Source organism: Triticum aestivum, chromosome 2D (assembly GCF_018294505.1).
Source record: "Triticum aestivum cultivar Chinese Spring chromosome 2D, IWGSC CS RefSeq v2.1, whole genome shotgun sequence".
Taxonomy (NCBI): Eukaryota; Viridiplantae; Streptophyta; class Magnoliopsida; order Poales; family Poaceae; genus Triticum; species Triticum aestivum.
Window position 1 is genome coordinate 29,594,285 of NC_057799.1, and position 71,864 is coordinate 29,666,148.

Here is a 71,864-nt window from a genome sequence, read left to right on the forward strand (position 1 = left end):
GACGCACTCCGCCAGGTCCAGGACACGCTGGCTCCTTTTATCGATCCGGTCTGGTGCCGGCGTCTGTCGATCTCTCGACCCTAGATTATGGTGCCACCATATTGGATCGTGTGGTGACCACTCCGGCCTGCGGCAGTGTATTCACTGCGAATTGCAGTGGCCACTAAAAGGTCTTCGCGAGAGTTTTCTTCTCCAGATCCGATGGTTGTCCTGACAGCTAGGTGAAATCTACGAACAACGGCTTGACACAGAGGGTATGGTTGTCCAGAGACGATAGTCACGCATCGCATGTAGCTGCTGGGACCGAGGAAAAGCGATGGTGACAACACATGGTGACTTTGATGGTGGTGCTACTTGAGCACTCGGTCTCGAGCTCCGAGGTGAAAACCTAGGTATGGTTGATTATACCTGGCAATGGCGATGTTTTTATGTCGTTACCTTGTTGGAGGCATTGCTCGGATATGCCAAGACCGTTCTTCAGGGTGAAAACCTAGAATCTGGCCTTTGATGGTTGGATCTGGTGACGGCGACGCTTAATCGTCGCTCTCTTCATGAAGGCGTTGCTGTTGAAGAATCTTGTCGTCCTTGTGGTGTCATGAGATAGTTGGTGTGGATAAGGTCATTGTCATAGTTTGTTGATCGCAGATTTGATCGCTTTGGTTTTTTTTCACACATAGGCATAGCTTTGGTCTTGTATGACTTTGCTACAGCCGACGTGTTTTTGTGTGTGTGCTTTGGTATTGGTTGTGTGCATCCTAACTATGCAGAGGCCGGGTGTGTACTCATTGTGTTTGTATCCTCTTGATGCTTCATATTGAGTCAATAAAATCCATCCTTTGTCGAAAAAAGAAATCAGAGGACTATATCAAGATTTCACATAATCGTTACCTAGGTGAAAATATGAAATGAGGATGGTACCTGCGAAGGAGGCGGGAGGGGGCGACTCCAACAATGTTGTACCCGTACATGACAGATTCATTCGGTGACCGAGAGGAAGCTCTGTCGTGGTGGCCTAGACGTGCGCAATGGTGTCTGAAGCAATCGTAGATGACCGAGACGGTGATGGGGTTGCGGTCGAGCTCGCTGTCGCTGGTCGTGTGCGTTGTACCTAATGTCCGGCGCAACCACACGATGGGATGGCGCATCGGTGGCTAGTCGCACGGTCACGAGGGAGGTTGTTCATGGTGGTGAGAAGAGGGGCGACGGCGAGATGTTGGCGCTGTCTGGGGGTATGCGATGGAGTTAAAAGGAGGAGACAGAGATGCATTAAAAGGGTGGGTTAGGTTATTACGAAAGGAGTTAGGGCATGTACAATGGTGGCATATGGATACAGATGCCCCATGACAAAAAGTAGCTTCAGGCATCTATATTTATTTATTTTTCTTCCCAATGCAAGCTACTACTAGTGGACATCATCAAAGAATATAAAGTAGATTCTCACTACACATGCATCCCTACTCTTCACTTCAAATTTTCTAACTTTATGCACCGGACCACACTTTTTTCTCTCTAAGCACCCGCCTCCTGCAGAGGACCCCGCTTCCCTATCCGAACCTACTTGCCAACATCCGATCCTACATGGCATGTGAGACATCACCCTGGAGCTATGCATTGGCCATGCCGTGATGGTGTGGATAGAAAATCATGCTCTTTTTTTATGGAAAGGATGCTTTTTTTATGTGGAAAGAGAATCATGCTAGTTAGGAAACAAACATCAAGAGCATTTAGGAGGCAATCTGATTCTTAACCATGAGATGAAAAGGCACCGTGCGAAGGGATAAAAGATAGGCGGTCAGCGCAGGAGTGGCCTCAGCTCCTCAAGATATTTCGGCGGCCTCCAACTGACAGGACCTCTCACACGAAACGACATGTGAAACACATGGCGCGCAGTAGCCAACCATGTCCACATGGGGCCGATGCAGCGCGTGGGACGGACGGAAGAGATAACCACAGCACCAGTACACTTTTCAAGCCGGGGAGAGCCAACGGCTGGCACTGGGAACGCACCGGTTTGCCCACAGCTTCTTATATATACTAGCAGGGGGAGGCGCGGCGTACATATGTACTATCTCTTCAGGAAGTCCTTTGCAGCAGCAACAGCAGCAGCGAGATACTCCGTGGAAATCCTCTTCCCAGCCTAACTGCTACTCTCGTCTCTCAAAATCTCTCACAACAACAGCGCGGCACGTACGCCCGCAGCTAGCACAGGCCGCTGCAACTAGCGTTGCTCTGGGTACAGCAAGATCAGTAGGTGGCGCCTTGCGAGCCCGACGAGCACTAGGACGACGGCGGGCAGCGACCACCACCAGCATCCTGCCTCCATCTGCCACATGTTTTTTCAGGTTAGGATATGATCCGGCTTCCCTTCTGTCCCCCCAATTTGCATCTAGTGCTTTTTTTAGGGGTGGATCTCTGGTGCTGGTTAGCGGAGACACGGTTAATACCGACTACATATGGCTTCGACGATATTGTTTATGTCAAGCTAGTTCATGTTTGTTTAGTTTCATGTTCAAGCTAGCTAGTTCTTGTTGGGTAGTAGTGTATGTAATAGTTGTGCCAACTTTCATGTCTAGGGCCAGACAAACATGGAACGAGCGGAGGGACACAGACTCGTACGAGTATTAAATGTGAATCTCACGCCAGGGCGCCAGCCTGTGTTGGTTCTCTCGCATGGGTTTGGTTGTGACGAGTTCGTTTGGGACAATACAATTGCCCGTCTATGAAGAGATGTCTGGTTCAAGGAGAGCGGCGTGCTTTCGTACGATCTCGCCTTCTTAGGACAAGTCGGCAGGGAGTACTATAATGCCAATAGGCATAGGTATGAAACGCTCGATGGGTACGTCGAGGACCTCATTGTTGTTCTTCAACACTACGGCATCTCGCAATGCGTTTTTGTTGGACATTCTACGTCTGGCTTAGTTGGCATTATAGCCACAATTCGCCGCAGAGATCTCTTTAGCCACCTTATTCTTATCGGCACTTCCCCCTAGTGAGTAATCAACACACACTTTTTTTCCCCAATAAGTCATGCCATTAGAGATAGATATATACTGCTTGCTAATCTTATTCACAAGTATATATACAATTAATGCAACATGGTGGCAAAAAAAGACTACGTGGTAAGATACTCTAGGCAACATGCCAGTAGGAGGAATGCGCTCATAGGGACAGATTACGACAAGTTTGTAGAAACTTATATCCAAATAGCACTCCCTCAAGCCAAATAGAAAATGAAGGCAAAACTGAAGTGCATGTTGTGCGACATAGCACCTGATGTCTATCAATCAGTGTCGGCAACTATGTTCAACACTGACTTGCGACCCATACTGACGAACGTAACAACACCCTGCACAATCGTCGCAACAGTTTCAAATATTGTTGCATCTGCGTATGCACGGAATTGTTTGTTGGAGAGCATGGGCAATACAAGCGCCAGGATAGCAAAGATCAAGAGTAGGGGCACTTTCCACACCTAACCGATGGAGGGAGGGTTGCCAACGAAATTTGTAACATTCTTCAGGAGTCATACAGGTGAAGTGAACATCAACTATCACCCACAGATATCGTAGTACCTTTGGGTTTGTATGAGAGGTTGTTGGGTTTGCATGGGGCGTTGGAGCAGGATAATGTAAGACCCCAAGCATTCGTGTTGTTAAAGCGAAAGCGTGAAGCCCTAGTGTACCAGCAGCAAGAGTTGCCAGAGATGGGACAACCATCACAAAGTAACTCTACAGTGCCATCATCTTCGCAACCTAATGAGAGGCTACCGGAAGAGAATATGGTGTGTTGTCCTTTTACTCAGTTCATTCCTCTTTCTTGGTGAATGTGCATTGGACTTCACGTGTGTGCTAATTTTTGCCCCTTCGTTAACAGGAATTCATCTATGAAGGAAGCCCTGATTGGGGTCAGTTCAGTTGGTTGCTTGATGACAGTGAGGGCCAGTCAGAAATTCAGTTGGTAACTAAATTCATAAGTGTTATATACTAATATCTACCCTTTTAGTTCCTTCCTTATCACAAACACAAGTGCAAAAGCTAGCTGTTAAGCAAGTTTTGCAGGAAACACCATAGGCTGCATCGTACGGACAACCGCCACCATCAACGATGAGAAACTAAAGAAGATAGATAATATGAGGCCCTCCCTCCTAAAGAAGTTGCACCAGATATTCTTGTTCCCGGGCCGGAATGAAAAGGATTATAAAAATCCAGATAAGGACCCGGCAATGAAGAAGATAAACAAACACACCATGACCAAGTTTAGCGACGCGTTGGCCGCCTGGAAAGCAAGGGTGAAACATCGGATCATCAGCAAAAAGGAACCCTACTCCGAGATTGTAAAGGATAATCCGACAATCACGGAAGAGCAGTTTGGAATATTCAAGGCGGCTTGCGAGGCCGAAGCCGCCAAAAAAAAGTCGAAGTACATGAAGGGGCTTCAACAGAGGAACATGGGGTGCCACCACCTCGGAAGCTGTGGTTACGGCGGGAAGAGGTCCATATGGGCCAAGGAGGACACGGAACGCGAAAGTCTGGGCATCCCAGACCCCTTGGCGGACTTCACCATCCCATGGGAGCGTGACGTCCTCAGGGCACGGCACCATTGGGAATCAGTCAAGAAGGTTTTCGAGACGGACCCGGTCACGACGGAGTTCATGAGACTGCTGGTAATTTTAGTTTCTGATCAATTTGACTGCACGGTTAGTCATATTTGTAAACGATCCTTGTTCCTTTTGCAGAGAGAGCAGCACAGGATTGCGGCCGAAAGCGACTCGCCGTCCGAGGCGTTGGCGACGCCCAAGTGGGGCACTCCATTCAACCGGGCGTTGAACATATTGAAAGGACTCCCGGTGGACACTCGGCCGTCGTATGGACGCGTGCACGGTGTCGGAGACGGCACCACGTGGAAGAAGTACTACTGTGAGACCACGGAGGAGAAAAAGGAAAGACGGAGGTTAACTGAAGAAAACATCAACAAGAAGGTTGAGACTGCGGTTGAGAAGAAATCAACTGAGACGGTCGCAACAGCGGTAGCTGCCACAAAATAGGTGATTGCAGATATGTCTACTGTCTTGGTTCCGGCCGTTTTCAATTGGAGCAGGCAAAATCCAGAAAAAATTGCAGCGAACTTTCCCCTTGCTGACTTCTTCGGGAGCAGCTCGACTAGCGTTGCACCAGCACCTGCTCCCGCACCGGCTCCCGCCCCTGCTCATAGCAGCCCGTCCTCCGTCTCGGACGTGCTCGGCGGTGCTTCGTCTTTGGCTGAGCTCGGCGCCCTCACGGTATCTGTCACACCGGCCCTCTTCAATAAATGGATAATCTCCCGTTTCCGTTGCCTTTCGGATGTATCACGTCACAGACATGTCTTTACAGGCCGACGTAACCTCGTGCACCATATTGTACACCATCGGCGACCAGAAGGTGGACGTGGGGAAGGCGACGATAATGAAGCCGAAGGAACCATTGTTCCACAACCGGCCGATCCCCCCGACGTCTTCAAGGTTTCCGTGGTCAGTGTCAAACCGGGCCATGAGAATTTGGCTCCTTTGATACTAGGGGGGATGACGACGAGACCCCGCGGCGGCTTGGTGGTTGCAATGGGTGGGTCCTGTTGTGGCCAAAGAGTCTACTTCGTCTGGAGGCGACCTGGAGCACACCCACGAGCACGCAGCCTCGGCAAGGTATGAACATCAACACCGAACCTACCCAATTAGCGTCGGCTGTCGTGCTGGGTGATAGCGGACGGGGTGAGGAAGAGGCTCCATTAGTCACTAACGACGTCTCCATAAATAAGGATGAGGATGACGATGACACTGAACAGTATCTCAATACTGGCGCCTATGATGAGTACTCAGGGTTTGAGCGTCATGAGTCGGTGCCTGAATTGCCGCGTCCAGAGGCTGAACGTATTATAGACGAACTGCCAGTAGGAAAGAAGCATAGGAAGAGACGGAGGAAAGGCAACAAAGCTGCTCCTATGATCCAGCCGCCTCAGCAGCCTCGGGTTCAAGACCGTATACCTATCCCCGGTGCGGCAAAATGGCATATCGCCGGTGAACCAATCCTACCTAAGGCAGCGTTAGAGGCCACACACGACAATCTAAGGAGGCTTCATGACAATGTGTTGTGGAGAGAGAAAATCCTCATCGCCATGGAAAATCCAGGATACCCACTCTATGTGGTTAACGTGCCGCGGCTAAGGTCGTACGTCCACTCATGCCCCGCGGACAAGTTCTTCCTTCGTTTCGATTACATCTTCGACATGTTTCACTTTAAGAAGCTGGATTAAAAAACGTTTGTCCACCTTTTTGCCTTGAACATGAACTACATCATCGGGATTCAGCAGATACCTTATATCTTTGTCGCTGACCTGTACTTCATGCACGAGGGCTTCTTGGCAGTCTGCGCTATGCACCGTGAATACGCGAGGGACTACATCGTCGATTTCATGGTCGCTAATAAGGACAAGGAGGCGATTCTCGTGCCTTATCATCCCCTGTAAGTCATCCGCGCGGATATCCTTCCTTCAATTTCAATCATTCATTTGCACGATGGAGGCTAATTAATTTGAGGTGTACTTATTTTGCGCAGCGGCGGGCGCGCCGTCCTCATCATCCTTTACCCCCGATACTCCCACGCTCTTTACTTGGACTCGTCGAAGAACATGAACAAAAAAGATTACACCCACATCAAGTCTGTTCTTGACGGTGCTATCTTTTACTACGACGCACGGGGTGGAGAGATCAAGGACAAGAAGAAAAAGGATGGCAGGCCCGCCTTCAGCCATAAGACCGACTTCTGCTGCATCCAGCAACCGAGTGATTCTCTTAGTGATGGATTCTATGTCCTACACCACATGCTGGAGTACATACGGGATCATCAGGACCTTCGCATGTCACCTAAATCTGGCGACGCCCATATTCTGCAATGGGCAAAGAACATAGGAGATACCCCGGATCATCGACTTCAAGATGAGTTCTATCACATCCAGCATGAACTTGCCCAAGTCATCATGAAGGAGGTCCTCGACAAAACAGGTATGTTCTACGAGGAAGGGCAAATGAAGCGGGAAGACGTTCGAACACGCTTAGCCGCTCAGGGTCTCGACCTGAAGCCTTCCGCTAAGCTCGGGGACTATCTCCCTGAGTTGGATGGATGGAACGACATGTTGGAGTGATTGTCGGTATATGACAATGTGTCCGTTTATTCCATACTTTCTGAATGACGAAACTTTGAGTTATGCACGACGAAACTTTATTTGTGATGTAATTAAACCATCCTCCTCAACTAGTGAAGATCACTCTGGTTAGGGCATTTTGGGTACGATGAACTTTGTTATTTATGCTTGTGATATGTTGCTTCTATTTTTGCCACGTCTGTCTTTTTCTATTGCTCAACTATGTATGTTGCATATCATCGACTCATGTGACGATGTAGGTGCATAGATCATCGATGACAAAGAAGTGCAACACCAGGAGTATACGACGAGTGCTCGGAGTGTCAGGCCCAGGTGTTAGTTTAGGTTCACGCTAATGCGAGAGAGGGATACAAACTCATGTACTGCATAGTTCTGCTCTCACTCATAGTGACAGCTCTTCTCGCGTATATCATTGTTTAGATGGATGACGATGTAGTTGCAAGTAATCGAGACTTGTATCGCCATTTTCAAGATGATGACAGAGAGACCACTTTGTGTTGGATGATGATTATGATGATGACATGATTTGATGCTATGATTACATTTGTATGTGTATGATATGCTAAAGATTATTGCATAAAGCATGTTCAAATACAAAACAAATATGTAGACAAAAACAAAAACTAATAAAACTAACAGTAGCGAGGGGAATAAAGTTACCAGTAGCGCACCCTAGTTAAAAGCGTTGCAGCTATTAGCAGTAGCGCGTTGAACTAAAGCTCGCTGCTGCTAGCCATGTATAGCAGTAGCGTGGGGCAACACGCGCTACTGATTCATGTTAGCTGTAGCGCCGTATCAGTAGCCCGGGACCCCGCGCTACTGATACACCAAATACCTGCGCTACTGCTAGGCTTTTCCCTAATCCAGATATATGTTACTTGGGAGAACATGGGCTCTCTCAGAGCTGAGCGACTCTCGGCCGTCGGATCGGTTTTTTGATGCGTTGTGAACCGTTCGATCTCGCGTCTGGAAGATCTGGGCCATTGGATCAAAAACGGACACTGCTATAATGAATAGTATGGAAGCATTCGTGCCACCGCCTATAAATAGCTTGCCCTGCCGAGGGCATTTTCGTCATTTCACGCTTACGCATATAAATTGCGTCGGCTCCGTGTAGATGACCTAGCCGCCTCTCCCCCGCACCCGCGCCCTCAACCCCCGTCCTCCCGCACCCCCGCACCCGCCCAGCTCGCCCCTGCCCTCTCCCCGACCTCTCCCTCCACCAGACCTCGCAGCCCCGCCCACTCCGCCGCCACCAACGCCCCGCAGACCTCGCAGCCCCGCCCACTTCGCCGCCACCAACGCCCCGCAGACCTCGCCGCCGCCGACGCCCCTCAGACCGCGCCGCCGTGGACCTCTCTCCTCGTCTCCCTCGCACCACGCCGCGAGATCCGTCGTCCACTGCACGCCGTCAATTCGACCGAAGAGCAGCGGGGGTAGAGACGCAGGGTGAGGAGCACCCGTCGGAGGCGCTTGATGCGGCTCCCCCGTCACTCCTCCTTCTATGCCCACTGCTGGTGCTCCCCCGTCGCTCCTCCTCCTCCATCGTGATGCGCTGCACTTGGCCGCAGTTCTACTCCAGGTTCTAACCCCCCCCCCCCTCTCTCTCTGATCGATTTGTTATCTCTAGGTGCTCATCTAGGTCTTCTGTTGCCCCGTTGATGTTCTAGGGTTAGGATTTTCTGTTGGATTGGTGACTGTTGTGAGCTGGTAATATGTCATGCTCGGCCATCCCGTTGCAGGTGCTCATCTTCTCCCATCTTTCTCTGTTCGTGTTTTAGTTGAGCGGCTGTATTTTAAGCAAGGATGGTGCCTTAATAGATCTATCTACTATTATTGCCAGGCTTTCTTTTTTGTGTGGGGTTTGCTTATGTTCGGTTTTCATCGTTTGTGGCAGGATGTTTGCTGTCAAAATCTTGTGCTGCTGTGTACCAGTCATTCACCTATTTTGTTGATAATGGAGTATCTGTTGAGTATCTTTTTTGGAGCTAATCTTATATTTTTCTTCAGGTTGCCACCAATGGGAATACAGCCAGTGGACTGGTTTTGCTTGTCAGCGACCAAAACAAGAACAAGTCAATTCTTATCTGTACATATTCAATTTGTGGATGATTGGAGGCTCTGTGTTCATAGTTTATATGGGTCATCTTTATATCTGGGCCATGGTGGTTGTGATTCAAATATTTTATGGAAACAGAGCTTTTTAACCTACTTAGAAGATTGAGCGAAGAGAGACAGCTGCAAGGGTTCAGGTTGCCGAATTGGTAGCTTATAGGGCATTCTGATTATACTATTATTTTGAACCAGTAAATCGTCAATGAATTAGCTATCACCAATTTAATATATTTCAAATGTACATATATTCTTGTGGGAACAAGTTTTATCACACTTCTTCACGGCATTCTTAATCAGGAGCTTGATAATAGAATAACTTCAGATTACTTGATGTATAAGGTCGTCAGCAGCATAATAAAGTATCCGAAGTTTAATCGCTATTTTCCTTTATAAATTGCAGGTACGGCTCAATATATATGCCAGTATGCAAATAATTTCCATTGATGATGATCAGTTTAGAAACTTCACGTCATTTTAAGAATCTTTTTAGCTTATTACATTGTTCTAACATACTAATATGTGTAAAGAACTTATCGAAAACAGAGTAATAGACTGTATTCTGCACATGACATTTATCACCTGCTTGGTACTGAATTTTGGAGGGTGCTGGACAGTACATATAAAACTATGTAGGAAAAACTGTTTCTTGCACATTTATATAGATTGTGATATAACTGCATTGTTTGTTACTTTGTTTGCATCAGGTTAGTTAATAGGTCTGTGTTACTTTGTTTGCATCAGGTTAGTTAATAGTTCTGTGCAAATCAATTCTTGCAACCACCTATCTACTCTCTGACCTGGTTCTATAAATATCGATGTTTGTGCTCAGTATAAGCACACCATCTCCTTTGGTAGTTCCAATTGAGCAGATCGTTTTCAGCTTGCAGGGTTGTCATCAGTTTCCTCATTGGTGCCCTCAATGGATAGAGCGTCTCAGTGGAGCTGCTGAAGCTAGACGCTCAACCTGCACATGAGTGAGTGCTCGTGGAAGCGCGCTGCAAACATGTCGATGGTGGCTGCTGAAGCTTGACTTTGGCAACGAGTCCAGGTGGCCATTGGCACAGACATGTCATCCGTGAGCTTTAGTTCCAGGCGAGATTCCAAGAGGTTTGCTCTATTATGCTTGCAAATTTGATTGTGAGAATTACAAGATTGGACTGATTTGTGAAGCAATGGAGTTTATTGTTTGCCTTGGGTGAATTAGGTTAATTTGTACTACAGAAAAAGGAATGTCTTGGTTCAGTTTACACATTTCAACTCACACCTTTTAAAGAATATAACATGTGGTTGAAAATTGATTAATTGAGAAGTTGAGAATCTGAAAATGTTTGTCTATAATGCATCTATTTGTGTGTCAGGCACTTCTCTTTTCTCACAGAACACAACCTTATAGTATGTTTTTGGGACATATTTTGAATCCTCACACTAGATCCGACAGTATGTTTTCGGCACAGATTTTGAATCCTCACACTAGAGCAGAGGCAAAAAATTAATAGTTGCATTAATTATAGGAATTATAGGGCCACAGTTCAGGTACATAAACTCCTAAAGCCAATAGAGAAAGGTAGAAACACAAATGTGAAATGTTAATGTTTTGGTTCTGAGGTGTTGGCTCTTGTCCCCATATGGTGTAGTTTCATCAGACAACAATTCTTATTAACTGACTTTGGTCTAGCATTAGTTGGTACCACAAAAGTAATTTAGCTAAGGCTTCAAAATTGGATGTTGTGTTTTCCTCTTCCAGTGCAGAGCCAATAAGATGAAAAGGTTGATTTTAATCTCAGTTATGCATCTCCCGTGTCTCTTTTATGCTCATTGTTGCTACATGCTTGCTTCAGAGAGGACTATGTTAGTTTACTTCCCACTGATGTTGTATATAGTTGCATGTTTTCTTAGACTATTTTATTTGACCTACAGAAATGTTCCCTTGCTTTGGTTGGATGGGTGTAGGAGCAGCAAGCATCGCCGCCACACGGAAAACTCCAGTAACTTCTTGCCCCTTCCAGCCTCGGTGAGATGGCATCGTATTTTTTGTATGTGTACATTTCTGCTTGTGGTGGCATTTTTGCAATCCTTTACTTTGGGTTTTGATTTTTTTTCGTTTCATGGTTGTTGTCGCAGGATCACGAACGACTTCAAGCTGAAGATGTTGAACCATGCGATGCAAGAATTATTATTTTGGGCTCCTATGGAAGGTATTATTCTCGTGCAAAACCCTATTCTCCCCTCTTTCTTGATCTATTAGGGTCATAAATCTGGAATCGTGGTTTACTACTTGAAAGTCCATGGTCAGTCTTAGCCTCATTCTCTTGATTAACAGCAGATTTATGCTCTTCCTGTTGTATTCAGTCAAGGAACGTACATAGATATTGGAAGCTATACACTATAATGGAATTTCTTCTGCTCTCGTATGGAAACCTGCAACACACTGAATGTTTTATTTGTCGATGACAATGAATTACTCATGTTTTGTCTAAAAAATGTGAAACAATTCTTATTTGCACTTTCTGCAGACTCATGTAATTGCTGTCAAGAACACTGTCAGTTCAGCGGTTGTCATCATGCAAGCAATTGGCCGCTGATCTGCTTGCTCTTTGTACTACTAAAGGTAAATTTTGAACAATTTTTACTGCCATTGTTGCAAGGAAAGTTGGTGACGCTGGCGTGTCTCAGTAGATGCAAAATAACATATGGTGGCGTAGAATGAACCTATACTTTCCATAGTGTATTTGACTTCTATTCATACCTGTGTACAGCCATATGAACCTATATATGCTATCTGAATTTAGTGGCGGTTTATTTCAATTTGTCTCTTGGTCAGTAAGTTCGCACCAACGAGATTGCATATGTGGTCTACTGAAGTTGCAGATATAAGTTCATTGCATCAAAAAGTTTCATTTCTTCACTTTTATGTAGTGATGCCAATAATGTTTCAATTTAAAAAAATCGACTACATATGTGAGTGTGAATATATAGGTAGTGCAATTAAGTACTCTCAAGATATTAATGTCTATCTTTTCTGCACTAATTGTTTATTCCTTGTTTTGTTTGTACTGTTGCTTTGCCACTGACCCGTAAAATTGGATGTTCTTTCAAGAAGAGTCTCTCTTTTCTACACTAATTGACTTTTTCCCTCCCACCCGGGTATGAAAGGCAGTGTTTTTTCCCTCCCAGTAAATTACACTATTTTCAGGTGGCATCATACGGCGAAGCAGGGGATATGGATCAGAAGCCGCAATGGTGCGCGTGACGACATGTCTAACACTTGCCTGACCCTGGACTCTGGCTTCTTCTTGCAAGTAAGCTCATTTTGCTCTTCTACACCCCCCAACTCATGTGAGGATCTCTGGTTGGATTTGGGTAACCAGACCCCAAGAGATGTAATCCTATTTGGATATAAATTGTCTATGCTAGCTTGATTTAGTTAATAGGAGTAGATTTTATAGATGAACTGTGTATGCTAGCTTGATGGGGTATCCATTAACGTCTAAGGTTTCACAAGGAAATGAGTTTCTTGCATTCTCATGTTGAAAAGGATTAAAGAAACCTAGCAGAATATGGTTTCAAAGTTTTAGTTTCTTATTGGGTTCATCCACAAGGTTTGCCGAAAGTTATCAACTTGCTTTGTAAAAAGGCTTTGTATCATGTATCTTTGTTTGTGCAAGAAATCCAATTGGAATTGGTCTCTTGTCATGTGCATGTACTTTCTTTATTGCTTATATATTTCAACCACTTATCTAAGTTGTCTCTAAACCATTTTCGATGACTCAGGTTGACCATACTATTGTGAGAATCTCGGCCAGGATCATTCTTTATATCATGTTGGATCATCTTGGAATTTGTAGAGTAATTTATCGTCTAAGGATGTACTCACAGAACACAATCAGTGTGGTTGTGCTTTTCTACACTTCTGTCCAGAGCAATGGGATATGTATTCTGTACTGTACGGCTACCCTCTAATGCATTTCTCAGACTTCAGTCTCTCTCTTTCTGCACAAATGACTTGGTCTAATTATTATGAAAGACCTGTGGAGTGTGTTGCTTTCTATATAAATAACTCGCTCTAATTCTGATTTATCATATTGCATAGCTTTTGATCTATTGCATTTTGCCAAACTTGATGCGTCAAGATTTGAGCTACTATATTGAAAGCAAAGGTAAAATTCCAATGCACTCTCCAGCAGCATGCTCATATCGCCTACTAATCCATTATGTTCCTACTTTTATTTACTTTTATCAAACTTAATGACAAGTGGTTATCTTTTGTGGTCTTATGAATACGCTGAACTCGATGTTGCCTTATAATCTCATAACGGTATTGAACTCAATTATGTGTTTCTTCTGTCACAAACGAATGTTTCTTCTTCACTTTATTTTGTTATCATGTTTGAATTCATGCGCTAAACCAAGATTTCTACTAACTTAGCACTACTTGCTTCACCAAAACGTTGGGACCGGCACCCTCGCGCCAAGGCGCGCTGTCGATCTAGTAGTGGACATTACCGGTTGTCTCAGCTGGCGTCGATGGAGGCAGTGAGTGTCGACGGCCAGATCTGTGTGCAGCGCAGGGAGTGGCGGATGCTGAAAGGGAAGGTTCACTACAGGTCACTCGAGTCGTCTATTGGCCGGATGAACTCTAAAGTTCCTGGATCTGGATGGACCAGAAGGTATGTTAGAGTTGAGTCCTACATTTCCTGAATTTCATCAACACACATCTGAAAAGTAGTCCTGGAACTTGTCTAGGATTAGTAAGTTCGTTCGGTTCGTTAGTGTGAAATTTCGGTCAAGTACTGCATTGTATGCTGCTAAGTTGAAAAGGCAATGAATTGTGGGGAAATAACCAATTGTTCCTGGGGACATGTGTCCCTCGAATCTCACCATTCATTGCGACATGATCTGCCTCCCTGCTATATGTATTTTGACATTTTCCTCTGTATAGCTTCCTACGTTTAATGGGCCCCTCCATCCCATTGAACGCGTCTGCTAATTGCCAACTGCCCAAGGGTCTTACACACTCCACCGGCGCCGTAGCCTTTCGGCCTCTGCTCGTTCTAGCTCCAGGTTATGGTCCTGTCCTCTACTTACTGGACACAGTTTATCCAGTCCGTCAATGCCAATTACCCATTAGGGACTGCGCACCATTTCTTTAATTCATGGATGCACGTATTACATGTCTCGATTAGTGGCTTAACTACAACATGCACGCTCACTCAATTCGCTAAGCAGCCAAGTCTTTTTACCACTCCTGTTTTGTAGACAGTATTGCCTGACTTAATTCATGGATGTATTACATGACTGGATTAGTGGCATAACATAATTTAAGAAGTCGATCCTGCCTTGTGATGCTCTTTGTTCTTCCCCTCCCAAGCAAAACTTGATTGGGACACTACGAAGGGGACGGCATTGTTAAAAAGCGGCTTCATTATAAATATTTTTCTTTAGATATTTGAATATTTAATTTTTAGAATATATATATTAAAAAACTTTTGGGATAGCAAAATATTTGGTGGAATAACTTTCATGACATTATTGGTAGAACGAAACAAAATTAACACTATATACAAGTTACCATTCACACTTTTTGTAATAGATTTTCTGTTTTTTTCCTCTAAAGTCGATGGGAGTTTTTCCTTCGCGAAACTTTTTATACTAGTACAAAAGAAAGTCAAGTTTATTTCAAAAAAAGTTTAAGATTTTTTTTTTACTTTTTCGGTAGTTACTAAAAAAATTCCCATATCGGATGTATATACAATTTAAATGAACAATCTTTGGTATTTGAATATACATATCCAAAAACTTTTGGGACAACAAAATAATATTTGCGGAACAACTTTCATGATATTTTTGGCAGACAAAACAAAATCAACTCTATACAAGTTACTACTCACACTTTTTTTCCTTTATTTTTATTTTTTGCACTGAAGTCAACGGTACTTTTTCCTTCATGAAACTATTTATACGAGTACGAAAGAAGGTCAAGTTTATTTCAAAAACAATCAGTTTTTTTTACTTTTTCCGTAATTAATACAAAAGATTCCCATATAAGATGTATATACACTTTAAATGAACAATTTTTGGATATTTGAATATTAACTTTTCAGAATATATATATATATACATACATATATATCCAAAAACTTTAGGATAAAAAAATAATTTTGGTGGAATAACTTTCATAATATTTTCGATGGAACAAAACAAAACCAACCATATCTGCGTCAATTAATTTTGGTTGGAGGAAGTACTACATTATTTATTTTCGCCGTGTCTTCGTTGTTTTCATGTACTTGTGCTTAACCAAGCCAAGAATACCATGCGTGGGACTAAGATCGTTTCATAAGAAAAACATTATCTAGCCACCGAAACACAGTTAAAAAATTGTAGATAACTTTCATTTTCGCATTGACTGCTTGGAACAACAACAACAAAAGTCGTCCATCATAATCATCTATCCAAATATCCAAATTAAGACTGATTAATTACGTAAATTAAACTAGACAGAGTATTAAAAGTACCGTGCAGCTTACCAACCTCCAGTCGTCCACATTGCTGACACAAGCCACCTTTGAACAGAATAAGGCGTGTTTCAGTAGAGTGGCATTAATCCGGTGTCAGAATGGACCGCGTCAATACGCTGTTGAAGATCCTGTTCCAGCCTGTACTGTTGTCTGTATCACACTGTTGTAGCAGCGTATAACTGCTTTACCATCCCAGCGAGCTCACAGTACATCCATATCCGTTACTCTACCCACTGATCACGGGGCACCTGCGCACGCTGTGGATACCGGGGACATATGTCCCCATAGACCAAACGTCCGCCTCCATAAATTGTGTGCTCTTTTACCATGGAGGCAGTATGAGAGATCAGTGTGCTCTTTCTTGATAAATTAGCAGAATTGCCAATGTGCTCTTTATCATGGATGTTGTGAAGTAGTTTATCAAGAAACATCAAATAAGTGGTGCGCTGCATCGCATACTAGTCGTGCTGGTAGTGTGATATTTTAGTGCAGCAATGTGCCTGCATTTAGAACTAGACCAGTTTCTAGCTACCTTGTGTATTGCAGACCTGTAGCGAATTAGTTGTGAGAGTAATTTCAGGCTTAAACCACTGTAGACATTTTGCCATCATAACTATTAGCCACTGTGGGAAATTGAAAGCTTTCCTAAACTACCGACGCTGCCTGCTTAGCATTTTTATTAGTGCTCACATTCTCTTGTGCAAAATGTGAGCATAGTAAGGACCGGTGCCGCTGCTCCGGGGAGAACACCGTGTCCTAACCGCGTAACAATTATATATGGTTGCAGAGAGCACCAAATCTTTTCTTTGCATCATGGTGTGTGATGGACGATGGTGCTGAGTGTACAGTGAAATCCTTGCAGGGTGAGGATTGGAGTTGCTGCCCCAAGCAGGACGCCTTGCCCCTGAAGCGTGAGTGCTTTTGAGAAGGCACTGCCGGGTTTTGCGGACCATCCAACCGAAAATATGATCATTCCTTCGCTTCGGACAAGTTTTGACTCGCTGGGAGAGGCGCATGATTTGTATAATATTTATTCATGTGAGAAGGGGTTTGGGATCAGATACGAGAAGAGCAGGTTGAATGTAGAGAGAGCCAAGTGTATGCACAAGATCATGTGTGGATGTTAGGCAAGTACAATATTGTCAGCTGTTGATGATATGTATTAAGTAGTTTTTTCTCGGTACATCTCTTGTTTGTTGTCGCATTGCCGATGTGAATGTGAAAACAGTAGCATGTGCCGGTTTGACTTGTGCTCACAACTGCAGGGTAAATCAGGCATGGAGAACATAATGTCTTACGGCCGTGAGTGTCCGGCTCTGATAAGATTGATGCGGACACAGAGGACGATGGCTTGTACATTGCGGAGCACAGGGACAGGGAGAGGCACAGCCATTTCTTGTAGCTAAATTTTGGAAGAACAACGTGAACCTTGCGAAGGTGCACATCATCATTGGAAGTTTTTTGGTCAATTGAAAATGTGCCTTTCACAAAAGATTATGTATGATTTTTTTTTTTGGTTCTACAGCTAGTTGGTCATACTCTCTTTTTTCGCGAATACGCAAAGCTTGCGTATCATTCATTGATAGGTAGAGAGAAAAAAGCGTACAAAGAGGGGGCGCTAGAGTGCTACGTACACAAGGATGGCCTAGTCGCTAGCGCGAGCATGATAGAGAATGGGTATACTCAGCCCCAGTACATTCATCTAGCGCCTATGGTGCTATGGCGGCTAACCCGGTCGTTCCTGCTTTGATCCAGGAGCGCGCTTCTTCGCGGATGTCTAGGCATAGTTGTGTGGCTGAGGGGGTGCCGCCGTCGAACATGCAATAGTTGCGGTGCTTCCAAATGGACCAGGCGATGAGCAAGATGAGTGAGGAGAGGCCCTTCCTTTGTGCCGGCGGTGCGTTTGACGTGGTAGTGTGCCACCCATCAAGGAACTGAGAGCTAGCGGTCGGCGCACGAGCTGGGGGGGTGCACCAAGCAAGGCAGCTATGCCAAATCTGCTTCGAGAAAGGACAGCCCGTCAGTAGGTGTTCCATGGACTTGATTTCCTGGTCGCAGAGCAAGCAGAGGGCATGGTGGGAGAGTCCATGGCGAGCCAAGCGTGCGGCGGTCCAGCACCGGTCCTGGAGCGCCAGCCACGTCGAGAACTTAATCCGAAGGGGGGCCCATGATCTCCAAGTCAGCTGCAAGTGGGGCGCACGGATGGAACCAATGAAGAGTGTGTTGTAGCAGGACTTAGCGGAATAGCAGCCGTTGTTCGTCCAGCGCCAGCTCAAGCGATCCCACTCGTCGGAGAGGGTGGTATGTTGAATGCAGCGCCAGAGCTCAAGGTACTGGACCATGGCCATCGGAGTAAGGGCTCCTCTAAGATCGCTAATCCATGCGCGGTGGTGGAGGTCATCCGCCACGGAGCAGGAACGACGGCGTCGCCGGGGGACGAGGGAGGCGAGGGCAGGCACCAGATCTGAGATGGATTGGTCGTCCACCCAATGATCCCCCCAAAAGAGGCAGGAACATCTGTCGCCAACCGCCCACGTAGTCGAGGCATGGAAGATGGCGCGAGCCTCTGGGTCATCGGGTAGCTTGAGGTGCCTCCAAGGGCGTGACAAGTCGGTGCGCTGTAGCCAGCACCATCGCGTACACAGCGCGATGCCAAAACGCCGGAGGTCCAAGATGTCGAGGCCGCCGAACTCGAGTGGCCGGTACACCTTTTGCCAGTTAACCAGGTAGTGCCCGTCGTTGGCCTCGCGGCGCCCATGCCATAGGAAGTCTCTGATGATACGATTGACGCGCTTGAGAACTGGTTGGCAAATCGCCATGGCCATGAGGAGATGTGTCGGCATCGCGGAGAGCACGTGTCTCACCAGGGCTAGGCGCTCTCCCCTGGAGAGCATGGAGGTGCGCCAGGTGGACAGTTTCTTGACCAGGCGGTCCACCAGAGGTTGAAGAGCCGAGGCCGGGACCTTGCGCACCGAGAGAGGGAGGCCCAGGTAGGAGATGGGGAAGCTTGCAATGGGGCATGACGGCACGGCGGCTACGCTAGTCGTCTCCTCGTCGGTGCAATGGATGGGGGTAGCGGAGCACTTAGTGAAATTAGTGTGCAAGCCTGACGCATGCCCGGGAGCTTGTAGGATGGATTGCACCGCCGTCAGCTCTGCCCTGTCCGGATGGCAGAAGATAACAATGTCGTCAGCATATAGGGACACGCTTGGGGCGACGTGCCGGGGAGTGATGTTGGTAAACGTTGCATGGCAAACAAAAAATTTCTACGCACATGCAATGATCTATCCATGGAGATGCATAGCAACGAAGGGGAAAGTGTGTCTACGTACCCTTGTAGACCGTAAGCGGAAGCGTTTCACAACGTGGTTGATGTAGTCGAACTTCTTCGTGCTTCAACCGATCAAGTATCGAACGCACGACACCTCCGCGTTCTACACACGTTCAGCTCGGTGACGTCCCTCGCCTTTTTGATCCAACAAGACGTCGAGGTAGTAGATGAGTTTCGTCAGCACGACGGCATGGTGATGGTGAAGTGATCTCCGCAGGGCTTCTCCTAAGCACTACGAAAATATGACCATGGGTGTAGACGATGGAGGGGGCGCCGCACACGGCTATGCAATTTTCTGTTGTGTGCTAGGCACCCCCCTCCCACATATATATAGATGGGAGGGAGGGAGGAGCAGCCAAAGGAGGCGCCCAAGTAGGAGGAATCCTACTTGGAGTCCCTCCCAAGCCGCGCCCCCTTTCCTTATTTGGAGCACGGGGAAAGGCAGGGAAAGACATGATGGGCTAGCTCTCCCCCTTTTCCTTCCCCTGGGCTGGACAAACAAGGGAGGGGCGCACCAGCCCCCTTGTGGGTTGGTTTGTCCCCTCCTTTGGCCCATAAGGCCCATAACTTGCCGGGGGGAGGGGTGCCCAGAACCCCTTCCGGTGACCCTATTCCTTCCCGATACATCCCGACACACTTCCGGTGTCCAAATATCATCGTTCTATATATAAATCTTTACCTCTCGACCATTTCGAGACTCCTCGTCATGTCCCTGATCTCATCCGGGACTCTGAACAACATTCGGTCACCAAAACATATAACTCATATAACACTATATCGTCAATGAATGTTAAGCGTGCGGACCCTACGGGTTTGAGAACTATGTAGACATGACCGAGACACCTCTCCGGTGAATAACCAATAGCGAAACCTGGATGCCCATATTAGCTCCTACATATTCTACGAAGATATTTATCGGTCGAACCGTTATGACAACATACGTAATTCCCTTTGTCCATCGGTATGTTACTTGCCCAAGATTCGATCATCGGCATCTTCATACCTAGTTCAATCTCATTATCGGCAAGTCTCTTTACTCGTTCCATAATACATCACCTTGTGACTAACTCCTTAGTCATTTGCTTGCAAGCTTATGATGTGTATTGCCGAGAGGGCCCAGAGATACCTCTCTGATACTCGGAGTGACAAATCCTAATCTCAATTTATGCCAACTCAACAAACACCTTTGGAGATACCTGTAGACCATCTTTATAATCACCCAGTTACATTGTGACGTTTGATAGCACACAAGGTATTCCACTGGTATTCGGGAGTTGCATAATCTCATAGTCGAAGGAATATGTATTTGACATGAAGAAAGCAATAAACTGAACGATCAATATGCTAAGCTAACGGATGGGTCTTGTCCATCACATCATTCTCCGAATGATGTGATCCTGTTATCAAATGACACCACATGTCTATGGTTAGGAAATCTTAACTATCTTTGATCAACGAGCTAGTCTAGTAGAGGCTTACTAGGGACACGGTATTTGTTTACGTATTCACACATGTATTTAAGTTTCCGATCAATACAATTCTAGCATGAATAATAAACCTTTATCATGATTTAGGAAATATAATAATAACCATTTTATTATTGCCTCTAGGGCATAATTCCATCAGTCTCCCACTTGCACTAGAGTCAATAATCTATTTCACATCACCATGTGATTTAACACTCGTAGTTCACATCGCCATGTGACCAACACCCAAAGAGTTTACTAGAGTTAATAATCTAGTTCACATCGCCATGTGATTAACACCAAAAGAGTACTAAGGTGTGATCATGTGTTGCTTGTGAGAGAGGTTTAGTTAACGGGTCTATCACATTCAGATCTGTGTGTATTTTGCAAATTTATATGTCTACAATGCTCTGCATTGAGCTACTATAGCTAATTGCTCCCACTTTCAATATGTATCTAGACCGAGACTCAGAGTCATCCGGATCGGTGTCAAAGCTTGCATCGACGTAACTATTTAGGATGAACTCTTTATCACCTCCATAACCGAGAAACATTTCCTTGGTCCTCTTTAGGTACCTAAGGATAATTTTGGCCGTTGTCTAGTGATCTACTCCTGGATCACTATTGTACACCCTTGCCAAACTCATGGCAAGGCACACAACGTGTTTGGTACACAGCATGGTATACTTTATAAAACATATGGCTGAGGCATAGGGAATGACTTTCATTCTCTCTCTATCTTCTGCCGTGGTCGGGCTTTGAGTATCGCTCAACTTCACACCTTGAAACACAGGCAAGAACCCTTCTTTGACTGATCCATTTTTGAACTTCTTCAAAACTTTATCAAGGTATGTGCTTTTGTGGAAGTCTATTAAGCGTCTTGATCTATCTCTATAGATCTTGATGCCCAATATATAAGCAGCTTCATTGAGGTCTTTCATTGAAAAAAATTTATTCAACTATCCTTTTATGCTATCCAGAAATTCTAATCATTTTCGATCAACAATATGTCATCTGCATATCATATCAGAAATGCTACAGAGCTCCCACTCACTTTCTCATAAATACAGCTTTCACCATAAGTCTGTATAAAACCATATGCTTTGATCACCTCATAAAAGTGTATATTCCAACTCTGAGATGCTTGCACCAGTCCATAGATGGATCGCTGGAGCTTGCACACTTTGTTAGCACCTTTAGGATCGACAAAAACTTCTGGTTGCATCATATACAACTCTTTTTTAATATCCATTAAGGAATGCGGTTTTTGACATCCATTTGCCAGATTTTATAATTATAAAATGTGGCAATTGCTAACATGATTCGGACGGATTTAAGCATCGCTACGGGTGAGAAAGTCTCATTGTAGTCGACCCCTTGAACTTGTTGAAAACACTTTTGTGACAAGTCGAGCTTTGTAGATAATGATATTACCATCAGCGTCCGTCTTCCTCTTAAAAATCTATTTATTCTTAATGGCTTGCCGATCATTGGGCAACCACCAAAGTCCACACTTCGTTCTCATACATAGATCCTATCTCAGATTTCATGGCCTCAAGCCATCTGTCGGAATCTGGGCTCATCATAGCTTCTTCATAGTTCGTAGGTTCGCCTTGGTCTAGTAACATGACTTTCAGGACAGGATTACCGTACCACTCTGGTGCGGATCGTGCTCTGGTCGACCTACGAAGTTCAGTAGTAACTTGATCTGAAGTTTCATGATCATCATCATTAGCTTCCTCTCTAGTTGGTGTAGGCATCACGGGAACGGTTTTCTGTGAGGTACTGCTCTCCAATTCGAGAGAAGGTACAATTACCTCATCAAGTACTACTTTTCTCCCACTCACTTCTTTCGAAAGAAACTCTTTCTTTAGAAAGGATCCAAACTTAGCAACAAAAATCTTGCCTTCGGGTCTGTTGTAGAAAGTGTACCCAATAGTTTCCTTAGAGTATCCTATGAAGACGCACTTTACCGATTTAGGTTTGACTTTATCAAGCTGAAGCCTTTTGACATAAGCATCGCATCCCCAAACTTTAAGAAACGACAGCTTAAGTTTTTTGCCAAACCATAGTTCTGCAAAAGGGAAGGTAAGATGATTTGATCCCAGGTCTCTGGGATGAAACGTAGTGCTGCAAACCAATAAGCTACTACCATGTTCATGAAATCCTCTAGGGTGGGACATACTTAATAATCCAGTGCTGCAAACATTTTAATACGCTCCACATTTTAAACATTTTTTCTTCTCCATTATTTGTTTCGTTTTCTTTTTTCTTCTCCATTATTTGTTTGGTTTTCCTTTTTCTTCTCCATTTTTTGCTTTCCTTTTTCATTTTTCTCACATTGGTTTTCGTTTTCACTCTACATTTTGTATATGTCAAAAACATTTTTTAATAAGTGATTAAGATTTTTAGTATAGAGTACAGATGTTAAACATTGTCCGTACGTTTATTGAACATTTTTCAAACACTTGTTCAATATTTTAATACTTATTCAACATTTTTCGAATAATCGTTTTTACAAATACTCGTTCCACATTTTTAATAATTATTCAACATTTTTCAAATACTTGTTCAACTTTTTTAAGACTTATTAAATATTTTCAAATACTCATTGAACATATTTAATACTCATTCAACATTTTTCAAATACTTTCTCAATATTTTTAATACTTATTCAATATTTTCAAATACTCGTTCAACATTTTTTAATACTCGTTCAATGTTTTTTTAACACTTATTCAATATTTTTCAAATACTTGTTCAATATATATTGTAAAGTATAAAGAAAAGTAAAAAAAATAAAGCAAAAAAGAGAAAAGAAAAAAACAGGCTGTGGCCTCCCGCGTGGCTGGGCCGGCCCATCTAGGGCTCTCCCCGACGCGAGGCTTCCCCCTGTCGCGCTTAAACCGACAAATATGGGAGCCCTGATTTGGTTGAACATGACTACCACGAAATCACTAGTTAAGGAATACTCGTTGCATATCACTACCACCTTCCCAGGTTACGACAAGTGGCGCGCTGCATGTGCGCCACTTATCGCAACCGGGGAGTTTTCCCTTTTTTTCGTACATTCGTTAATTCAAAACATTTTATCTCTTAAATCGTGCGTCCAAATCTTGAACCTTTTTCATTGTTTGATTCCTCGCGTCGATATCTTCAAAACTAGATCTCATCTTGATAGGTTTTGACGAACTTTTTTTCACGAAAAAAACCGGACAAAGAAACGAACCTAGAGCACGGGGTGTTTCCCTTGTGGCACGTCCGTGCCTCTCGCGAAATCACAATCGTGCCTCTCACGGAAACAAAACCGTGCCTCTTGCGGAAGGAAAAAAAAGAGAAAACGTGTTTTTTTCGTTTCCGAGAGGCACTGTCGTGCCTCTTGCGAAAGCACAACCATGCCTCTCTTGAAAGCAAAACCGTGCCTCTCGCAGAACGAAAAAAAACATATTTTTTTCTTTTCCGAGAGTCACGGCTGTGACTCTCGCAAAAGCAAAATCGTACCTCTCACGGAAGCAAAACCATGACTCTCGCGAAAAAAAAGAAAACGCATTTTTTTCCGTTTCCGAGAATCATGGCCGTGACTCTTGCGAAAGCAAAACCGTGCCTCTCGCGGAAGCAAAACCGTGACTCTCGCGAAATAAAAAACGCGTTTTATTTCATTTCCGAGAGTCACGGCCATGACTCTCGCGAAAGCAAAACCTTGACTCTCGCGAAGAAAAAAACATTTTTTTCACGCAAAAAATGTTTTTTTTAAATATTTTTTTATCCAAAAGTTAAGGAAGACCGGGAAAAAAGTTTAAAAAGCCGAAAACGCGCGGGGAAAAGTAAAAAACAAAATTCGGAGGGAGCGACTAGAGCACGATACGTGGCGGGCGGCTGAGAGCGCGTCAAGTGACGCTGATTGTTGTGAGCCTCCCGAAGGAGTGCTCGTTAACTAGTGAGTCTCTGACAAACATGATCAAAATATAAAGGAATTGCGGGCTGGCCTATAGGAGGCCTTGGCCTAGCACACCAGCTATTTACAGAATTTTTCGTTCGATTTTTAATGAAGTTTTTTCTTGGCATTTCCTATTTGGCGCTTATGGCGGCGGTTATAAGCCATTTGGCAAACCGGCACACACCCCTCCACCTGCGCTGGGCCGGCCCATTATACCATTTTTCTTGGTTTTAATACGAAAAAAATGTGTGCAGCTGAGATTCAAACCAACGACCTCCATCTTAAGTTCAACTCGCACTAAACAACCAAGCAAACCGCACGTTGTGATAATATGTTTCCTTTTCATCTTGTATACTTTCTCCAGCTTGGTTTTTATCTTTTTTTTCACTGTGGATTTTTCTTGACCATTTTTTGGGTGTTTGTTTCTTATTCTTCATCTTTTTCTTACTTCTTTTTTTTAAATGCACAATTTTTTCAGATTTGATGAACTTTTTTTCAAATCGATGAACTTTTTTCAATTTTGATGCACATTTTTTCAAATTGATGAACTTTTTTTCAAAACCGGTGATCTTTTTTAAAATTTGATGAACTTATTTTCAAAATCGATGAACTTTTTTACAAATCAATGTTTTTTTTTCCAAATTCAATGAACTTTTTTTTCAAATTGATGAACTTTTTATAAATCCATGAACCTTTTTTTCAAAATCCATGAATTTTGTTGAATTCACATTTTTTTCAAATGCGATAGAGCGAACCAAGGGAAAAAAGCGAAATCTACATGGGCCGGCCCACAAGCATTAGTGCGTGGGCGCGAGGGAGCTTCCCTGGCGCCTGAATCATCGAATAGGAGCTCCTTTTTTCTTACGTTGTTGTTATACTTGGGGCAGCGGTAGAATAGGGAAGGACCGAGGTTGCGACGGGGTCGTAGTTGCGACCTTGGGGGAGGGTTGGGAAAGGAAGGCGTCGTCAAAGTAGGGCGTCAAATTGACGACATCAGGATACCTCTTCGGACGACAACAAGATGGGGAAGCCATGAGGATAGAGGCAACATGCGGCGAGATAACTCGTCTAAGAGGAGAGGGAGGTGGCAAGGTGCTCAGCCGTGACGGATGGGCAGATGCGGGGTGGCTGCCTGTGATACATCTTCATTGTATTTACTTTTCTAAACACTTTTACTCTTGTTTTGACCTTTTTCTTCTCTTTACAAGGATGAATTCCATATTTGGCTGACGTTTATGCTAAGTAATACACGATAATTAGAGTCTGGCTACACGCTAGGGTTATAGCACATTCCAAATTTTGAACATTATATTTCATCTCAACAATAATTTAACACGGAAATTTCGAAGTGATACACACTTGAGTATAACTGTATAACCAGTACATATATACCATAAGTAGGCACCCACTAACTAGAGAAATGAAGATGCCTCTGTAAAACAATAAGAATGGCAACTGGTCTACAATTTGGTTCTAAAGAAAGACACAAACTACACTACAAGAGAACAAGGACGTTTAAGAATGATTATCAATATTTCTATGTACAACAATACCTGCTAAGAAATGTTCATACTGTTAAATGTACGACGATGTCTATATGTTTATGTGCTACTAAAGTTTCTTGGATCCGCTGGTTCTAAAAGATGGGATGAAAAATGGACAGAAGAAACAAGTTTAACAATCCTACAAGACACGTCATCATGATCGCAGATATAGAGCAACTTTTGAGTAATTTGTTGAGAATTTTCTTAGGTTGTACAGCTGAACATGCAGCGTTCATCATTATCCATTCAATTAATCTTTCTTCAAATAATATACTCTGTCGTGTGGATTCCATACTGTAGAATGTACTAGGTTGGCCTATGGTTCAACCATTGTTGGGGAAATCGTTAACTATGCTAGCTGCTCGGTTGGCTGGCAACTAGGGGATTAATAGACTAATCGGCAAGTTAATCGGCCATTTAATTAATTAATCAGAATAAAACTAAAAGGAATTAGCAATTTGGTTTCGATAAGACTCCATATGAATTCCAGAAATAGACAATTTCGAGATTAACTTGTATTAAACATAGAAGTGCGGTCTATAAAGTACTCTCTCTACCCTGCATATATATGAGTCTAAAGAACCAGCAGTGGACCAGATCCTTTCTACCCCGCATATAGAAGTAACAAGTCAAATACTCTTTACAAACAGGACACCACTTTCAGTTGATGATTGCATATATTAGTCCCAACCCAAGCAAGGCAGGTTCTGAAGAAGAGTGAAAGGACATCCTCCTTGCAGATCTCAAGGGCTATCTGTGAAACCTGCTCCTGGTTTGGTATGCTTGAAGAAACAAGTTTAACAACCCTACGAAACACATCACCATGATCAGATATGGAGAAACTTTCATGAGTAACTTATTGAGAATTTTCATAGGTTGTATTATACAGAATGACAGCTGAATATGTAGCGTTCATTATTATCCATTCCATGAAACCTTCTTCAAATAATATACTATTTCCTATGGATTACATACTGTTGAATGTACTAGGTTGGCCTATGGCTTAACACACCTATAGGTTGTTGATTTGTTTATTCTGACTGAATTCGACTGTTGTCGTACATCTGAACTTTCTGAAATTTAAATCTTCCAAAAAGAAGACAATAAAATGTTCTACATAAAGGACGTACGAAATCACAAACTTAATATGATTCAGAAGTTGATGTAGGTCTAGCTCATCCAGTATAAAAGGAGATAAGTCACATGATATTTTCTAAACATTAAGCATAAGGTCCTCAATCAGCTGATCATCACTAAAGTTCATTCTGGGAATGAAACAATAGAAACTGAAATAATGTTATGTGGCTTATAATAGGGATAATACCCCAGAAGGCATCATCTTAGAGTGGAACAGAACATAGCCTTCCAGCAATTAGGAAAAGTTCAGAGCGCACAAAACCTCACAGAGAATCGTCCGGCAGTCGCCGATGCGTTTGCCTGTCAGTTAGTTATCAGTAGTTTTTCAAGTTATTATCAATAGTTGGAATGGCTGAGACATTGTTCCTCTGTTAGTAAATGTTGGTCCATTTTGTACTCGCTAATACGCATGATCTGATATGTTACCTTATGATTCATCCTTGTATACAGTATATTGAAAGTTATATATACTACTAGTACATAAGTTATTCACATTAGTTCGAGAGTGGCGATGGAGCGGACGAGCTCGCCCGCTCTCGCTACGTGTACCAATGGGACAAGGGCGTGTCAGTTCATATGTTGAATGCGATCGTAGTCAAACAGTAACATACGGTGCCGCGGCTGACGGTGGATAACGTTTGGCGACCGTTCGGCCCATCACACAAACGGCGGTTTCGTTTCCACCCCGCACCGCCCACCTCCCGACACTTATAGTAAAAAAAAAGAATCTATCTCTTCAGCCGCCGCACGAGGCGAGCAACTCTGAGCTACGGCGATGGCGGAGGCGGGAGGGAGGCGATGGGTCAGTCCGGATCCGCCACCGCCCCACGGAGGTGAGCTGCGTCGCCCGGATCCGCCATCACCAAAGCAGCCGCGCCGCCGGGATCTGCCGCCTCAGTAGGCTGACGGCTCCCGAGCAGGAGACACGCCGCCGCGAGACGTGACCGCGCAGCCGGGCCGCCGCCGCCGCGGCTCCTGGTGGCGGAGAGGTGCTGGCCGGGGGTGCTGCTGGTGGCGGCACTAGGTTACTCCTCGGTCGCTCGCTCGGGAGCGACACGGAAGTCGGGGGCAAGCCCGTACAACTTAAACTTGCACACACAAATCATGATATCACAGGATACCAGATGGTATGAGCTGGTGTTATTGTCTTCAGTACATAGTTTATTTTCCCATGATGAAAGACTGATACAAGGTTTATTTTTGTTGTTTTTTGTTCCTGTCATTCTAGATCATGGATGGGCTGCATACATGTGGGATATGCTGAAGAAGGAGATTCATGTTCTGGACTTATTGTGTGCTCAAGTTGCTGGAGGAGTGCAGCGGCATATGATCCACCAGGAGGCTGTCTCACAGATTCACTCGCATTATTCAGCTGCCTACAGTGAGTTCTTTGCGAAATGACATTGTCCAGCTGACAGATGGAAGGGCAGCTTCCCCAAGATAATGTGAAGCCTGAGCTAGATGATTTCCCAACTACACTCAAATTCAGATAAACATCAAGAACAGGAAGGAAGTTGAGGAACTTTGTTTAGGGTTTCTAGCACTCAAAGAGGAACAGGTTGAGCCAGCCGGGTCACGGCGGCTGGGGTTTAATCCTATTACAACTCTAGATGCCTCTACCGATCTCCAAATCTTGGCTTTATAGCAATTACAAAACAGAAAGTGAACTGAAAGGTGAAGTTGTTGGACGATCAACAGCGATCCTTGACGCGACGGCTGCTGTCCGATGGAAGATCAACATCTCTCAGCAGCTGCCTCTGGCGCGAATCGGTAAGTGGAGGCCAGCATCGTTGGATGTGATTCATACGGTGGAGTTTGAATCAACAGCTGAAGCGATAACCTGCAGTTAACTGAAGATGGTTGTTGTCGATCTTCAGATAAGGGGCCTGACAGATAACGCACGATGTTTTCACTAGGTAAATGGACATTTTTATCGCAGACCTGTGTATGTCATAAGTTTTACTTCTGAAGACCTGACGAAGATTCAAATGTTATGCCCTTTTTTGCAGGGACGAGTCTGGGATGTGTATGCTTCATGCAATCAGGCAGTACGATGGGGATAAGATGATGTGGTCATTGACGAAAGCTTCATAGTCTGTTTAACTTTCTTACTTCTTTCATAAAATTGTTGGATGAGAATTTCAGCAACCAGAGCTTGGATGCTGTTTTGGCTCTGAAATCTGCAGAAAAACTTGGCCACTTCTCAGCAAATAGCTGTTTTTGAGGTATTTCGTTTGCATGATGAGCACGGAAATTGTGGCTGACAATGCGTTACGGGCTGCTCTAGAAGACAATGAGGAATGAGTGTTATCGTCAATGCTTATGTAGTGTGCAATTTGTTCATCACCTTGTGAGGGTTTGGACGGTATGTTTAGTGATCTAAACGCTCTTATATTTTTTTATGGAGGGAGTACTTTTTATTAGGATGGAACTAGCAAGTACGTGGATCTTCCAAATGACTTGTTAGCTATATTGTGTATGAAGAGTAATGCACTCAAATGCTGATCGACGAACCTCTTTTTTTCTGAACATTTTTTTTATGATCAGCTTTTGGTCAGTACAAGGTGTTGATTCAGCCAATTCTGTATATCCACATGGGAATCAAAAGCTGTGTCTGTGATGTGGTTGTTGGGAGGGCAATTTGAATTTTTTTTTGGAGGGGGGGGGGGGGGGTGGGGGTGGGGCACAGGTTTCATAATTTTTTTGAAATGAACTTTGAAGAATGTTCAAATCTTGCATGAACCTGTGATCTCAGTGATACTCATGCATATTTGACAAATTTAGCGCAGCTGTATTTTAGTTGATAGTGATTTTGCAAAAGAGAATAAAGAAAAAACAGATTTTTTGGATTTTGTCATAAACTTTTTGTTTTTTTCCTAGGTGGTAGTAGCTCATTGAGACTAATATGCTCGCGGAACATTTTTCGGGGGTCGTTTGGCAGAGACTGAGCGGCCGTGAGAGAGCGACAAGTGGAGTAAAATGGAGTTGGTGGCAGATCCCAGCCCGAAGTGGAGTAAAATGGAGTTGGTGGCCGATCCCAGCCCATCTACAACCCATAACCGGCGTTACTTGCCGTTTGCACAATCGGCACAACGTCAGCTCCTCCCGTCCATAATAGGCATTAAATGAGGCGCGTACATGCCAAGCAATACAGCGTATGATGCATATCCTAGAACGAGCGGACGGCTCGTGATAACGTGACCAGGCGAGCTCGTCCACGCCAATGAGTTTTCGCATTAGTTCATACTTCCTCTGTAAAGAAATATAAGTGTTTAGACCACTAAAGTAGTGATCTAAACGCTCTTATCTTAGTTTACGGAGGGAGTACTTTATACTGAACTGAATTGTAAGCTATACTTCGAAGTCTTTGCACTAGAATGGCAAACTTCTAGAAAAAATCCGTTGATGATGGAAGCATTATCGTTGATCATGATATCATGTCTTGACGATATATATAACTTATCAGATCTCAGATCTTTGGATTTCGCATGATTAAAATGCATGCAATGGAAAAGGCAATATAAAATAAAGATTAAATCCGAATAATCCATGGAAACAAGAGAGAAAAAACATGGTACATTTTTGGCACTAGAACCAGGGCCTTTTCTAGCTCGTTTTATTTCTGTCGCACATGACGCCTGAAGTTTTAGGAGAAGGGTTTTTTGGAGAAGGGTTCACTCTGGCAGGTACGTCCCAGCAAACGCTCGTTCCCTCCTCCCATGGGTAACAATACGTTCATTCGAAGGAGGCTCCAAATCTGGCGTTCCCCAAATATTGGAGTCCTATTATTTATTATTACATAAACTTTGTAAAACAAACTAATCCCTTTCAATCTCTAGATAACCGTTTCATGGTGAGTCCTCTTGATTCACCATTTTCAAAGAAGAAAAAAGGAGACAATAACAGGTCGAAAACAGGTCCTGGCGGTACTACAACATCGTTCTACTCTTCCTTGATGCCGGGTGCCCTTATTCTTCATAACGCCCTTATTTTCAACATCGCTCTGGCCAAACAACTCTTCATATTGTCCTTGTTCTTCGTATGAAAGTTCTCTTAGGACTAGAAAGAAAAAATAAATTAAAGAATCAGGAGAAATAAGATTATCAGGCATGAGAAGGTAGAGTCAAATACAAGAGATAAGGAGATATGATACATATGTTCCAGCATATATTATGTGGAAACAACAAGAGGAACCACAAGAAGGTACAACAGTACTCAAATATTATGTGGAAACCACGGGTCAGTATGATACATATGTTCCAGCATAGAGATTAAATGACTAGTTACAGAACAGAAATATCTGCTTTCATAATTTCTCAATTAAAGCGTTGCTTAACCAGAGTTCCTATATAGCCTATGGAATCAATCATATGGTACCCAACACTGGAGTTCCCAAAATAGTCTACAGGAGCAATCATATCGTACCCGCACGTTCAACAGTTCTATGGAACGGTGCAAAGGAAGATGAGATGAGCCACTTATAAAAGTAATGTAGCATGATCAGTGCAGCCTATTATATCCAGAAACATTTTTTTTATGATTACGTATTGATTATAACTACAAATCCCAACCATTAACAAGTATAATGCATATGCAAAACAAAATACTAATAGAATGCACATTGCAAATGTTGGTTATCTCAAGTTCTCAAAACGTATAGATCACCCAAAGGCTAAAGACAAACCTTGCAGGATCATTCTTGAGCACAGGGAATGTGGGTGGCCATGTCATCATAAAAGGATAAATCCGTTCTAAAGTTCGGTCATCTTCTGTCACCTCATACACTTTACGCAGCTCCCTGTGTTTAATATCCAAGTAAAGTGCACATTGGCCCATCTTCAAGAACACAAACTGGAGATTATCCCCCGTTTCGCTTGTGTTTAAAAGAGTAGGCTGCTCACCACCTGCCATCCCCAAAGCATCCAACATCTCACGCAAGCAAATGTCATCCAAAAGCAACCAGTTTCTCATGCTGCCGCTGTTGTCCCCCCTATGGAGCCAGATGCGAAGCTGCAGTATCTCAAGATGTATGAGATAAATCCCTGAATCATTGGCCCGTGACATCATCATATCTTCACAAATATACCGCTCCATTCCTTCCGGGAGAGGAATAGAGGTGAAGTTTGAGGTTGTCAAATTCAATGCAGCAATGCTTGTGGAGTGCTCCATATAGATCTTATTGCCAGACAGCAAAGGATTTAGATCCGATCGCGGAGAAGGGAGCACTGCCGCTGCTGAGGAACGCCAGTGCCAAAGACCATCTTGCAGCGTATATATGTTCGCCTTGTATTTTATAGAATATTTTTTTCCCTCTATGAGATAAGCCATTGACAACCATATGAAGGTCAAGCTCTTACCGTCACCTTCTTCCTTCAAGAGGAACTGGGCGCAAGTGCCTGCAGGTGAAGCGCCATCGAATTGGTCATATGGGGCCATCGGCGGTTCAACAACGCCTCTCTCTGGGCAGAGCGGCCAGTGCACTCCCCACAAGATCTTCTTGCCTTGGAAGCCATGGAGAAGGATGGTGTCGTTCTGGCAATCAAGAATGCACGCAAGTTCTTCGTCGTATGCCTCCAGACTGTAGTTCTCAGCCAGGCGGACAGCAGTGGCAAGCTCTGGGGGTTGAGGCAGCATCGAGACAAAGCACGGGCGGAGCAGGACCGGTAAGAGCTCGTCAGTTGACCTGGTGGAGACATAGAAGCCAAGGAGACGGGGCGGGTGGAGGCTGCGGAAGCGGCGGAGAAAGGCCTTGTTGGATACAATGAAGAACCAGCGCTTGCAGACAAGGATGGCGCGTATGAGGCTGGTGGGCAGGCCCAGTCGGACAATGATCTCGATGAGGAGGTCGTCGTCGTCCAGCACCCTGGATACGGAGTCCGCTGCCTCCAACGGCGGTGGGAATTGGGAATGCCTCTGCATCTTGCCATCCATACATGATGTCTTGGAAAAGGGATCGACCCTGAAATTAGAAGCATCTATAATCAGTACAATCGAACTGGACAATCTGATTGCGTGAAATCAATGAATAGGAGGAACTTAAAGAAACTGAATGAACTCAATCTAACGTACCCTCCCGGAGTGTCAGCAGGATCCATCTGCACCTCTCAGCTCCAGCTCACAACATTCAGTCCTAGCACAGGATGGAAATGGAGGATTTAATCTGATAGTGCAAGAAAAGAAAATGGGAGTGGTGGGCAGGGAGAGAAAGGGGATCACCTCCCGGTCGGTAGGGATGTAACAGCGCCGTTGTGGAGACGCGCGGGTCAGCAGCGAACTCCCCTCTTCTGTTAATCTCAACGGCAAAACAGAACCAAGAGAATGTTCCTCAAGATGCTATAGCACATTCTTCATCAGTACATAAGTGCCGCATCTGTTATATTTTCATCTTCTTCCTTCGGACTGCAGAAATTAAGTTAGGCTCCTAATTAGTAAACGTGATTTGTACACGGCACGGAAGAGAGTTGTGGCCACTCAAGATTCAGTTCCTGCAGAATTAGTCTGAGGAATTCAACATAAGCAACAGGACCCATAGTTTTCACAGAACTGAACACCATCAACAGTTACATCACCAAGGTTGCAACTTTACCAACCACCACATGAGACATACATACATACATACAGATCCCCCGATTTTCCGCCACAGATCCAACGCTTAGAGAGGTAAAAACGCGAAATTGTCCTCCACGGAAAGGGATAGATAGAAGCGCCCACGGCGGGAGGGGAAAGGGGGAGAAGCAACCTTGGAGAGGTCGCGGAGAGCGTTCTGGTGGCAGCTCCTCGCCGCAGAGGTCGATCACGCGGACGGTGGCGGCGGGGCCGGAGAGGGAGGCCAGTGGCGGAGGGAGACGGGGAGAGAAGGTGCTCTGTTTTTTCCGTGCGGTTCGCTCGGGGAGAGAAGATTAAGATGCCCCAGGCCGAAATGCTTTTCTTTTTCTTTTTTTGAGTGGCAAAACGGTGTCATATGATGGTGGCATTTGTTTTTCACATATGAAAATAGAAAATCCATCAATTGATGGCATGATATTTTTCTTAACATGGTACTACAATCAAAGCCGCTCACATACACTCATTCAATGAACATACACACGCACACAATTATGATGTTTTTTTAACACTGTACAATCGAAGTCGCTCACATAGCCAATTCCTATTAAGAATACGAGAGTGACAAATGAGATGGAGATCTTGGCTATCATCAAACCATCCTTTCCTACTCGCGCCTCAAGGGCCGGTCATTTACGCTCTCCACTTTTCGAGGTCATCCTCTTCAGCCTGTGTTAGTAGTGCTAGTTTTTCGTTTTTAGTACCTTACGGGTCTATAGAAAGGCTTAGAGCATGAGCATACACTCACCCCAATGAACACACACACGCACACGGCACAAATTACCCCTATGAGCTCACCTGTGAGAGCCGGCACATCATCTTGAGCGTACATCGCCGGAAGACCTGAATATATTCAGAAAAATGCGAGCACCAATGTCATGTATGGGACTTGAACTCTGGCGGGGTGGGGATAGCACGGTCGTGGGACATGCATCGACTCAAGAGACTCAAGGCATCGTCGTCTCCCAGACCCTACTCTTCCTCGTCGGAGTCCGGAGCCTTGATGGTGCCGGTCGATGTGAGGTCTACGACGGATCCGTCGTGGTCGGAGGCCACGTCCAAAACGATGCGGATGCGGCGCTCAGGGTTGCAGGCCATCCGTTGAGGCGCTGGAGTGTGCGACTCTGCCTCGCCGGCGTCTGTTGCGATGGCTGTCGTGGCCTCTCGCGCCCTCTGCCTCGCACGGCGAGTATGCTCTGTGATACACTCAGTGGACGGGCCATGGATGGCCTCGTCGTTCACGCGTCAAAAAAGGGACCACGCGTCCGCCACGACGTTCGGACGCCAAACGGAGCGCACCGCCTCCGGCGAGGCAGCGGCGACCTACCTCGCGCCGGATCCATGCACGATTTGGGCGGACAGGATGGATCCGCCGTGGATCAAGTCTGACCGCTATCGGGCATTCTCCTCGCGGGCGTGGTGGAGCGCAATGCGGACGGCCATCTCCTCCTCAGGGCCGGCTAGGATGAGGTCCGAGTTTACGGATCGGCTGACGGAGGACTCGAATCCGCTGCCTGCCGTGTCGGAGAAGGCCGAAGATCGCTGGACGGGAGTTGGGGGGGGGGGCAGAATGGACTGGAGTGGCTAGGGTTGGTCTGGAGAGCGGATGAGAACGATTATATGTGGGGTCGGGTGAGCCGACTCCAAGTGGCAGACGTGTCTAGGCATCCCCATATCCGTCACATTTTTGTGCTGGATATTAGAAGTGTTGGTCAGCCCAGGCGTTTGAGGCTGTTAAAGTGCCCGTCTAGGTAACATTTTTTTTATCAGTCACTGACCGAGTGGTCCGTCTGGGTATTTGATGAAGTATACAAGTGGATTAACTACTTATGGAAGTGCCATATTACCCATCCATTGAAATTAAACTGCGAAAACGTCACATAATTAGGGACAGGGTAATAAAATGATCACCGTACTGTGTTCAAGAAAGAAAAAAATTATCACCTCAGCCTTCACGAGACAAACCATCGGACAGACCTCCAAGGAACCGTCGACCATACGAAACACACAACCCCCAAAGCGCCGTCCCCACCGATTCATATATATATAACGAACTCCACACATCTTGCAACCAAAACCCTACCCCTCACGGCCTCACCCTCAACCTCAAGCAACCGCGCCGCCGCCCCTGCGAAGCGTTCGTGCCGCAGCTCCGCCATGAAGGTACGCGCTGCTCTCCACCTCCCGATGCACGCAGATGTGACCTGTGCCTGTGCGATGCCTGATTCGTGTGACCTTTTGCGTTGGTTTCAGTTCAAGATCGCGACCGAAGAAGACGAGGAGCTGTGAGTGTTTCTCGTCTCCCGCCCCATTCGTCCTCTAGACCCGCGCCGCGTAATCAGCACACTTGACTGCTTTGGGGAAATGGCGTTTCTGTTTAGTTCGTGGTTCTTTTGATATGCTGTTGTCTTGCGCATCTTTCTAATGCTTGGTGTTGGTAGAACTTTTCTTTTACTTTGTTAGTCTGGATGGTGCGGATCTATTATTTGTGGATGCGTGTGTTAATACGACGCTCTTATAAATATCATGGTGCGATTTGAATCACGTTGAAGCTTCAACTGAACACTTCTGTAGGCGTTCTGGAGGGTGTTCTTAAACAAATACCGTGTCGCGCAGAGGCTACTAGTTTGTTACTTTGCTTCCATGTTCGAATGTAGCTTCAAGTTGCATTTAGCACAGTTAATATACACTTCCCACTTTGATCTATCTATAGATAAATGCACATTTATATTGTTTATTCTTAACTTGTATGTATTCCGAGTTTAAAAAGTGCACAACAATACTAAGTGTTGTCCGAGGATTGAGAATATGCAACCCCTCCGACACACTTTAACAAATTTATTAACAACAAATGGTTTCAAGCATCTTGTGATGCTTAGTACTGATTAGTTTTTGGGGAAACATAGGAGACTATGTACCCTGTGATGCCATCAACAGCGTTGAACTGTTTAACTGCTTAACAATATGACAGATGATGCCGTGATATGTCTTAATTAACTATTTGGTTGACAAATGTTGTAATAGAACAAAGCAGTTTACTTCTGAAACCACCATAAGCAGACTTTTAGTGGTTAATAATCAGTATATTAAAGTTTGTTCATTGACTAGATATTCCAGTTGGAATTTGCTCTTTTCTTTTTTTAATTCAAATATCTAACATTTTGGTATGAACTACAGGCGGAGAATCTCTAAGGAGGTACTTGTTGGTCCTCTTCTGGGTTGGCAACATATTTCATGATACATAAACCCTTCAGCTGATGTTTTGATAGTTTTGATCTAAGATATCTGTCATTTCATGTATTTCCAGGAATTCAAGGGTTATGTCTTCACAATCATTGGTGGCTGCCACTAGTAGAAAAAGGGTCATCTGTCCCGGTTGGTAAGGGCCTTTTGTCCCGGTTGTTGAACCGGGACTAAAGGGTCGTTACTAATGCCCTAGCCCTTTAGTCCCGGTTCTTACACGAACCGGGACAGATGGGCCTCCATGTGGCCGGTGCGGCGAGCCCAGGCAGGAGGGCCTTTGGTCCCGGTTGGTGGCACTAACCGGGACCAATAGGCATCCACGCGTCAGCATTTCAGGGGCTGGGGTTTTTGTTTTTTTAGGGGGGGGGGTTTGGGGGTTTTGGGGGGTTAATTTAGGTGTTTCATATATTGTGTTAGCTAGCTAATTAATAGAGAGAAGTGTCCTCTCTTATCTTCGTGCTTGGTCGACGCTACGTACTATATACGTATAGAGAGGACTAGACACGCTAGCTAGTAAGCAAATGAAGGAAACACAAGATCGTCATGAACATATATATGCATACAGAGAGAAGTGATATCGACCACCTCTCCTTCTCCGAGAGATTGGTCGAACAACAAGTTCTCGTATATCTATCCGACGTTACCGACTACATATATACAATAATTATCTCTTACAATATAATCTCCTAATTATATATGTACACAGGGTCCACATAGTATTCTTTGTTTTCAGCGATCACGTGGTCAAGGAAGAATGCCGCCAATTCCTCTTGAATTGATCGCATACGATCTGGTGGTAGGAGTTCATCCCGCATCCGAAAGATCTAATTTGAAGAAGGGGTCAATACATATATGAAACTCAACACAAATGATGGTAATAAAATAAAATTGTGAATATTATTGCTTACGCACTTCATATTGTTCGTCAGAGTAGCCCCGCTCACAGGTCGTGTAGCGGATGGACTCGCAAACGTAGTATCCGCAGAAATCATTCCCTTGTTCCTGCCACAACCACTTTACAAGAAATAGAGGTCAATCAAACTGATAAGCAAGCATGCTAAATGGTATTGATGAAACTAGCGCTTGAATCACTAGGAGATGCGCGGAACATGCTACTATAGTACTTACTTTCGGGTGTCTAAATTGCAGCTTCTTCGGCTGTCCCGGAGCTTTTTTGGTGAATTTTCTCCAAACCCTGCCAGACAAAGAAAACAATTACTTGATATCAGGAAATGAACAAAGTTGCTGATATGGTGGATAATGATCGATTTAACTTACTTCTCGAGCATTTGAGTCATGTCCGCATAGTCCTGGGGATCTTTTCGTCTCGAGTCTAAGACGGTTACTAGTCCCTGCTCAAGCTTAATCTCTAGGAGAATATAGTGGAAGCTGCGCACGCATGCATAAGTCATCAATTACATTACTATAACCTGGACTAATAAGGGAAACCGAATATGCACAAGACAGTAACACTCACTTGAAGTTGTAAGGAAAGAGTATTATATCTTTGTTTTCATTTATTACCAACGATCGTAGCAAGTTGGCCTCAGGTATTTTCGGCATGATATTTAACCTCAGTTGCATCTATGAGATTTGTGTTAATGAATCCAATATCACCGATTTGTCTTTTCTTCAATTCGGCGATCTTCAATCTGCATAATATAGTGAGGATAATTATAAATACATGCAATGAAAGAGCTGACCTATATAGAGAGACTTAATGACAGAAGTAGTACTACTTACAGACAGTAGCAAGTGATCGTTGATTTATCGAGGGCCTTTTGATTGAAAAACTGGAAGAACTCCTCAAATGGAACATTCAACATTTCAATTCCAACGAGGTCATGCTCCTCTTTAACTCTCAGCGTCAAAGTATTCCTCCCCCAGACTCTCTGCAGGTTTTCATGTACCAATCATGTAATCTTCGCATCATCGTTGTTAGAGATCTTTCATCTTTGACGAGAGGCTTCCCGTAATGGTATTTGTGTTCGTCCACCTCCAAGAAATCATAATGTACATCGTCGGGCAGGTAATCTCCAAGATTTCTATAACCGGGCACCATCCTCGGATCATTAGCGACGATGTCGCTAGACACCTTGAGCGGGGGGCACGATTGGTTCGCTTGTTCGCCGAGCTGGGCAATTTTTTTCCCAGCTCGTCGTTCTTTTAACCTTTGATCACTGACAGTACTTCCCGACCGCTCCGCTTCGACAAATGTCTTTGCAATAATGCGCTCATAGTTGCCTTTCGGCGGAGACTTTGGTGGTTTTGTCAGGGCAGCCAGAGTGCGCTTCGCTTTCACCAGATCTACCTTCTCCTCCGGAGGTGGATGTTTCTTTGCTTTCACCCCTTCAAAGAAGTTCGTCACTTCGGCTCGCACGATCTTCGTGGTTTCCTCCTCGGTCCTCTCGTATGGTAACTTCTCTGGAGTCTTCAGAGAAGGACCGAATCTGTATTGCCTCCCGCCTCTGGCTGTATTGCTAGACGCTGGCAGAGCAGACGGAGCGGCTGCGGCTGTCTTCTTTCCTTGCTTACGAGGCGGAGGAGAAGGACTACGACGCGCCGGAGCAGCCGGAGCGGCGGCGGGTCTCTTTCGCCCTTGCTGACGAGGCGGAGAAGGAGGAGGCTGGCTGCTCGGGCGCGCCGGCGCAGGCGAAGAAGGAGGCGGAGTGCCGCCACGCGCCGGAGAAGGAGGCTGAGTGCCCTGATCACTCGCCGGAGGAGGAGGCGGAGGAGGAGGCAGAGTGCCGCCACGCGCCGGAGGAGGCTGAGTGCCCTGATCACTCGCCGGAGGAGGAGGCGGAGGAGGAGGTGGAGTGCCCTTACTCGTCGGAGGAGGAGGAGGCGGCGGAGGCGTCCAGTTCGGAAGGTTGATGAGCTCCTTCCGCCATAGGCATGGAGTCTTCAGAGCAGAACCCAGCCGAGTCTCCCCTTCACCGGTAGGGTGGTCAAGCTGGAGGTCCTCAAATCCCTGCGTTATTTCATCCACCGTCACCCTAGCATATCCTTCTGGAATCGGACGACAGTGAAAAGTTGCGCCGGGTTCAGGAGGTCGAACAGAGCCAACAGCCGCTTTGACTTTGAAGTTCTGCCATTGCATCATAAGGTGGCAATGTTGAGACTCCGTGATAGCATCCACGGGGTAGCTAGCAGGAGCCGTCAAGACATGCTCCGGCTGAAGCAGCTCGGTGGAAGCCACGCTGCTTCTCCGCTGAGATGGCGGGGTAGCTTCGGGGGTAGTTTCGGCAGGTCGCTTGCTGCGAGCTACGTCTCGTTCCTCTAGCGCTTGAACCCTTTCGTGCAGCTTCTGAATTTGGGTCTGCTCCACTTTTTTCCTCCTCTCCTGGCATTTGTAACCGCCTGCGTCCGGAAAACCAGCCTTCCACGGAACGGAGCCTGGCGTGCCTCGTGTCCGTCCAGGGTGCTCAGGATTCCCGAGGGCCATTGTGAGCTCGTCGTTCTCTCTGTCTGGAACGAACGTCCCTTGCTGCGCTGCATCGATATAGTGCTGAAGCCTCTTGACTGGTATTATCATTTGCTCGTCCGTCCAAACGCACTTCCCTGATACAGGGTCCAAGGTTCCGCCAGCCCCGAAGAACCAAGTCCGGCAACGGTCTGGCCAGTTCATTGTCTCTGGTTCGATCCCTTTATCAAGCAGATCATTCTCAGCCTTGGCCCACTTAGGCCGGGCTTTGAGGTAGCCACCTGACCCCGTGCGATGGTGAAGCTTCTTCTTCGCAGCATTTTTCTTGTTTGTCGCTGACATCTTCTTACTCTTTTCCGATGTCTTGTGGGCCACAAATGCGGGCCAGTGATCTCTGATCTTCTCATATTTGCCGATGAATTCTGGTGTCTCTTCTTTGTCGACAAACGTTTTCAGCTCATTCTTCCACCTCCTGAATAGGTCTGCCATCTTCTTAAGAGCATGAGACTTGATTAATTGCTCTTTAACTGGCTTCTCCGGATCCTCCTCTGGCGGTAGGGTGAAATTTGCCTTCAGCTCAGTCCAAAGATCATCTTTCTGCATATCATTGACATAAGACACCTCAGGGTCTTCCTTCTTAGGCTTATACCATTGGTGGATGCTGATCGGGATCTTGTCCCTAACAAGAACCCCGCACTGAGCAGCAAATGCTTCCTTTGTCCGGATGGGTTCAATCGGTTGGCCGTCGCGCGCGATTGCTGTGATCTCAAACCTTTCATCCGAGCGCAACTTTCTCTTCGGGCCTCGTCTCTTTACCGAAGTTGTGCTCGATCCGGAGGGCTAGAAAAAAGAAGAAAGACGAGAGTTAATTAATATGTGTACATACCAAAACAATGAATGCATCAATTAGCTAGTCAGCACAGGCTTAACTAATATATTTACCTGGCCGGACTCTGTTCGGTCACCGGAGCCGTCACCACGGGCTCCTTCTTGCACCAGCATTGGGTCACCGGAGCCATCATAATCATGTCTTTCCTCCTCCACTCTTCGATCACCGTAGCCTGCTTCTTCACCCTGTTCTTCCAGACCATCATTGTCGTTAAGATACGACAAGACATCACCTCCGGCTAAGATTATGTCCCCCAACACCTCTTCTGCTTCCTCGTCTCGTCCGTGCTCCATTGTTTCTGCAAATATTACAACATGGCAATTATTACACAAACATGACAGCAGGTGGATATATTAGTGCAAACGTAGACCTAGCTTATTCCGGGTTTGGGGTGGCCTCGGCAACGCTTCAAGGGTAGGGGCGCGGCGGGAGGGGGTAGGAGACCGACATCGTTTTTTTCTAGGGTTTGGGTGTCCTCGAGAGTTTTGGTCGAGCGAGAGGGCCGGGGGGTGCTCCCGTGGTATAAGTTATCACGGTCGAAGTTATCCGGGAGGGGGTTATATCGACAACGACGACATACATACATGGGAAAATAATGTTATCGGGGAGGGGGTAGGTCGAACCCCCCCCCCCCCCTCGTGTTGAAGTTATCGGGACACGGGGTATATCGACAACGACATATCCGATAAAAAATAAGAAGACGAAGAAGAAATAAAAAGAGGAGAAGAAGATATTAATAGAGGAGAAGATTGAAGAAAAAAAAGGAAAAAAAAGAGGAGAAGAAGAAAGGAATAGAGGAGAAGAAGAGAAAATAGAATAGAATATTCTATTTTCTCTTCTTCTCCTCTTCTTTTTCTTCTTTTTTCTTCTTCTTATTTATTTCTCATCTTCTTCCTCTCCTCTTCTTCTCCTTTCTTCTTCTTCTTATTTTCCTTTTTCCTCTCATTCTTTTTCTTCTTCTTCCTTTCCTAGCTAGATATATAAAACTTTTCTAAAAATGTAACTTTTGCATATATAAAACTTTTTCTTCTTCCTTCTATTCCTTCTTCCTAAATATATAAAACTTTTCTAAAAATGAAACTAACCTAAAATGTACCAAATCAGAGAACATATATAGATAAAACTTTTCTAAAAATCTAACTTTTGCATATATGTATTTTTTAAACATCATTACAATTGAAAAAATACATACAAAAAACATGTAAAAAATACATACATACATATATGAACATACATAAAAAAATACATATATCTAAAAATACATACATACATATATGAAAATCTAAAAACATGTAAAAAAATAGCACGGCGGCGGGGCCGGCAGAGGCGCGGTGCTCACAGAGGGAGGAGCGCGCGGCGGACGGCGTCGGGGCAAGCAGGGGCGCGGGGAGTGGCGCGGAGACGGCGTCGGGGCAGGAGCGGCACGCGGCGGGGCAGGGGCGGTGCACGTCGGGGCAGGGACGGCGCGCGGCGACGACGTCGGGCGAGGGCGCGGGCGACGGCGACGACGGGCGCGGGCGACGGTGACAGCGACGGCGGGGCGGGTCGGGGACGCGGCAGAGGCACGGCGAGGGCGCGCGACGTGGTCGGGGAGGGGGGCAGGGGTGACGGCGGCGTGGTCGGGGGCGCGGCAGAGGCACGGCGAGCTCGGGCAGCCTGGCGGCGTCGTCGGAGGGATCGAAGAACTGACGAAATTTTCACAAGTGCTGGCTTATATAGCAAACCCATTGGTACCGGTTGGTGGCACAAACCGGTACCAATGCCACCTTTAGTCCCGGTTGGTGCCACCAACCGGGACCAAAGGCCTCTTTTCAGCAGCCCAAAGGGCGGGAAGCGGCGGCCTTTGGTCCCGGTTGGTGGCACCAACCGGGACTAAAGGGGGGCATTGGTACCGGTTAGTGCCACGAACCGGTACCAATGCACCCCTTTAGTATCGGTTGGTGCCACCAACCGGGACCAAAGGCCTTGTGCTGCTGCGCCCGCGTCGAAAGTTTAGTCCCACCTCGCTAGTTGAGAGGGGCGCGCAGTGGTTTATAAGCCCCACTGCCGCTCCCCTCTCGAGCTCCTCTCCATTGCAGGCTTACGGGCCTAATTGTCACTGCTATGCCTGATGGGCCTACTGGGCCTTCTGCGGGCCTGAATCCTGGCCCATCGATGGGTTTCTAGTCGTATTCAGGCCGTGGTGGCCCAGTAGGTGGCATATTTTTTATTTTTTGCCTGTTTTTTTGTTTTCTTTTTTGCTTTATTTATTTTGTTTTGTTTCTACTTACAACAAAAAACTTATTTATTTTATTTTATTTTGTTTCTAATTACTTATTTATTTTACTTTATGATAATTCTTTTTGCTATTAAAGTTTCTAACAAAAAAAGTTCTTTATGAAAATTCTTTTTGCTTTCAATGATTTTGAACAGAAAATACTTCGATAATTTTAGTTGCATCAATTTTATATAATTTTAGTTTCAATAATACTAGAGGTTGCTTATAATGTTTTGAACAGAAAATACTTTGATAATTTTAGTTTCATAAATTTTATTTATGTTATTAAAGTTTATTTTATTTTGTTTCTACTTATATATTTTATTAAAGTTTATATTATTTTGTTTCTAATTACTTATTTATTTTATTTGTTATTTTTCATGCACCATTTTTCATGCATTTACTGATTATTTTGAGCTATAAGACCCTAAAATTGAAAAGCATTTCAAATGAACTCTGAAAAGGTTGAAAGTTGGCATGGTATCATCATTTCATCCACATAGCATGTGCAAGAAAGTTGAGAGGGTTACGGCAAAAACTGGATGCACTTCGTGTACAAAACGGACAATCTCTTTCGAATTATCAGGATTTCATACGGAAACTCGTCTGTTACAAAGGGATTTCATTTTTTAAAACTTATTTGAACTCCTGACTTTTTGTGTGTTCAAAATGCACCATTCAAAGCCACATCATCAATTTTCAACCCTTTCTGACTTCATTTGTTATTTTTCATGCATTTATTGATTATTTTGAGCTATAAGACCCTGAAATTGAAAAGCATTTCAAATGAACTCTAAAAAGGTTGAAAGTTGGCATGGTATCATCATTTCATCCACTTTAGCATGTGCAAGAAAGTTGAGAGGGTTACGGCAAAAACTGGATGCACTTCGTGTACAAAACGGACAATGGTATCATACTCGTCTGTTACAAAGTTGGCATGGTATCATCATAATAGTTGCGGGAGAAAGTCTTCACTTTTTCTTCGCTTGTGTCATTTGCTTATTGCGCCGTAGCCATGGATAATCTTCATCGTTTATCAGGATGTTTGGGTCAGCCTTGACTTTGAAGGGAGGAATTTCATGAAACTTTTCATAATCTTCAGACATGTCTGTCTTGCCCTCCACTCCCACGATGTCCCTTTTTCCTGAAAGAACTATGTGGCGCTTTGGCTCATCGTATGATGTATTCGCTTCCTTATCTTTTCTTTTTCTCGGTTTGGTAGACATTTCCTTCACATAGATAACTTGTGCCACATCATTGGCTAGGATGAACGGTTCGTCAGTGTACCCAAGATTTTTCAGATCCACTGTTGTCATTCCGTACTGTGGGTCTACCTGTACCCCGCCTCCTGACAGATTGACCCATTTGCACTTAAACAAAGGGACCTTAAAATCATGTCCGTAGTCAAGTTCCCATATGTCCACTATGTAACCATAATATGTGTCCTTTCCCCTCTCGGTTGCTGCATCAAAGCGGACACCGCTGTTTTGGTTGGTGCTCTTTTGATCTTGGGCGATCATGTAAAATGTATTCCCATTTATCTCGTATCCTTTGTAAGTCAATACAGTCAAAGATGGTCCCATTTATCTCGTCGACTAGATGAACTAGGACGTGCATCATGATATTGAAGAAGGATGGTGGGAACACCAGCTCGAAACTGACAAGACATTGCGCCACATCACTCCTTAGCCTTGGTATGATTTCTGGATCGATCACCTTCTGAGAGATTGCATTAAGGAATGCACATAGCTTCACAATGGCTAATCGGACGTTTTTGGTAGAAGCCCCCTCAATGCAACCGGAAGTAGTTGCGTCATAATCACGTGGCAGTCATGAGACTTTAGGTTCTGAAACTTTTTCTCTGGCATATTTATTATTCCCTTTATATTCGACGAGAAGCCAGTCGGGACCTTCATACTGAGCAGGCATTCAAAGAAGATTTCTTTCTCTTCTTTCGTAAGAGCGTAGCTGGCAGGACCTTCATACTGCTTCGGAGGCATGCCGTCTTTTTCGTGCAAACGTTGCAGGTCCTCCCGTGCCTCAGGTGTATCTTTTGTCTTCCCATACACGCCCAAGAAGCCTAGCAGGTTCACACAAAGGTTCTTCGTCACGTGCATCACGTCGATTGAAGGCGGACCTCTAGGTCTTTCCAGTAGGGTAGGTCCCAAAATATAGATTTCTTCTTCCACATGGGTGCGTGTCCCTCAGCGTCATTCGGAACAGCTAGTCCGCCGGGACCCTTTCCAAAGATTACGTGTAAATCATTGACCATAGCAAGTACGTGATCACCGGTACGCATGGCGGGCTTCTTCTGGTGATCTGCCTCGCCTTTGAAATGCTTGCCTTTCTTTCGACATTGATGGTTGGTCGGAAGAAATCGACGATGGCCCAGGTACACATTCTTCCTGCATTTGTCCAGGTATATACTTTCAGTGTCATCTAAACAGTGCGTGCATGCGTGGTATCCCTTGTTTGTCTGTCCTAAAAGGTTACTGAGAGCGGGCCAATCGTTGATGGTTACGAACAGCAACGTGTGCAAGTTAAATTCCTCCTGTTTGTGCTCATCCCACGTACGTACACCGTTTCCATTCCACAGTTGTAAAAGTTCTTCAACTAATGGCCTTAGGTACACATCAATGTCGTTGCCGGGTTGCTTAGGGCCTTGGATGAGAACTGGCATCATAATGAACTTTCGCTTCATGCACATCCAAGGAGGAAGGTTATACATACATAGAGTCACGGGCCAGGTGCTGTGATTGCTTCTCTGCTCCCCGAAAGGATTAATGCCATCCGCGCTTAAACCAAACCATACGTTCCTTGGGTCACCTGCAAACTCAGCCCAGTACTTTCTCTCGATTTTTCTCCACTGCGACCCGTCAGCGGGTGCTCTCAACTTCCCGTCTTTCTTACGGTCCTCACTGTGCCATCGCATCAACTTGGCATGCTCTTCGTTTCTGAACAGACGTTTCAACCGTGGTATTATAGGAGCATACCACATCACCTTCGCAGGAACCCTCTTCCTGGGGGGCTCGCCGTCAACATCACCAGGGTCATCTCGTCTGATCATATACCGCAATGCACCGCATACCGGGCATGCGTTCAGATCCTTGTACGCACCGCGGTAGAGGATGCAGTCATTAGGGCATGCATGTATCTTCTGCACCTCCAATCCTAGAGGGCATACGACCTTCTTTGCTGCGTATGTACTGTCGGGCAATTCGTTATCCTTTGGAAGCTTCTTCTTCAATATTTTCAATAGCTTCTCAAATCCTTTGTCAGGCACAACATTCTCTGCCTTCCACTGCAGCAATTCCAGTATGGTACCGAGCTTTGTGTTGCCATCTTCGCAATTGGGGTACAACCCTTTTTTGTGATCCTCTAACATGCGATCGAACTTCAGCTTCTCCTTTTGACTTTCGCATTGCGTCCTTGCATCGACAATGACCCGGCGGAGATCATCATCATCGGGCACATCGTCTGGTTCCTCTTGATCTTCAGCAGCTTCCCCCGTTGCAGCATCATTGGGCACATCGTATGGTTCCTCTTGATCTTCAGCAGCTTCCCCCGTTGCAGCATCACCGTATTCAGGGGGCACATAGTTGTCATCGTCCTCTTCTTCTTCGCCGTCTTCCATCATAACCCCTATTTCTCCGTGCCTCGTCCAAACATTATAGTGTGGCATGAAACCCTTGTAAAGCAGGTGGGTGTGAAGGATTTTCCGGTCAGAGTAAGACTTCTTATTCCCACATTTAGGGCATGGACAACACATAAAACCATTTTGCTTGTTTGCCTCAGCCACATCGAGAAAATCATGCACACCCTTAATGTACTCGGAGGTGTGTCTGTCACCGTACATCCATTGCCGGTTCATCAGAGCTTCGAGAGGAAAAAGCTTAACTAGTGTGGCTCGGGCATTTCATCGAACACCTCATGTGCATAGGAGGTGAGCTAGAGCACCACAAAGCCCTCCCCTCGCCGGCCAGAGAAAAACAGAGCACTAGAGTGCTCTGCTCGCAGGCGAGGGGTATATATAGGCACCTCATTGGTCCCGGTTCGTGGCATGAACCGGGACTAAAGGGCAGCCTGTGGTCCCGGTTCAAGCCACCAACCGGGACCAATGGTGGTGGGCCAGGAGTGAGGCCCATTGGTCCCGGTTCGTCCCACCAACCGGGACCAAAGGGGCCAGACGAACCGAGACCAATGCCCCCACGAGGCCCGGCAGGCCCCTGGCCTCACGAACCGGGACCAGTGCCCCCATGGGTCCCGGTTCTGGACTGAACCGGGACTAATGGGCCGGCCTGAACCAAAGCCCTCTTTTCTACTAGTGTGCGATAAGCAGGGCTTCCCAATGAAGCAAGGAGTGCAAACTTCTAGGCGTGTCTGTCTTCTGCTTCACAGGGGTATAACTTTATTTTCCTTGGTACTTCTTACCTACTCCTTCTTGTATTCAATTCTTAATCTCTTTTGTCTCAATTCTGTAGATACCCCTTGCTTCCGTGGGTATGGCAGGCGTACAAAGACTTGTCTCGGACGCAAGAAAAGATAGAAGGATTTGCGCTTTTGGCAACTAACGGGAGGATGTTGTTTAGTCCCACTCCGTACTTTGGCATCTAATGGGTATTATGTGTTGGAGAAGTTTGTGGGAATTTATTAGGATTAATCAAGATATGATGACATAAGTTGTGATAAAGCTTTAAGATAACTAGATAATACCACGCACATTGTTGCGCGAATGTTTTGCAATATACTCGGTGAGAATTGGTTGTATGGAACATGAATATGTATAGTAATAATATGAACTAAAACTGAAAATAAATATGGTTTCTGGTGTTTGGTTATTGTATAATATAACTATCGTAATAGAATGTAAATTATCATGCATGTTTGCATGTTGAGGTGGCTTTTTATTATGCATGATTGCATGTTATGCTGGGCTTGCATGTTGAATGGTGGGCTTGCATGTTGAATGATGAGGTGACATACTTGCATGTTGAGAGAAATAGGTTAGTGGGGGCTAGCTATTTAGACATAGAAGATTCTTTCCGAATTCTCACCGACTCCCCTGTTTTAACAGTGGAAGTTGAAAAATCTCAAACTATCCCTTGTCAACTCCCAAACCCACTAACTTTGTACCCCTTCAATTCTCACTCAACCAAACAGGGTGTAAAGTAAGTAAGGCCAATCTAAAGATGGTATAGCGCTTGTTTAAGATCATTTTGGACCATAGTTCATAAATTGTCCAACACTCATGTTTCATCACTTTGTTGTTTTTATCATTATTAGTTTCCTAGTGGACATGGTTGCACGAATAGTTTTAAACGTTGTGTTGTGATTGCACAATTTACTCACATGATGGGGTCAGCGTTTTGATTTTCGGCTTGATGACCCAAATTTGACCAATTTCGGTCGAAGATTTCGCCCCAGGCCGAGATGGCGAAATCCGTTTTTTCGGCCGAAATTCAAAACACGGGATGGGGTTACCTTTAAAAAGACAACCACGTTGGCACACATCTTTAGCCAAACCACTGTCTAGGCCTTGAGAGAGAGAGAGTTTCTTGTGGCGCAATACCCCCCCCCCATCCCCTGCTTAGATTCAATCGATTGATGAAGACTCAATGAGAGTATCTCACAAGTTAAATGAGGTCCACCCTCTGGGTCAACATATTTAAACGCAAGGCAATGGGCATAATCAGGGTCTTCTAGAAAAAATGTATTGTTGTACTCCCTTCGGTCCTTTTTACTCCGCATATTAGATTTGTGACAAGTCAAACTTTGCAAAGTTTGACCAAATTTATATTAAAAATACCAAGATCTGCAACACCAAATATATATACTATGAAACTACATTACATGACGAGTTAAAAATATTGATTTGGCATTGTGAATGTTGATACTTTTTTCCATAAGTTTGGTCAAAGTAGAGATACTTTGACTTCTGACAAAACTTATATGCAGACTAAAAAGGACCAAAGGGAGTACTTGTTACTAGTCCGGCGGCACTATGACTCGATCAAGCAAATGGAGTGATTGTTTAACACTTCACATTTAATCATCTCCATCAATAACATTCACATTTGATTCAAATCATGAATATCGGCATGTCCATAAATAAGCATGTGGCATAAAGCTAACATCATTTCAATGAAACCACAATATTTAATTATAAACCAAGCATATATGTCATGACGAAGTCATACCCAACTGATCTTAGCATGCCAAAGTAATGCACAAATATTTACAATGCATCTATACGGCAAAACAATATCATAAACAACATAGCAAGAATATGTTCAATGCATAAGAAAATATACATTTCTTCTCCCAATATTATGAATATAAACATGCTCTCATGCATGGCATAGCAAGCGTAGTTTAGGACATGTTCCCTTGTTCAGAGTGGGTGTAAAGGTCCTCTTGATCTTCACCATGATAGCAATAATCTATAAAAAAAATATGGATATATTCATAAATGCATATATATGCAAAATATTATGCACATAGCAAATATAGTTCCTAAAATTATAACAATCATACAACTAGAAAGAGGGTTCCAAGAAAAAAACATAGCAAAAAGAATCATCCCATTTGGAAAAAAAAGAGCAATACATAAACACTCAAAGTTTGAGTCAAATAGGCCTATTCATAGTAGAGGAATAGATATGAAACTAAATACAACTCTCTTCATTCACAAATATAATATATTTTAACTTTTTGTGAATCGGATGTATATAGACACATTTTAGTGTGTTTGTTCACTCATTTCAGTCTGTATGTAGTCAATATGGAAATATCCAACAAAATCTTATATTTGTGAACAAATGGAGCATGCCAAAGGCATATTTCTATAACACCCTCCGTGGAGCGTTAGATGTGCATCCATTGACTTAAAAACGTCAAGTTGATAGGAGGGGCCAGGTTGGGTTTTGAACGGTGTTTCACGCCATGGTGACCAGATTGACAATGAGGCTTACCCAGAGGTAAACGATGACGAGGGAGGGCTGGATAGTGCTCGGGGATGTGGGAGAGGCTCATGAATGTCTCGCACTTCACATTCGATGGTTACAAAGTCGTCCAGATGCATGAGAGTATGTCTTCCTCATCTTCGACGGCTGCACTAATATGAGATCGACGAAGGCCTTGATTCATCCTTGTAAAACATGCATCGACCTATGTGCTAGCTAGGTGACGTCTAGAGAAGGCTAGGGATGAAAAGAATGTGTATGAGGGAAGTAGCAGCAGGCTTGACAAGTCATGACCATGGTGGCGACAATGTTCACCGAATAGAGAGGACGAAGCCCTCTCGGCTCAATCCAGCTAGTAGGGGATCAATTGGCCTATATTGTGCGCTGGTGTGTGTGTGGCTAGAGGTTGCAAGAATCACTCTATGTAGGGAAGTGACTGAGGGTCGATAAAGTCGACAACGACGAGTGTGACCAGATTTTTTTTTGAGAACTAGAGTAGGATCTACTCTACAGGAGACACAGATTCAGACAGCAACACAGGCCGGAGCAAGTCCGGAACATCAGCGATGATCTCCTGATCGCCAATACTTTTGGTCGCCGCCGCAAGCCCATGAGCCAGGGCATTGCATTTTCTTCCCACATGGATCACATCGTATGCTGGGAAGGCCGAGAGAGCTTCTCTAATATCCTTGATCAGGGCGTAGCATGGGTTGCGGGATTGGTAACTTGCAGTCACTTCTTTGACGATGGTTTGGCAGTCCATTTCCAGAATGAAAGGCCCAGAGTAATATTTCATTAGAGCCAGCAGTCCGGCAAGTGCAGCTTTTGCCTCGGCTTCCTCCACGCTCTGGCAGAGGGACAGATTTCTGCAAATCGACACGATCACAAGGCCTCTGCTGTCCCTGGCAACTGCTCCAGCAGTAGATTCTCCAGTCTCTGTTTGAAAAGCAGCATCGGTGTTTAGCTTGACTGTACCTCGTACAGGACTCGACCACTGTATCTGTTGCTTTGTGGGACAGCGTGGTCGGTCGACTGCACCTGCATTGAGTACATCCCCAGCCATCGCTGCCATTTTTAGCTCCTCAGCATACTTCTTCAGGAATTGCACCGATCCCGAAATAGATTCTTTACCATCATTTCGTATGTTGTCTTCTCGCAGGTGCCAACATCTCCATAGCAGCAGCAGAATTTTTCCACGTATGTCCTCTGGTACAGTATCCAACAGCACCTGCAGCCAGTCTCCTCCTGTGTTTCTGAAAGATTTCTCTGAAGGTAAAGCCCACTCCTTCCTCATGGCCTCTCGAAGTGCTCTTCTCTTTGAACATGTGACCACTGCATGGTATTCATCTTCCTCGCCGTTACCACAGATGCTGCATATCGAGTCTAGCTCAATTGTTCTCTTGAATTTATTTTTCTTTGTGGCCAGAGTATTAGTGGCTACTCGCCAACCAAAAATCCTAACTTTCTCAGGTACTTTTGCTTTCCATATAAGATCCCAAATGCTGCGGTCTCCCGCCTCTCTGGACGAGCTTGAAGGGTTTGATTGGTCGTGATGGAGGGAAGAGGCTGCTAGCTTATACGCACTCCTAACAGAGAAGATCCCATTCTTTTCAAGGTGCCACGCAATGCAGTCTTTTGTATCCGACCTCGGGATGGGTATCTTGCAAATTTTGTCTGCATCAAATTGGTCCTCTGGTTCCATGAGTTGATTGACCCAACGCAGCCGAGACCTCCTAATGAACGAGGCTGTCTTGAGGCCTTGCTTCCTGGGGATCCATTGATCTCTTTGAATCTGAATATTTTTACCATCGCCCACTCTCCATATTACTCCCTTTTTTAGCAATTCTAAGCCGAACTCAATCGCCCTCCACACCGGCGAGGCATCCGAGGCAAAGACTGTGTCTAAAAGGTCGCCATTGGGATAATATTTTGATTTCAAGACTCTCGCACATAGGCTGTCAGGGTTTTGGATTAGCCTCCAACCCTGCTTAGCAAGAAGGGCTTGGTTGAAAAGATGCATGTCTCTGAAGCCAATACCTCCATCCCGTTTTGGCTTGGTCATACGCTCCCAGGACATCCAATGTACCTTTCTGTGGCCTTCTTCATCCCCTCACTAGAAGTCTCTAATCATTCTTTCATACTTCTCGCAGAACCCTTTCGAGAGCATAAACACACTCATAGTAAAGGTAGGTAGGGCTTGAACAATGGATTTGACATGGACTTCCTTGGCCGCATAGGACATGAATCTTTCCGTCCAATCGTTGCAATGCTTTCCAAACCTATCCATTGTAGGTTGGAAATGGTCGTCCTTCATCCTTCCTTCCGGTGTAGGTAATCCCAAATACTTACTTTCAAATACCTCTGATTGTACCTCAAGTATAGCCTTAATCCCCTCTCTTATTTCGGTTGGGCACTGTTCACTGAAAAGGAGCGAGCACTTGCTCGCACTTAGTAATTGTCCCATGCACTTTTGGAAGGTATCCAACACCCTTTTTATTGTCTGGGCTTGCTCAATAGAAGCCTTGAAGAAAATCAAACTGTCATCCGCAAATAAAAGATTGGATACTCCTGGACTGTTTCGGGCAACCTTGATGGGATTCAGCCGATCTACCAGTATCTCCTTGTTTATGAGTTTTACCAAACCTTCAGCCACAAAGAGAAAAAGATATGGACTAAGAGGATCCCCTTGTCGAAGTCCTCGGGATGGTATGAACGGTTCCAATAATTCACCATTGAATCTGACTGAATATCTCACCGATTGGACGCATTGCATCACCCAATTTGTCCATTTGCTACAAAATCCACTTTTCAACAAAACACCTTCCAGGAAGCCCCAATCAACCTTGTCATATGCTTTGGCTAGGTCCAGCTTGTATGCACAGTAGGTGTCCCGGGTGTTTTTACTGTGTTGTATCTTATGGAAACACTCAAATGCAATGATAGCATTATCAGTAATCAGTCTGCCCGGAATGAATGCACTTTGTGTCTCTGAGATGAGTTCATCCAGAATAGGGCGTAATCGATTTACAAGACACTTAGACACCACCTTATAGATTACATTGCACAAACTGATGGGTCGGTAATCTTTCAGTGACTGGGGATCTTTCCCTTTCGGTATGAGCACTATAACGGTGTCATTTGTGCCTTCAGGTAGCAGCCCACTCTCAAAAAAATCCTGGACAGCCTTAATCACATCTTCTTTTATCGTTGCCCAATTTCTTTGACAGAAACGAGCCGGGAATCCATCTGGTCCAGGTGCCTTTAGTGGACCAATTTGGAATAATGCATCGCTGATTTCCGAAGCAGAGAAAGGTTTTGTCAGTGACTCATTCATACCTTGCGTGACCGTTGTCTGGAACAACTCCATAATTTCATGCGGTGCCACCCTATCGTCCTTCTCATATAACTTTTTGAAGAAGCAATTTGTCATCTCCTCTAGACCCTTCTTGTCCTCTATCCAAACACCACTGGAATCTTTCAGTTTTGTAATGTCATTCTTCTTCTTCCTCCAAGTAGCTTTCCTTTGAAACCATTTGTGTTTCTGTCACCTTCTCTGAGAAAAGTCACTCTTGATCTTTGTCTCCACATTAATTCCTCACGTAGCAGAAGTTCATCAAGATCTTTGGAGAGTTTATTAACCTCCCTTTGCTATACTTGGGAAGGAGGGAGGCTCCACAAAACACTCAGCCATTTTCTGATTTCAGCGGTCTGTTTCACCACTGATCCAAAGTCTTTCTGCGCCCAATCACGCAAGTCTTTTTGCATTGCAGCAAGCTTCACTCCAATCTGCTGCATGCTCCCAGCCGGGCCACTACAACCCCAAGATTTCTCAATAGTGGGCTGTAGAGTACTCACTCTTTCCCACATCTGCTCATATCTGAATATTTTTGGTCCATTTTCTCCTTTTGGTCTCCACTCCTTTCTCTTTCCTAGCCGCAATAGGATGGGTAGATGGTCTGAACGAGATGAGCAGATATGTTCCACAGTGGCATTCCTAAAATGATTAGACCACTCCGGGGTCGCTACTGCTCTGTCCAGCCTCGCCCGCACATTATTTTTGCCCTCTTGCTTGTTGTTGTAGGTCCATACCGGGCTTTAAAACCCAGGTCAAAGACGTTGCAATCAGCAAGCACTGTGCGAAAATCACTCATATACTTCTCAGATCTTTTAGAAACAGAGAGGTGCTCAGACTGCCACATCGTTTCGTTAAAATCACCTACCATGAGCCAAGGCACATTTGCTATATCTTTTATTCTCCGAAGTAATGTCCACATATGGTGACGCTGATGGGCCTTCGGTTCCCCGTATACAAAAGTGCATCGCCACTGTAAGCCATGCGGGTTAAGCCTGATCAAAACATCGATGTATCTCGCCCCCAGGGCAATCTTCTTTATTTCAATACTCTCATCATAAAAGTGGGCAATGCCGACACCTTTTCCGATACCGGGTTGCGTGATACAATGACGGAGTCCTAACCTCCACTTAAGATTCTTGACGTACTTATTGTTTTGCTGGGTTTCAGAGAGGAAGACGAGCTTGGGCTTGTAAGTGTGCACAAGGCACACGAGTTCCTAAACTGTGCGAGGCTGCCCAAGGCCTCGATAGTTCCAACTAAGGAGCGTCATGGCTCCTGGCGGGCGCCATCCTCGGCGTCCGCCAGTTGACCGGTAGCCCCTGTGCCGGTTGCTTCCTTGTCCTCCCCAGGTCCTCCCGCTGCCATCTCCTTTTCAGTTGCTGCACCTCTGACCTTTTTCTTCTGTTCCGTATCATCCCCCTCTATGGTCTTTCCAGCTGTAGCCTGCTATTCGAGTATTTACCAAAAAAACTACCACAATTCGTGAAACCATGCCTACAAACTACCACTTTACAAATTTATGCGAAAAACTACCACTTTTGTTCTAATCTTTGCCTAAAAACTAACAAGTCAGAAATGTGGCCGATTCGACTCGTTTAAGCGTGATTATGACAGGGCTGGCCCACATGTAAGCATTGACATGATAATAATAGTCAACCCCGCTAGGTCAACCGTTATGTTGACCGTTATGACAGATGGGACCCATGTGTTCACTGGGACATTTCTACAAACACTTTGTATGCGTAGTGTCGCCGGGCCGGCTGTGGGCGAGCTGCCGCCGCACCGCCGAGCAAGCGAGCCGCCGCGCTGGCTGGACTCCGCATTGCTGGGCGAGCTCGCCGGCGACCGCCGCGCTCGAAGCTGGCCTCCGCGCGAGCTTCCATTCCGGGTGAGCTGGCCATGGCTACGCGCTGGCCTCCGCGACCTGGCCATGGCTGCCGCCGCGCTTGAAGCTGGCATTCGCGCCTCCGGCCAAGCTGTCCTGGGTCGTGGCGGCGGACGGGTCCGTGGTCATCTGCGACAACCGCGCCATGGCCAAGGCCGGGAGTTCTGCGGCTGGTCCTTCCGCCCTTCCCGCCCGGCTGCATGTTCGGCCGCGATTTTACATCGAGGAAATTGGAGCTAGCTAGCTCGATTCGTCCAAAGCAAAAGTCGATTGGAGCCTGGCTATTAGAGCTAGCTAGCTCTGCCATTGAAAGCCACCGGAGATCTCCATGGGGAATTTTAGAGGAAGATAGTGAATTTTAGGGGAAGAAGAAAGAACTGACGTGTGGGCCCCACATGCTAACGGTCAAAGTAACGGTCAAAGCCCCGATGGGTGGGCCCAGCATGTTATAATCACGCTTAAACAATCTGAATCGGCCACTTTTCTGACTTGATAGTTTTTAGGCAAAGATTAGAACAAAAGTGGTAGTTTTCCGCACAAATTTGTAAAGTGGTAGTTTTTAGGCACGGTTCCACGAATTGTGGTAGTTTTTTGTTAAATGCTATTCCAACTCACGGTCGCCCCTCTTTCCAAGTACTGAAACTGGCTGTTCTGGAACATTTCCCAACTTCTTTGCACCCTTCTGCTTCTTTGGAATCACATGTCTATCAGAGGATCCAATTGCCGTGGTCGTCCCGACCTGCTGTAGTTCTTGCCCCACTAGTGCAGCCCCCACCAAAGCTAGAGTGGAGGCAGCAGCCACGCCATCTGCTGGTTGTGCCACCGGTTCAAAACCCGGCGGGTACAGAGGGTTCTCCTCATGATCCTCCTTGGTTGACTGTACCTGTTCCGATCTCTTCAGAGCGTCCGGTGGAGTCTGGTACTTATCAGGAGCTGGACTCTGCAGGCACGGGCCTCCCGCACGACGGCGGTGGAGGTGGTTCCCTCCCGCTCGGCGTCGATGTTGCTGCTCCCATCGTGGTGAGCTTCTCTCCGGTCCTCTTGGCCTCATGGTGGTGTTCGTAGCGAGGCTGCGTGGGTGGCGGCGCTATTGCGTTGGCGCATGGTGATGGGCGACGGTTTTGGCGGGTCGGTTCCGTTCGGTTGGGCGGTTGGGGTTGGAATGCGGGAGAAACCCCTGCCGGCTTCGGCCCCGACGCGGTGACACCTGCGGGTGCCACCATTCCTCCCTAGAGGGTGTCGGTGGTATCCACCCCCCACCTCCCTCCGCGTGCTCGGGGAAACCTGAGGACTCGTCCGGGCAGCAGCGTCGTCGGCGTCGCATCCCTTCTTGGAGGTGCTGCTTGGTACGCGGCGGATCGGAGCCTCGGTTGGTGGTGTTTTTTTTCCGGTGGGCGCTGCGATGGCGGGTCATCCGCGCTTTGCCAAGCTGCCGTGGTTGGCATTTGTTTCTTCTTCTTTTTCTTTTGGTGTGTTGTGCTGCTCGCCACAGCGTTATCTGTACTCGGTGTTGGTTGCTTTGGAATACAAAGCGGGAGGAAACCCTTTTTTGGTAACACGCATGTAGTCACCCCAAATTCTTCCTTCCCTATCAGCATCCACCTCGAGCACCTCACCCAGCTCTGCTCCAAGTCCTCTGGCCACCTGCTCAAAGAGCATAATCGGTGGGGCGTCGTAGATGCGAGCCCACATTGGCATGTGGGCGACCTCCACGTCACCCGGACGCGCGCTCCCGTCCACCGCCACCATCAGGAACGCGTTGCCCTTGTGGGTCCAAGGGCCGTTGTTGAGGATGAAGCGGAGGTCTCCCTCCCGCTCGAACTCGAGGAGGAAGTGGTTGTTCTTCAGAGGGGTCTAGTTGAGGCGTCCTAGGAGGCCCCACTTGCTCTTGATCTCATTGAACAAGCCCACGCAGCTGAAGACCTGCACCGAGAAGAACAACCCGATGGCGATCCACCTCGAGCGCATGGCCTCTCTCTCCTAGCCAGGTTCAGCTGCACCACCTTTGGCGCCTGCATCTCCATGCTGACAGGAAATACAGGAGCCACCACATGCTCATTTTCATCATACCTTGCGGCATGAGTCCCGATCGCACCATGACCACCGGGGGGGCGGAGGTTGTCCTCCCGGCCCCTGGAGGAGCCGCCCCGGAGCAGGGGTCCATACCCCAGTCCTGGATTGCCATTGGATGCCACCTCTTCAGTCGATTTCATTGCCCCCTTGCTCTTGCGTTGATCTTGCTCAGCCATTGCAATTGGATCACTGGATTTTTCAGTTTCGTTTGCACGGTGGGTGGGAAGCGACTCCCCAACCTGAATTTTTATACCGTCCTGGTCTTTCCTGACTTGTGGATCCATGACCTCCTGGTTTTTCTAAACGGGACATGGGCTAGGGCGAGTTGTAGCACATATGATCTAGCTACACTACAAAAAAAATACACTTCCGTGATGATACGTGTTTGTCACAGTAGGTCACGTTTTCTGTCATGCATGTACATCCATGAAAATTTTATGACAGAATCAAGATAGTCATACCTGTGCTGTCGTAGAAGTGTTCCATGACATTACCAAAATTATCATCACGGAAGTGTCCACTTCCATGACGATAAATCGCGTGTCACAGAAGTGCTTTCTTCAAGGGTGACCGACACGTGGCATCCACCGTAACGGAACGCCGTTAAGCCATCGGGTCCGGTTTTGGTCCGATAACCCGTTAACAGCCCTGACCAATGGGGATTTTCCACGTGTAAAATCATCAGTGGCTGGAGGAAACACGTGTCGGCTCACCGTTGGGACAGATGTCATCCACTCATTGGACCCAAAGCGCCTATGATACGTCGACACGTGGCACGGCCCAACAGAGGCCCATTCCTGTGAAAAGGCCGGCCCGTTTGACTTGATCAAAAGGTGGCGGGCCGGCCCACGGCAAGCCTGTTAACGGCATGTTCGCATATAGCCCATTTACAACTCGCTATCCCAAGGCCCATTTACGGCCTATCCGAATTAGGCCCAGTAGCGTCATCTCGGCCGTCCAATATAATTCCAGCTCGTTTTAACTTCCGGCCCATGTATGGCCCATGACGTCTTTCGGCCCATATGAGGCCCTTAGTAACCCTCGATCCCTTAACGGCCCGTGGTAAAACTGGCCCGTAATGAACAGTGTATCACTTTATACCCATTAACGGCCCATTATTCCGTTGGGCCGTTTCCAGCCCATGTTATCTTTCGGCCTTCTCAGGGCCCATTTATTCTTTGGCTCATTTCCAGCATTCGGTTACTTACGACCCGTTATTGTCATTTTTTGCTTATGGGCCAAATTCAGCCCGTGGTTACAGTCGGCCCGTTTGTGGCCCGTTAATACGTTGGGCCGTTTTCATGTCGAAAAAAACCCGTTGGGCTGTTTTCATAGAGTTATCAAATACGGCCTATTAACGGCCCGTTATTGTCCACGAATAGTACGGCCCATGATTGGCGAAATGATGATACGCCCCGTAGAAGGCCCATGGATCCTACGGCCCGTAAAAGGCCCATGGATCGTACGGCCCGTAGAAGGCCCATGGATCCTACGGCCCGTATAGAAGGCCAATGGATCCTACGGCCCATAGAAGGCCCATGGATCATACGGCCCGCAGGAGGCCCATGGTTACAACAGTCCGTGTGTTGCCATGATTATTTTGGCCTAGTTTCCAAAAATAGGTTATTGTGGCCACTAGAAAAACACAGAAAAAGAACTGCAGTGACTACAAGCAAACAACTAAACAAGACAATAAGGAAATAAATAAGCAAGCAATTAACGCTAGCCTATTACCGCTATTACACATATTACATCCACTGGGCATCAAAGTTCGCCACCAGTGCAAATATAGGAAACAAAGCAGCATATTACATACACTGGCCGTCAAAATTGGCCACCAGTGCAAATAAACGCGGCAGCAAAACAAGAGCATAACTGAAACAACTTCAGAAGAGCTCAAGAAATGTGGTATCCACCATGCTGGCAATAAGCTTAGCAAGCTTATTAGCTTTGTCCTGTTTGGCGCTAAAATCCTCCAACGCTTGCTGTTGCACCAGAAAATATGCATCTGAATGCTCCAGGGACTTCCGCAGTGCTTCCGCTTCTTGTCGCAGCACAGCTGATCGATGTCTTTCAGCTTGCAGTTGAGACTCAAGAAACCAAACTGATTCAGACAGTGAGTTTGAATAGCTTGTGCAAGCGGTAGTGGCTAGTAACTCGAACACTAAACCAAGACAGGACTTTGGGGTTGTCTCACTGTCTTCGAGATAGTCTTCCTTAGCTGTTTTATCAGCTTTGTTGGAGACCAACGAGGATGTGTCACTATCTTGAACCTTATCTGCATTATTTCCTTTACCATTGCTTAATAAGGCACTCTTCCCCAATATTCTGTCAGCATTTTAAAAGAAGAAACAAGCAGACACATAACAGGTTTAGCATGTACTAGTATATGAAACTCATTTCGGTGAACTAGTTCATTAGTAAGGTGGACAGGATTAAACTACCAAGTCTTCTATTGCCAAGTACTAGTACATAATAAAAGCATCAAATAAACATATATCTATGTCCTATGGTCATTGCATTGTCTTGCCAAATCAAAATAGAGACACGGTTCAAATCATATCAGTTCAAGACAAAGCAGCAGTGAAAGAATACAAAGCATGGGAAACTACACGGCACAACAAGATTTCAGATGGGTACCACGGGTCTACATGTACAACAACACTATTGGCTTTGTTGTGATGCTAGTAATGTGCATGATATGAGAAGTCAACTGTATACACAATTGAAATTGAAATCAACAGAGCTATTGATAAGAGCAAGCCTGTTAAAGAAACATGCGTGAACATACCTGCTGTGCCATTGGAGTTTCGATTGGATCCTTCAATTTAAAAATAAATTTGTATGAGTAAATACAGTGATACAAGAGCAAAGCAGTATGCACGATAGCAATCATAGTTAAAAAAGGCGCGCCTAAGCGAGCGCTTAAGCGCGCCTAGGCTCTAAGCGTTGGCGAAACGCATTGCGCATAACTACGCTTAATTTGTGCATAACTGTGCATAAGCATGCGCTTTGGTCAGTAAAGCGCAAGACGGTGGCAAAACGCACAATTAACGCCTAGCGCTTTTTGAACTATGATAGCAATGGAATCTTAAATTAGATTAGTTGTTCTTCAGGTTTAGGCACTTGTTCTACATGAACAGAGTACAGTAAGACGCAAGAATATAGTACTTAAAAATAGAAAATGAGCTCATAGACCTTACCACATTCTTGGTTCGGGACCAGTACAGAACAAGGCGTTCCCAGTCATCGTCCAGTAAATGTGTCTCAGGAGAACGTAAGGGAATTTGATGAGTTTCTTTGCCGGTGAAGTACGTTTTCTTCAGGTAATTTTGATACTGCCACCAAGCATTCTTGAAGATAGCAGAGGTATTAGCACAGGTTACCTCATCCTGAGTTTCCAAATCGGTCCTTCTCTATAGAGAAAAATGGGAAAATTTGTTGTATTATAACCATCATGAAGGTAGGATGTATGGGACAAAGCAAAGTAATTGCCATGAATAACATTACTTACACATAACTCCTGGACAAACACCTGCAACTGGCATTTTCCTTCATCTTCAGTATAATATTTTCCAAGATGGGAAGATACGCACATACGATTTAACAACATCAAATGCGATAGATGCTAAACTACGACTAGCTGGTTGTGCTTCCTCCACAGGAATAGGCGTACTAACTGGTGGAGTTGGGGTTCGCTGTGGTAGTACTGGTCCTTTGGGCATTGGAGCTGCCTTACTAACTGCTCTTGTTTGGGAGCTCTGTGGTGGAGATGGTGCTGTGTCAATAGGAACTGGGTTACTATCTGCTGGGGTTGGGGTTAGATTGGGTGAAGCTGGTTCTCTGTCCATCGCAGTAGGGGTACAATCTGCGAGAGTTTGGGTTATGTGTGGTAGGGCTGGTTCTCGTGCATGTACAACCGGGGTGCTATCTCCACCAAGAGGTAGCACTGTTTTATTTGAAGATCGTGTTTTTAGTCCGCTAGATGCTGGCATCACCCGCTCCAATTCAAATGGCTGATAAACAGGAAACATAGTTGAATGTACAGACATTGTATGAGAGACAGATGCAATAGATAGTGTGGAAAAAAGAGGGCATGAAATAGTTGACATGTATATTGTTTAACTAAAACGGATAGCATGACATAATTTCACATATATGATGTCTATCTAAACTGGATAGCATAGCATAACATAATTCAAAGATATGATGAATAACTAAACATGATCGCATGACATAATTCACCTACATGTTATCTAAGTAATCAGGATCGCATCATTTAATTCACATATGTGATTTATATGCTAAACAGAGGGCATTAGATATGATGTCTGAACTAAGAACATGGTGTTGAATATTGTGTATATGATGTCTAAACTATGCAATGCAAGACACCATATGCATGATATGAGCAGTATAACTGTGCCAAGTTAGAGCATACACCTCGGTGGGGGAATAGGACTGGTCATCTGTCTCTGAATCCATCTTTGAGGAGCTATCGGGACCCAACAAGAGATTTGCTTCGACAGGTAGCACTGTCTACTCTGAAGGCCTTGTTTTCACTCCAGATTTTTCAATCTCCCACCCAAATGGCTGATTCACAGGAAGAGTAGTTTAATGTACAAACATTGTCGACAAATGGAAATGTAATGAAGAAAAGGATGGGCAAGATATCATTCAAATATATGATGCCTGGTTAAACAGGATGGCATTGCACATTTCACGTATATTATGACTGGCTAAAAGACATGAGACTGCATAATTCCCATATATGATATAGAAACTAAACAGGTGGCATTACAGAACATGTCTAAACTAAGCAGATGACATATATGATGTCAAAAGTAGGCACTGCAAGGCAACATATGCATGATATGACTAACATCATCATGCCAAGGTAGAGCAAACACCTTGGGGGTAAATAGGAGTGGTCAGCGGCGTCTGAATCCGCCTCAGAACAGATATCTTCCTCTGGATTACAATCTGGAGAGGGGTGGGGAGGGTTTGCCATTGAACCCGCCATGGAGCGATGTCTGCATGACATTGTATTGCCGCGCAAAACTCTTCTCTTTTTCTCTACATGTTCGGCATGACTGTGTACAATATCTGACATGCATACGAAAAAATATAGTGAGATTATGTAAGGAGAGCATGCAGATATTTAGAGTGATGGTAACAACCAGTGGATGGATCCAAAAATAATGATAGCAGGCTGATGATTGCTTTAATTTAATAAAAAGACAGATGATGATTGCTTTACTATTTGTTTCCCACCCAAGATGAACAACATAGGCATACCCTAGGTGAACCAGATATTAGACAGAGATACTATTCATTGCTTCCTCGATATGTGCCCCACAACTAATTTAGAACTCAAGTTTGAACATTAATTTGGACCTGACTTGGAGTCCAAGAGGTGAACAGGACGATAAAGTAGCAGGTAATTTTAAGCAATGCATAACAAAAGCAGAAACAAAAGAGTGCGACCTCTCTTGTGGACCCGTGTACTCCTCAGGTTCATCTGCTGAGTCGATGATGGTGATGCCATTGTGGTGGGTGCCAGCGGCAGGGAAGGAGATCTGAGGTGGCGAAAGACCGTCAGGAGTCGTGATGTCTGGTTTGGTGGATGTTTCTGTTGATGGAGCAGCTCAGTTGAGGTGGACGACGTCATGGCATGAGCAGGACAAACCACACAAAGTTCCCTTCGACACCTACCTGTAACTGAAGTAATTCTATAAGGGCTCATTTGGCTTGCATGATTCTAAAAACGCAGGGATAGGAAAAACACCGGAATAGGATAGGAATGCACATGGTAAACAGAGCATTTGTAAACACAGGATTTCTATCAACTTGAGTGTTTGGTTTACAGGAATTGGAAGAGCAGAGGAATGCAAAGAAACATGGCCAAAATAAAGTGAAACCATATGAAAGCGTGTACAGTTAGAATGTTATTCTGCCACTAATGCACTTGGTCTTTTTTTCATGCATAGGATTTTGAAAAGTAGGTCCAGGTGGATGTTTTGCTTCATTCCTTTCAACAAAATGCATGAATAATTGAATAGTAGAGTGCCATTGGAAAATTCCCTATTGCTATGTTTTTTCGTTGAACCAAAATAGCCCTAATGGATCGACATGAATGTATAGTAATAAGTGATGCAACAAGTGTACAACCTCTTTGCCGTAGCCGTGTCGACCTCAGCATCATTGGGTTGGTCGCTGAAGCAGTTGAGGGAGAGGTGGCTGTCGGAGGTGTGGAGGAAGATCTGAGGAATCTGTAGACGGCGTCCAGGGCACTGCTCTGTTGTGATGGATCGTTCTGTCGTTGGAGCAGCCCCGGTGAGCCGTAAGACGTCAAGGCTGAAGCAGCACAAGACAGACATCGTCAATCTCAAGTGGGATTCTAATAGCATCTCCAATAGATGATGTAAAATAGATGTAAAATTTACATCACCAAAAAACCACCTGACTACAACAGATGAGGTAAAAACTGTTGACTCTGAACTTAACTGTCGAAACTGAAATTTATTGTGGAATCTGAATGTTATTGTCGAAACTGAACGCAATGGTAGCAGAGAGGCACTTGACATGTAGTTTAGGGAGGGCCTGCAGTTCATCTTCAACCTGCACCCCCCTGAGCCGCCACCCACCACTGGCCGAACCGCCGGCCCCAGCGCCGCCTCTCCGCCGCGAAACAACTCCCCACCGCCGGTCCGCCGCCGTCCTGGACAGACCTATAGGCCCCCCCCGCCCCACCCTGAACCCTAAGATAGATAGTGGGGTACCTCTCTGGCGAGCCCCCGTCCCTGCTGCGGGTGGTTCTTCCTTAACTCCGGCGAGCCCCCCCACCCCCTGAAAATCGACTGACCCAAAAGTCGATTCAGCCGACTGAAGTGTAGCTAAATCGGAGCAGAGCAGCAGCACGAGCGAGGGGGAGAGCAACAGCAACAGCGCGAGCGAGCGAACCAGAGCCGGAGCAGCAGCAGCTGGGCGAGCGAGCGATCGAGCGAGAGTCGGAGCAGCAGCAGCAGCGCGAGCGAGCAAGCGAGAGCCGGAGCAGCACAGCAGATCCGGCTGGTATGGACGCCGCCGCCGAAGGGGCCTTGCACTGGGGGAGAGCCGCCGTGGAGATGTCCCCCGCGGCGCCGGCTTCAAGGTAGCCGCTCCATGGGGGTGCGGGATGGAGCACCGTCGGCGCCGGGAGGTCGAGCTAAGGAGAAGGTGCGATGCGATGAGTGTACAACCTCTTTGGTGGCGCCGAGTAGGCCTCGGCTTCGTCCGAGGAGTCGGTGAGGATGCTGCGGTTCCGGTGGAGCAGGTTAAGGCGGCGCTGTGGGGATGGAGCAGCCGCGATAGACGAGGCGATCATCGGAGCAGCTCCTTGGAGGTGGAGGACGGGGTGGCTGAACCAGCGGGACGACGAGATGGACGACGGATCCTCATCCGAGGAAGGGGACGAGGGACGTCGAGCTGTTACGGTGGACGACGTCGTCGGGGAAGAGGCTCCGGCTGGGCAGCGGTGAGGTGGCGGACGGAGGAGGGTGGGGTTTCGCGGCTGGAGCGGAGAGGTTATGGCGGCCTAGGATTTCGAATGGCAAAAAGGAGGTGATGGGAGGGGGTGAACCATGAATTTGGGGCGCGCTTGTCCAAAATGTAGGGTGTGTTACAAAAGTACCCCCCCCCACCGATTTGAACTAGCGGCCCTTTCGGCTCAGGGTTAGAAGGGGGATTTCGCGTGTCGGGATTTGGCAGCTGGAGGGAGTTTTCGTGCGCGTTGTAATTTCGGGATAGCAAGGCGCGGGTTGTGAAGGCGCCAGTTTTGGGAGCACGATATCTGAATTTTCGGGATATAACAAGGCGCGGGTTGAATTTTAGGAACAAGCCTAACGTGTAATATTGTACTTGTACGTACCAAATCAATTCGCACTTCCCTCAACCAAAAAGAAAACGAAAAAAATAAAACTATTGACACCACACAAAGAGAGAGTCTTGCCCCGTTTTACTATAAAAATGCTATTCAAAGCTACTCCCTTCTTCCATCTATATAGGGCCTAATGCGTTTTTCGATGCTAACTTTGACCAAATATTAGAGCAATAATATATGACATGCAACTTACACAAAGCACACCGTTAAATCCGTCTGTGAAAGGTTCTTTCAATGATATAATTTTCACATTGTGCATGTCATGTACTATTAATCTTGTCAATAGTCAAAGGCGGTCTTAAAAACGCATTACGCCCTATATAGATGGAAGGAGGGAGTATGAATCCATGTTATGTCCAATTAATTTTTTTCGCTTGCTGTATAATACATGTAACCTACTCATACCAACATTTTAGTGCATTCCAAATGTCTATACTACCGCTGCAATTCGAACTGAATTTGAATTCGTTTCTCTATTTCAATAAGAATCTACAATCATGATTGTTGCCAACTTCAACCATCATTCGTGTATTACCTTAATAACACACCACATGATTACTATAGAGATAGATATGAACTATGTGTACTACATGAACTCGAATTCTATTTTTTGAATACACTTGATGTTAATTCCAAATAATAGTACATTTGATGTACTAACTATATATTCATAATCTAAACCATGTTCCATACGTGTACACCGTGTTTATCACAGATAGTATAGTGCCCCGCCCCCTACATTATGACAAGTATTTAGACCTGAGCTGCAAAAGCCACACATTAGCCCAAACTATGATCAATGTTCTATATATTATACGTAGTACTAGCAAGATGCCCATGCGTTCCACAGAACATCAACATGATCAAGGGGAGGCCTAATTTGCAAATATGGAGAGGGGTGTGGGTATCTTTTTTCAAAATTGCCATAGTTTCCTTCCTATCCGTCAGATATAAATCGGACGGCCTACATTGCAGGATGGCAGGCACACCATCATCAACAACTCTGTTTTTTTGTAAGTGTAGAGATAAAATATATTATATGTAGTATAACATGTTCATAACCACACCATGTGTATCACCGTTATATATATTCACACATGCGTCGGTTTAAAACACTATGATAAATTCTTCAAATATCCGAATTCGCTTTTTATAATGAAGTATGATCTCTATTCGTCTTTTACACCCACACAATCCTCTTATCTTTGTAGCTAGCTAGCGCTAACTTTCTCTCGTGGATGCACACGCCCGCATCCCTCTCACCCTCCCTCAGCATTCTCTAGCTCCATCGCGCAAATTCGTCTTTTCACTTTAGGTCGTTCACCCACGGTGTGTGTAGGCCCCCGCAGCTCCTTCTTTACGGCACACATCGATCGATATGCCTCTCTAGCCAGGTGTGCCTAGCACAAACACAAGCTTCCCCTCTTCTCTTATCACCGTCCATGCCTCACTCCCACCACTCTTTTCATCGATCTCGTACTCGCACACTCCTTCCCCCTCGATATAGTATGACTCTCGCACCACTTCCTAGATGCATCCCTCTCTCTTTATCCTTCTCCCCGTGCCTCATTTGCTCCGAACACACACATGCATGTATACCGATCGATCTCCCAACATATACCTAGGTCGACTTTAACTATTCCCCCCCCATCGATCGACATACCTCACAAGTTATGTCTCTCCTTTCTCTGACAAAGGACGATTGATCTTCCTATGTAGTTATGTCTGCTTACCACAGCCATATCGTCCCCCCTCATCATTCGTGCATGCCTCCTGACCCGTCTCTCACACGCACGTGCACAAACAGGCAGCCATCCCCTCTCTTATTGATATTGCAAGAGCTAGCCTTGTTCTTCTTCTCCCTTGAACCCAACAGCTCTAGGAGCGATTGTAGCTACCATTTCCTGATCTAGTGATCATGCGGAGACCCCGCAGAGCAGGACTAGGGGTGTTATCTCCTCGGAGAGCCCCGAACCTGGGTAAGATCCGCCGGCGTGCATGTCTTCGCCTCATCCCGTTTTCAGGCACCGGCGATGTCTTATTGGCACCCACAATGATAAGCCATCCGTTGGCATATGTCGCACCAACCACCCGACATTTGGCGCCCACCGTGGGGCCAGGTGCACCGTCGTCCGGAGACCTGTTCTGGACGGGAACCCTCTTCCTCCCCCGCGAGCGCAGCCAGCCTGCTGCGCCCGATGGCGTTTGCCTCGACGTGCTGCAAGGCGTCAACGACGCCTGCGCAGCGAGCTGCCTCGCCGATCTGCTCGGCGAGACTCGCATCTCCGATGAGCCTGCGTCCGACGCAGCCACGGACTACCCCGAGAGCCACCTCGTCAGCCTCCTCGACCAGCTTCACGTCTCCAGCAAGCCTGCTGCAGACATGGAGTCGGTCGGCTCCACCGACCCGATGCTCGTCGACTCCGACACGGCATCGCTCGATGCCTACCCCACCGACGTGGTGGTCTTCGACGATCCTCTCCCTCGAGCTGACAGCGGCAGTAGCGCTGTCACCGAAGTGCTGGTCATCAGCCACGTCGCCAACTCGGGCGAGAACGCCCACGACGCCCTGCAAGCGGCAATGCACGACCTCTCCGTCCCCATCCCGGCCGACGCCGACGCCGAGACCCTGGAGGCACGCCGCCTTGCCCTCATCGCGGAAGGCCAGAAGATAGCCTCCATGAGACGCCTCACTGAGGCCCACCAGCGCGAAGTCGATTGCGCCGCCTTCGGTACACCGCCGCCTAGCGGCCCGAGCCGAGCCGGCTTCGTCCAGAAGCGCGGCGCGGCCGTCGCCAGCATGCTAGGAGCGGATCGCCCCGTCTACGCCACCCCGCTCGAGAATCTGCGAGCCGCTCAGGCGGCCGCAGAAGAGCTCAATGGGTTGGGAGCCGATGAGCTCCCCTACATGACGAGACGGATCCAGCAGCTGCTCGACGCGGCTGCAGAACGGCACGAAGCCGGCGCCCGAGCTGATAGTCAACCCCCGCGCCGGGAGCACGCCGCGACGTCCCGCTCGCCGACTGCAAGCGGCGCGCGCCAGAAGAAAGACAAGGAGCCGGCTGCCAGCCGCAGCCGGACTCGCATCACCATCGAGCGCGACGCGGAGGGCCGCCCCCGAGCAGTGGAGCACCAAGGAAATCTGCCCCCTCCCCCGCCTCGAAGAGAAAGACGTCTCACTCCGCCACCTATCACGCACCCGACTCTTGGCGACCGACTCGGCCGCCGAAAAGGAGTCGGCGAGAATGACGCCTGCCACCGGATCGACCGCCTTGCTCGATCCTTGGCGTTAGAAGAAGAAGACGATGTCGGCCCGCCGTGCTTTGGCCCCCGCATCCGCGACGAGCCCTTCCCCAAAGGGTTCTCGCTCCCCAGAGACACGCCCAAGTACAACGGCTCAGTGAAGCTGGAAGATTGGATCATCGACTACTCTACGGCCGTCAGCATAGCCAACGACAATCGGCGCGTCGCCGTGAAGTACGTCCCCCTCATGCTACAAGGCACGGCGCGCACATGGCTCAACAGCCTCAAGCCCTACAGCATCAACAGTTGGCTGGACTTCACAGAAGTCTTCGTCCGCAACTTCACTAGCACCTACAAGCGGCCTCCCAAGCCTCGCCAACTCTCCCTCTGCGTCCAAGGGCCCAACGAGTCGACCCGCGACTACCTCACGCGGTGGGCCGAGCTCCGCAACTCCTGCGAGGGGTGCATGAGGTCCAGGCCATCGAGTACTTCACCGCCGGGTGCCGGGAGGGCACCCTCCTCAAGCATCGACTCCTCTGCGACGAGCCGGCTACCCTCGACGAGCTGCTGGTCACCGCGGACAAATACGCCACGGCCGACTCCTTAATGAAGACCGAGCTGCGAGTAGACGCCTCTGGGAAGGTGATTGCTCCGGCTCCCAAAGCGCCGGCTGGCGACCCTAATCGGCGCCCCTACCAGAACGACCACAAGCGCAAGGTCCCCATGCCGACTTCCACCAGTCGGCAGGTGGCCACCGTTGAAGATGAGCAGCCCGAAGAACGGCCCGCTCCCAAGAAGAAGGGTGGCAGGCCGGCTTGGCAGCCGGCTTTCTCTTACGAGCAAGCTCTTGATGCCCCCTGCAAATTCCACAGCGGCGCGAAGCCGTCCAACCACACAACCCGGAAATGCCATTGGCTCACCCGCATCACCAAGGGCGAGGGGATGTTGCCGCCTCCGCCTCCCGGCCCGCCGCCTCCAGCCCCCCAGCAGCCGGCGGCTCGGCCGGCAGTCGGCGCCATCCAAGACGAATTCCCTGAAGAGCACGCCGCCTACGTCGTCTTCACCAGTCAAGCCGACGACAAACGCAGTCGGCGCCGACAGCATCAAGAAGTTAATGCAGTCGCCTCTAGCGCCCCCGAGTTCATGCACTGGTCAGAAAAGCCAATCAGCTGGAGCCAGGCCGACCACCCAGAGGTGATGCCCTCTCCTGGCTCCTATGCGATGGTCTTGGATGTCACCCTCGCGACGGAGAGGCGAGCTGCCCGATTTTCCCGCGTCCTGATAGACGGCGGAAGCAGTATCAACATACTGTACCGCGATACTATGGAGAAGCTGAACATCAAAGCAAAGCAGCTCATGCCGAGCCGCACCGTCTTCCATGGTATCGTCCCCGGCCTGTCTTGCTCCCCAATCGGCAAGATTAAAATGGATGTTCTCTTCGGAGACAAAGATCATTTTCGCCGAGAAGCAATCTGGTACGAGGTGGTGGATTTGGAGAGCCCCTATCATGCACTGCTTGGCCGACCTGCTCTGGCCAAGTTCATGGCTGTGCCCCACTACGCCTACCTGAAGATGAAGATGCCGAGCTCGAAGGGGATCATCACGGTAGCCGGCGACTACAAGAAGTCCACCGAGTGCGCCATGGCCAGTAGCCGGCTGGCCGAGTCCCTCGTGGTGGCAGAAGAGAAGAAGATGTTGGAACGGGTTGTGGCCATGGCCGGCAAGCAGCCGGCCCTGTCCCCCAGCCCCAAAGATTGTGATGCGCAGGGCTCCTTCCAGCCTGCCAAAGAGACGACGAAGATACCTCTGGACCCGGAGAACCCGGAGAGGTTCGCTGTCATTGGGGCGAACTTGGACAGTAAATAGGAAGGCGAGCTCGTCGACTTCCTCCGTGAGAATCGAGACATTTTCGCATGGTCCCCAAAGGACATGCCGGGTGTCCCGAAGGATTTCGCCGAGCACAAGCTACATGTCCGAGCTGATGCGAAGCCGGTCAAGCAACCCCTCCGCCGACTGTCAGAAGAGAAGCGAAGAATTGTGGGAGAAGAGATAGCCCGGCTCCTTGCCGCTGGCTTTATCATGGAAGTGTTCTTTCCAGAATGGCTTGCCAACCCAGTTCTGGTTCTGAAGAAGAATAACAAGTGGCGTATGTGTATAGACTACACCAGTCTGAACAAGGCCTGCCCAAAGGATCCGTTTGCTCTGCCACGGATTGACCAAGTGATAGACTCCACAGCCGGATGCGAGCTGTTAAGTTTTTTGGATGCGTACTCAGGGTACCATCAGATCAAGTTGGACCCAGCTGACCGCCTGAAGACTGCCTTCATCACACCCTTTGGAGCTTTCTGCTACCTGACTATGACATTCGGCTTGAGAAATGCCGGTGCCACTTTTCAGCGTTGCATGCAGAAATGCCTCTTGAAACAACTCGGCAGAAATGCCCACGTCTATGTAGACGACATTGTGGTGAAGACAGAGAAGCGCGGCACCCTGCTGGAAGACCTGAAAGAAACATTCGCCAACTTGCGCCGATTCCAAATCAAGCTCAACCCCGAGAAGTGCGTGTTCGGAGTGCCAGCCGGCCAGCTGCTAGGCTTCCTGGTCTCCGAACGCGGCATCGAGTGCAACCCCGTCAAGATCAAGGCCATCGAGAGGATGGAGATTCCCACCAAGCTGCGAGATGTGCAGAAGTTCACTGGCTGCTTAGCCTCCCTGAATCGTTTTATCAGCCGACTAGGAGAGAAGGCTCTCCCCTTGTACCGACTCA

At 46.4% G+C, this 71,864-nt stretch overlaps 2 protein-coding genes and 2 long non-coding RNA genes across 16 annotated transcripts; 3 read left to right on the plus strand and 1 right to left on the minus strand.

Annotated features, from left to right (window-relative positions):
- The first annotated feature begins 10,208 nt into the window (after positions 1–10,208).
- Positions 10,209–13,308, plus strand: LOC123048476 (uncharacterized). Of its 13 annotated transcripts, none has more exons than XR_006423301.1 (6): positions 10,209–10,416; positions 11,227–11,342; positions 11,431–11,504; positions 11,823–11,917; positions 12,467–12,608; positions 13,081–13,308. XR_006423301.1 is itself a non-coding variant. In XM_044471570.1 (6 exons), exons 2-6 carry the CDS (start codon positions 11,326–11,328, stop codon positions 13,267–13,269), a joined length of 459 nt encoding a protein of 152 aa, XP_044327505.1. In that variant the 5' UTR covers positions 10,209–10,416; positions 11,227–11,325; the 3' UTR covers positions 13,270–13,308. The 13 variants fall into 13 exon arrangements, 5 of the variants coding, with proteins under 5 accessions (XP_044327505.1, XP_044327504.1, XP_044327508.1 ...); XR_006423295.1 differs by having other exon boundaries at positions 12,503–12,608; XR_006423300.1 differs by lacking the exon at positions 13,081–13,308 and adding an exon at positions 11,659–11,717 and having other exon boundaries at positions 12,503–13,072.
- Positions 13,309–27,924: 14,616 nt separating this feature from the next.
- LOC123051256 (uncharacterized) lies at positions 27,925–29,421 on the plus strand. The gene is made up of 3 exons (XR_006423990.1): positions 27,925–28,369; positions 28,471–29,158; positions 29,252–29,421. It is a non-coding gene; the product is annotated as an uncharacterized lncRNA (long non-coding RNA).
- Positions 29,422–30,753: 1,332 nt separating this feature from the next.
- Positions 30,754–34,174, minus strand: LOC123051257 (uncharacterized). Its single transcript, XM_044474091.1, has 5 exons — positions 33,982–34,174; positions 33,459–33,641; positions 33,312–33,372; positions 31,927–33,201; positions 30,754–31,301 (listed from the first exon to the last, which is right to left on the minus strand). The coding sequence occupies exons 3-5, from the start codon at positions 33,335–33,337 to the stop codon at positions 31,262–31,264; spliced, it is 1,341 nt and encodes a 446-aa protein (XP_044330026.1). The 5' UTR covers positions 33,338–33,372; positions 33,459–33,641; positions 33,982–34,174; the 3' UTR covers positions 30,754–31,261.
- A 1,756-nt stretch (positions 34,175–35,930) lies between these two features.
- Positions 35,931–37,284, plus strand: LOC123048477 (uncharacterized). Its single transcript, XR_006423303.1, has 4 exons — positions 35,931–36,008; positions 36,099–36,130; positions 37,023–37,041; positions 37,153–37,284. It is a non-coding gene; the product is annotated as an uncharacterized lncRNA (long non-coding RNA).
- The last annotated feature ends 34,580 nt before the right edge of the window (positions 37,285–71,864 follow it).

Excerpts from the sequence above, each read along its gene's own strand:
- LOC123048476 (XM_044471569.1), top strand. The coding sequence starts at position 11,229 with ATGTTCCCTTGCTTTGGTTGGATGGGTGTAGGAGCAGCAAGCATCGCC. Across the intron at positions 11,321-11,430 it reads TCTTGCCCCTTCCAGCCTCG|GATCACGAACGACTTCAAGC; the intron begins GTGAGATGGCAT and ends TTGTTGTCGCAG. Across the intron at positions 11,918-12,524 it reads TGCTCTTTGTACTACTAAAG|GGGATATGGATCAGAAGCCG; the intron begins GTAAATTTTGAA and ends ACGGCGAAGCAG.
- LOC123051257 (XM_044474091.1), bottom strand. The coding sequence starts at position 33,337 with ATGGATCCTGCTGACACTCCGGGAGG. Across the intron at positions 33,202-33,311 it reads CCTGCTGACACTCCGGGAGG|GGTCGATCCCTTTTCCAAGA; the intron begins GTACGTTAGATT and ends TTCTAATTTCAG. Across the intron at positions 31,302-31,926 it reads CTCAAGAATGATCCTGCAAG|TCCTAAGAGAACTTTCATAC; the intron begins GTTTGTCTTTAG and ends TTTTCTTTCTAG.